This window comes from Ornithorhynchus anatinus, chromosome 3, assembly GCF_004115215.2.
Source record: "Ornithorhynchus anatinus isolate Pmale09 chromosome 3, mOrnAna1.pri.v4, whole genome shotgun sequence".
Taxonomy (NCBI): Eukaryota; Metazoa; Chordata; class Mammalia; order Monotremata; family Ornithorhynchidae; genus Ornithorhynchus; species Ornithorhynchus anatinus.
Genome location: NC_041730.1, coordinates 103,727,087 through 103,799,175, shown reverse-complemented (window position 1 = coordinate 103,799,175; position 72,089 = coordinate 103,727,087). Strand labels below are relative to the sequence as shown.

At 41.8% G+C, this 72,089-nt stretch overlaps 1 protein-coding gene across 1 annotated transcript; it reads right to left on the bottom strand.

The window, feature by feature from the left end:
• Window positions 1-13,476: 13,476 nt before the first annotated feature.
• Window positions 13,477-71,321, bottom strand: IPMK (inositol polyphosphate multikinase). The gene is made up of 6 exons (XM_029059881.1): window positions 71,108-71,321; window positions 51,200-51,285; window positions 33,652-33,748; window positions 27,882-28,054; window positions 22,792-22,873; window positions 13,477-19,276 (listed from the first exon to the last, which is right to left on the bottom strand). The coding sequence occupies exons 1-6, from the start codon at window positions 71,319-71,321 to the stop codon at window positions 18,648-18,650; spliced, it is 1,281 nt and encodes a 426-aa protein (XP_028915714.1). The 3' UTR covers window positions 13,477-18,647.
• Window positions 71,322-72,089: the final 768 nt, after the last annotated feature.

The following is a 72,089-nucleotide window of genomic DNA, read 5'->3' as shown; positions in this document are numbered from 1 at the left end:
TGTTGTCACTTACTTTAAAAAAAAATCTTTCATTTCTCCTTACATCTCCATCTGAAGAGAATTCTCTCCTCAGGAGCCCGCCAGGGCATCTTTGAATGCAACCTCTAATGGAGCAGTAAATACTCCTATTGATAGTAATAAAACCTGTGCTTAGGGACATTTTTATCCAGATCCTCAAAATGATTATCCTTTTTCACATTCAGGTGGATTAGAAAAGGAAAGAAAGTGCCAGTGAGAGACATGAGGAAGGAAGAAAGGAATCTAGAAAGAAAGAAAGAGAGAGGGAGACAGACAGAGGGGGGAGAGGAGTGAGGAGAGAGAAAGAGAGAGAAAAAAAATATTTAATATTGTCTCCTTGAAGCTGTAGATGTGTGGTACAGACCGAAGCTTCACTGCAACACCTCCCTGACTCTCTACATGAGGCAGGGGACCAGGTTACTAGGAAACCCAAGCAGCCTAATCAGATGCCTCAAGCTATGGTGAGACTTGAGGATACCCCAACTAGCCAGAGTTTCAGGTGGCCTTGGGAAGCCTGCTGCAGTCTCCACAAATGTAGGGCTACAGTCCAGGTTGTACCGGTTCCTAGTTTTGGGGTTTTCCTCTGTGAGGACCCTGAAATGAGAAGAAAAATAGCCAGGGCCAGATTCTCCAAGGCCAAACCACTCCAAGAAACATGCATCTCAGTTTCCAGACTGCCTCTGAGGAGGCTAAGGGGATCAGCCAGCCTGATTGAGGCAAGGTAGTCCTGAAATGCTGGCATCTGTGCTATCTTTGATTTAAGATCATGGAGATAAACATGCATCCTGAAAAACCTAAAGAAACAAAATGACTGGCTACATGTGAACACCTCTGAGCCATGGTGATAGATCAACTAGAGAACAAGGTGTCTCATCTCTCTTTGTATCAATTAATCAATAGACTTTATTGAGTATCTTCTGCATGAAGGAGCACCTTACTGAGGACTTGGGAGAGTACACTACAATTAGCAGGTATCATCCCCACCACAATCTAATGCAGTAGTATTTATTAAGCATTTACTGTATACAGAGCACTGTCCTAAGCACTGGGAAAGAATACATAGGAGAGAATTAGACATGATCCCTGTCCCTTGGGTGCGACTTACAATCTACAAAGTGAAAGGAGCACTAAAATAATTTACAGATTGTAGGAAAAAGAGAGAGCGGGTACCACAGATAGATACTGCATATATGAGAGTAAGAATTAGAATTAGGGTAACATATGTAAAGCTGCAAAACTCTGTTTAAATATGTCTGAGATAGCATTTAATAAATCTACCTGAAAAGCATGCAAAAGGAATTTTAGATTAAAACCACAAAATATAGAAATAGATCTACAAACCCCTATTTCTCTGGCCTTCTTTCCCATATGCTTAAATAGGTGATTAACCCCTTTGGCTATGGGGAAAGGTAGTTTCTCCATTTCTTCTCTACAGTTACCTTCCAAACTTCTAACAGGATTAGATGTTTTGCAATTGCTAAATCCTCAACACTAAGAGCTCAATAAATATTATTGATGATGATGACGATGATGATGGAGCACTTACTGTTTGCAGAGCACTGTACTATGTGCTTGGAAGATTACAATACAACAGAGTTGGTAGACACATTCCCTACCTACAGTGAACTTACAGTCTAGATGAGACAGACATTAGCATAAATAAATCACAGATGCGTAATAAGTGCCGTAGGACTGAGGGTGTGGTGAATACAAAGTGACAGAAGGGTAGAGATCCAAGTGCATAGATGACACTGAAGGACAAGGGAATTAGAGAAAGAGAATTTAATTAGGGAAGGCTTCTTGGAGAAGAAATGACCTTAATAAAATGTGTTACAGTCTAAAAAGGATTCCCACTGCTTCCCACTGCTTCAAACTTTCATAATGGGAGGGAGAGGATTGGATAAGCAGCATGGCCTAGTGGAAAAACCATGAGAGACAGAGGACCTGGATTCTAATCCTAGCTCTGCCACTTGCCTGCTGCAAGTCACTTGACTTCTCTGTGCCTTAGCTTCCTCATCTTTAAAATGGGCAATAAGACAGAGTCCCAGGAGGAATATGGACTGTGTCCAACTTGATTAGCTTGTATCTAGCCCACCACTCAGTACAGTGCCTGGCACATAGTAAGCACTTAAATACCGTAAACACAAAAAATACCTGTTTTCCCGACCCCTTAGACTATGAATCCCATTTGCGGCAGGGATGATGTCCAACCTTATTATCTTATATCTAACCCAGTGCTTAGTAATGTGCTTGGCAGTCAGTAAGTTCTTAACAAATGACACAATTATCATCACAGGAATCACACCAAACTGTTCCACTACAAAATATGCAACTCTGCTCAGTACTTACTGAATTTGAATGAGATAAACTTCTCCCTTTGTCCTCAAGATCTACCTTTCACAATTATACCCAACTCTCAAAAATTCCATCTTTTCATGAAATCATAAAAATCCTTTTTCTTGCTTTCAGTCGATCACTGGTATTTATACTGTAAATACCACTGTACTGTACTAAGCACTTGGGAGAGTACAATAGACTTGGTAGACAATCCTTGGTCTTGAGAAGCTTACAATCTACTGGGAATTGAGTCTGCTGAGAAAGACCCCATTTTTGCCCAGTAATGACTTATAATAACTATGGTATTTGTTAAGCACTTACTATGCACCAACCAATGTTCTAAGCACTGGAGCACCGTTCTAAGCACTGGACTTACTTCTGGATCCCTTGATACACCAATCTACCTCTTTAATGACTTCTTAAAAACAGGATGAACCCTGTAAGGATCGTTTAGACACATCAAGAGGGAGGAAAATTTGGCTAACATTCATTCCCCTATAAAAATGGAAAGAATTTGTCTTCCACCTAAGCTTTGATTTTAATTCAATCTCTCTGTGTGCAGAAAGTCAATATCTGTCTAACGTTGGCAAGCCAGACAACTCAAAGTGATGCAGGAAGGAAGAGGATAAATAGCAAAGAGTCAAATTCTCATCCAATGAAAACAGTTCCCTAGAGCTCCCAAAAACTTGGACACGACTGCCTGCAGCTGTACTATCGGGGATGTCTCAATCTGCCCATTCACTGGGGAAAGAAAAAATGGAAAGTAAGTACTTCATCAAAATCATCAAATGGCAATCACATATCCTGGCATATGGATCCCCATCACCAGGAAGTGATCCTCTGTTTTCAAAGTTTCCCCCAAAATGACCCTCATTCCCCCCTCCTCCATGCCTCCATTTCCTCATCTGTAAAATGAAGATAAAATTCCTGCTCTCCCTCAGAATGGGGGTCCACTATGGGGCAGGGACTGTGTCTAATCTGATAATCTTGTATCTACCCCAGTGCTTAGGACAGTGCTCAGCACATTAGAAGCCCTTTACAAACACCGTTATGATTATTATTGTTCATTAGGTCTCACAAAAGGTCAACTCCATTAAATTTCACAGGTCCCATATGTGCTCATGGAGACAGCTGGCACAGTGGCTCTAAAACCCTAGGAAATTGATGAACCCCAATTCTTCAAGTTAAGGACCCACTTTCAGCCAATCCAGGATAAAGAGGGGATTTGGGACTTACCCACTATTTCTTGATGCCTTTGTAATTTTTAACAACCCAGTTTGAAGGGTTTGGAGCAAACTCAGAATGACCCTGATCCTTCTCCTTCACAAAGGAGTTCCCTATGTCACCTTTGGAGGGCTTCAGGGGAGGCCTTGTTCTGGGGTGTACATTTACATAAAAATAAGAATACGCACAGATGTGCTCCTTGTCACTTTGGGTACATGTTTGATGGGGAGGGGTTACAAAGACAGTGGAGCGGCCATAGATTATGGGGAGAAGTGGGTAAAATGTGGGAAGTTGGTGAAAATATTGATGGTCAACTGACTTAGGATAAATTATTTATATCCCAGATACATTCAATCTCTAACAATGCATAATGGAAGATTATATTTCCTGACAATAATAATAATAATGGTATTTGTTAAGCACTATGTGCCAGGGATTGTACTTAAGTGCTGGGGTGGACACAAGCGAATCAACTTGGACACAGTCCCTGTCCCAAGTGAGGCTCACAGTCTCAATTCCCATTTTGCAGGTGAGGTAACAGGCACAGAGAAGTGAAGTGACTTGTCCAAGGTCACACAGCAGACAAGTGGCAGAGTTGGGATTAGAACTCTTGTCCTTCTGATTCCTAGGCTCATGCTCTATCCCCTAAGCCATGCTGCTTCTCCTAGTTCAACCCAGCTCACACACTTGGCTCCTTTAATACCAACCTACTTACTGTACCTCAGTCATCTGTCTTGCCGCTGACCCCTTGCTCATGTTCTCCCTCTGCCCTCAAAGTCCCTTCCCCTTCATTTATGACAGACCACCACTGTCCTCACCTTCAAAGCCTTACTGAAGTCACATCTTCTTCCAGTGGCCTTCCCCAATTAAGCCCCTTCTCTTCAAATCACCTCTCCACTTCAATCTGTAACCTTTAATCACTTGTTATTCACCCCACTCTCCACCCCAGAGCACTTATTGTAGATACTTGTAATTTATATTAATCTCTGTCTCCTCCTCTAGACTAAAAACTCCTTGTGGGCAAGGGACAGGTCTACCAATTCTGTCTGTTGTATTGTATTCCCCCAAATCCTTCATACAATGCTCTGGACACACTAAGCACTCAGTAAATACCACTGACTGATTTAAAGCAAAGCTCTGATTATGGACCAGAGATTCCTTAATTATTGGGGAAGATAATTTTTCTGACTGAAGTGATATTTTGTTCAACATTTGACAGTTATTTCTTTGAACTCAAGGGACAACTTCCAAACATCATTACTACCATAATGTTTGATTTCAATATGTCCCTTGGAGACAATCCAATATGGATGAGAAATAATTTTCCCTTAGGGAATACTAAGGCTTGTTTATACTAATGAATCTGAATTCTAATTACATGTTGTTAAAGATGTCACAGCCCTATTACTTCTAAGGGCTTGTGAAGAAATTCTATCAAAGCGCATTTTTAAATGCCACTGCTAAACATTTATACCCAGAGATTATGGTAGGGGAAAAAAAATCAATCTGAACCAAATTTATTGCCACCTCAAGTCACTTCTTCTTTAATGAAACATTTCCAGCCTTAGTTTCCATCTAAGAAGTTACCCAAATCTAAGAAAATTTTCATCTGGAGAATCAGCGTGGCTCAGTGGAAAGAACCCGGGCTTGGGAGTCAGAGGTCATGGGTTCTGAATCTGGCTCTGCCACTTGTCAGCTGTGTGACTGTGGGCAAATCACTTAATTTCTCTGTGCCTCAGTTACCTCATCTGTAAAATGGGGATTAACTGTGAGCCTCACATGGGAAAACCTGATTACCCTGCATCTACCCCAGCGCTTAGAACAGTGCTCTGCACATAGGAAGCACTTAACAAATACCGACATTATTATTATTATCTGGATTCTAATCATCTATTATTTCCAATGTTCCTAGACATTTTCTAAAAACCAGGATAGTCAGAAACACATTTTGCTCATCATTTCACCTATTTGCAGTTGGCTGTGCTCATATTCATGGCTATGACCGTGCCCATCTCCTAGTGTCTGGTGGTCAGTAGCCATAGACCCTATCTCTTCAGTACTTGCTGGCCTCCCACAACCCTTCCCAAAAAGCCCGCTGACTTTCCCATCCTTGTAGACAGCACTATCATACTCTCTGTCTCATAAGCCCATTTTCCTCGACTTATTTCTCTCCTTCAACCCACATATTCAGTCTGTCACCACTTACAGTAGGTTCAATCTTACATGGCTCAGTGGAAAGAGTCCGGGCTTGGGAGTCAGAGGTCACGGGTTCTGAATCTGGCTCTGCCACTTGTCAGCTGTGTGACTTTGGGCAAGTCACTTTTCTGGGCCTCATTTACCTCATCTGTAAAATGGGGATTAAGACTGTGAGCCCCATGTGGGACAACTTGATTACCTTGTATCCCTCCAGTGCTTAGAACAGTGCTTGGCACATAGTAAGCGCTTAACAAATGCCATCATCATCATCATTATTATTCATATCGGTAAAATCAGCCCTTTTCTGTTCATCCAAACTGCTACCACATTAATACAAGCACTTATCCTACCCTATCTTGAGGACTCTATCAGTCTCCTTACTGACTTCCCTGCCTCCTGTCTCTCCCCACCCCATTCCATATTTCACTCTGCTGCTCAAATTTTTTTCTACAACACCATTCACTCCATTTCCTTGCTCAAACACGTCCAGAGGTTGCTAATCCACCTCCACATTGAATGGAAATACCTTTAAGGCACTTAATCTCCTTGACCGCTCCTATTTTACCTCTCTGCTTCCCTACAACCACCCAGCCCATACCCTTCATTCTTCTAATCCCAAACTACTCACTGTACCTCAATCTCATTAATCTCGTCATCAACCCACCCCTCACCCACATCTTGCCTCTGGCCTGCAACACTCTTCCTCTTCAGCAACATTCTCTCTCTTCATATCAGATGATCACTCTCCCGACATTCAAAACCTTATTAAAACCACATCTCATCTAAGGAGGCTTTCCCTGCCTTAAACCCTCACTTCCTCTTCTCCCATTCCCTTCTGCATCACCCTTGCACTGGGTTTTGCACTCTTTATTCAACCCTCTCCTCAGCCCCAAAGCAGAGAAGCAGCATGGCTTAGTGGATAAAGCATGGATCTGGCAATAAGAAGAACCTGGGTTCTAATCCCTGCTCAGCCACTTGTCTCCCGTGTGAACTTGGACAAGTCACTTAACTTCTCTGTGCCTCAGTTCCCTCATCTGTAAAATGGAGATAAAGATTGTGAGCCCTATGTGGGACAGGGACTATGCCCAGCCCGATTACCTTGTATCTATCCTGGCACTTAGAACAGTCCCTGGCAGATAAGTGCTTAAGTACTACAATTACTATTATTATGTACATAGCCATAATCTATATTAATGTCTATATCTCCCTCTAGACTGTAAGCTTATTATGGACAGGGAAATCTGCTCTCCCAAATGTCTAGTACAGTGATCTGCACACAGTAAGTATTCAATAAATATGAGTGATGGATTGATTGGATAAACTTTCACTGTCAGATGTAGATAGTATTTACACTTTCACCTTCTTCATGAAGTTTCTTTAAACATTCAGTGATACTGAGCAATTACTGTATGCAGAGCACTGAACTTGACACTTGGTAGACCACTACAGAGTTAGGAGATATGCTTCCTGTCCACAGGAGGTTTTCAATCTAGCACCTTCTAAACAAATCCATCCCCCACAAATTCCAAGGTTCCACTATGTCTTCTTTTCATAAAATTAATGGTAAACTCTCCAGAGTAGTGGGAGAGAGCCAGTTGTGGAGTAATGCAGTGGATGGAAGGAATCATGCCAGCAATCCAACAGAAAACAATAATCACCAAGAGGAAAAGAGGAAGAGAAAAACCAGTGAAAGACCTGGGAATTACAAAACAAACAAGAAAACATAAGACCATAAAAATACCATTACTCTGTAAGACTAATGGTACATTTAACCCAATATTCTGCACAGAGGTAGGTACCCAAGGATGTTTGAAGACACAGCAGTGATTATCTTTCTCCAGTAATTCATTCAGCAATGATTGTTCAAATCCAAACACTTGGTTAGAAAAGTTTTTTGGAAATCCTTAACTTTTCTCTCCACTAGTTCAATATGGATCTATCATACATGCATATTTCTAAAACCAATTTGAGCTGAGGGATTTTTCCTACCAGCACAATGTTCTGAATTTTGTATGCTATAGCCACCTGAAATGCTTCCTTTAGGGTGTTTTAATTACCCACCTTCGAGGTTTAGTAGGCAATCCCTAAACCTATTTTAGGATTTGATGTAAAAACGATTCCTTGTTTACCCTATCCACATATTAAACTTAGGAGAAGCAATGTGGCCTAGTGGATAAAGCATGGCCTGCAAGGCAGAAGAATCTGGGGTCTAATCCTGGCTCCACTACCTGTCCACTATGACCAAATCACTTAACTTCTCTGGGACTCAGCTGGCTCATTTAAAAATGGAGATGAATTCTGTGAGTCCATGTGAGATGTGGACTGTGTCCAACCTGATTAACTTAACCTGATTAACTTAACCCAATTAAATGCCTAGCAGATAGTAGGCATTTAACCAATATTTCAAAAACCATTTAAATATGTATAACTATGTATGTATAGGGTAAGCACATATATAGGCCATATATGCATATATTTGGGCAAGGAGATATAACCTCTCAAACTTCATTTCTGCAGGCAAGAAAGCTTAATCTTTCAGGATGAGGTTGTGGGATAGCAAACCTGAGTTAAGGCATATTGGACAGGATCCAAATTCAGAATTACTGCTGGAGATAGCTCTGGAGAAGCCAGGACTGCCTAGTTGGTGTGCTTTGCACACACTAAGCACTCAATAAATACTATTGAGTGATTGAGTGGTTTGGGTGCTTTTTCCCCCGATATCGTATACTGATTTTAAAAGACAGGTTTTCGTATCCTCACCTTATAGGAGTCAAAGGATGCTAACAGAAATCCTGCCCTATTAGAAGCAAATGTCCTTAAATGGGGAGAGAAAACAGAGTTAGACTAGCAAGAGAAAAAGAAAGAATTCCCAATCTTGGTGAGGAAGTCAGAATTGCTAATCCCGAAGTCTGTGTCACTGAAATTGATCCTTTCTACTAGTGTCGCTTTGGTCCTATCTCTACAGATCCTCACAAGAGAATTCCTCCTTCTCCCTCCATGAAGGAAAAAAGGACTTTCCATCCTCCATTTTGTCATTAAAGGATTCAGATTGAAATATTGGTCTACATTCACTTTAAGGAAGAGGAAATGAGTATAACCCTAACAGTAATGGAGCTTTGCATGTGCAGATTCATTTCAAAGACATATTGGAAAGAGGCCAAGAAACAGAGGGGGGTGGGGGGGGAGAGGGAGGGAGACAGACAGGCAGGTGTGAAGATACATATATACATATATATATATATATATATATATTATGTAATCTGCCCTCTTCCTTTCCCTCCCTCTCTGAGCATTCAATCCAGGATTTCTGCTTGAATTTGCCAGGAGAAACAGCAAAGTGAAAGAGAAAGAGTGGGGAGCAAGATTGTTCCCTCCCCAAATGGTCCTCAGCCCTGTTCCAAACCCAAAGTCAGTGCCACTACTGCTCAGGGCTGCTCCTCAGAGCCTGTCAGTATAAGGAATAATATCTGCAAGGTGGCCAATGCAAAAACCTCCAACTGGCAACCTCTGTCGGCAACAATGGTGTGAACTAATCCCCCCGTCCCTGCTGAAAAAAGGATTTGCATTTCCTGCTGGTTATTTTCGGGGAGCACAGTGATTTATAACACGATTCATCCTATTAAGCTGGATGAACATGGTCGTCGGGAAAAAGAGAATTTTTAAACTTTTTGTTAACTAAATGTTCGTGAAACTGTGGTTAGAATTCCAGTTATTTATTGGATAGGACACTGAGCTTTTTGTGGATCTCTTGTTCTTGGCATATTGAGTGTCAATGTGCTGCCGATTCTACCACCACTAGGTGGTGCTAGGCGATTTTTCACCTTCATTGAAGAAATGAATTTACTCTAATTTTGCTTTTTTTTTCCAGCTCAGACTATAATCAAATCTGCCCCAACAGAAGCCCTCTGTTTGATAATGATCAGCTTGTGCCATAAGAAGTGAGTTTGAAATTGGTTCTACCTAAAAGCACCAAATGTTGGTTATACCTTAAAGCACAAAATCATGGAGCAGTTATAACCTAGTGGTAAGCAAGGGCCTGAAAGTCAGAGGAACTGAGTTCTAACCCCAGCTCTGACCCGTTGGGCAAGTCACAACTTCTCTGCCTCAATTTCATCTGTAAAATGGGAATTCAATTTCTCATCTCTTTCCTACTTAGACTGTGAGCCCCACGGGACTGAGGGACTGTCCAACATGACTACCTTGTATCTATCCAGCACTTTGAACCAAGCATTTGACAAATAGTAAGCACTTTACCACAATTAGTATCATTAACCACCAGTTGGGAGAAAGTGGCTTTATAAACTGGGACTGATGGAAACAATTTTTAAAAAATAAAATAGTTTCAGGAAAGAACCCTGACTCTACATATAGTAGGATATTATTGACCTGTTACTAATCCAAAATCTGATATTGTCCCAGTTTGGTGCCAGAGCTGGTTCTGGTAGACAATAACCAAGTCAGGATGGAGAAGTCACATCCTTCGGTCTCATTAATTCGCAGAAGACTTCAACATGCTTACCAGGCACCAATTACAATTGAGAGCCCATGGACAGAGCACTATACTAAGCCCTTGGGAGAACAATACAGAGTTGGTAGAAACATTCCCTGCCCACCAACATGGACTGACAGCAGCCCCCATTCCCATCCTGCCTCTTGCCCTCACCTCTACTCCCCTTGTGGCCCCTTCCTAACTTCACTTGGGCCTCCTTCCCAGTGTTGACTCTCCAATGAACAGCGTGGCTTGGTGGATAGAGCACGGGCCTGGGAGTCAAAGGACTTGGGTTCTAATCCTCCACCATATATCTGTTTTGTGACCTTGGGCAAGTTACTTAACCTCTCTGGGCCTCATTACTTTATCTGTAAAATAGGGAGAGTGTGAGCCTATGTGGGAGAGGAACTTGGTCCAATCTGATTAACCTGTATCTACCCCAGTGCTTAGAACAGTGCTTACCATATACTAAGCACTTAATAGGCAGCATAACTATTATTTTAAGTGAGCAGGGACAGTGCTTGGCACAGAGTAAACAGTCAGCAAACATAATTGATTAGTGGGTGAAGTGATTCCAAGACAGCAAAGGAAGCTTCTACTCCCTATTCTCAAAATCCTACTAAAATCCAGCCTCAACTCAATCAATGGCATTGATGCTTACTATCTGCAAAGCACTGTACTAAGCACTTGAGAGAATACACCAGAGTTGGCAGACATGTTCCCTGCTCACAGCAAGTTTAGTCCAGAGGGCTTATGTACATATCTGTAGTTTATCTTAATGTCTCCCCCCATTTTAGAGTCCCTAGGGGTCAGGGGACTTGTCTTCCAACTCTCCCAAGGACTTAATACAGTACTTTGCCTAGTGCTCAATAAATACCTTTGATTTATTATTCAACGTATTTGGGGCCATATTTGCCTATAGTGACACCGTTTATGTATGGACTTTATTTCATCCTGACATCAGTTCTAAGGCTCTCTTTGCTTTTCCTCCTGCTTCTATTTGAAAAATGTTTATCTTTCTCCATTTCACTTTAAACTCCTTCTAAGTAGGTAAATACCTATCTTGTTTCTGACACAAAGCACGTATTAAAAAACTGCCCTCAATAAATATCATTGATTGATGTGTGTGTAACTAATTGGAATCCAAGTGTGGTAGAGTTTTTTTAAATGGGAAAGACCTACCAAGCAAATTTACAGATGGTAATTCCAAATGAAATCTCTCACTGAATAGTCCTAAATATATTCATGCCTCACATTCTAATTTCTTTTTCACATGTCCAGGAAGCAGTCTGAGCTGTTCTGTGACTGCTAGTAAGAGTTAAGTGAATTTAAAAGACCTGACCATCTGATCTGACATACCACCATTAGAGAAGCAGCGTGGCTCAGTGGAAAGAGCACGGGCTTTGGAGTCAGAGTTCATGGGTTCGAATCCCAGCTCGGCCACTTGTCTGCTGTGTGACTTTGGGCAAGTCACTTAACTTCTCTGTGCCTCAGTTCCCTCATCTGTAAAATGGGGCTTAAGACTGTGAGCCCCACGTGGGACAACCTGATTCCCCTGTGTCTACCCCAGCGCTTAGAACAGTGCTCGGCACATAGTAAGCACTTAACAAATACCAACATTATTATTATTATTAGGACGATTTCCTTCTTCAGATGACACACTGTCCCTTCTGCAACTCAAGGACCTTACTGAGTAACTCATGTCCTCCCCACCACCCCACAATCTAGAACACTTATCACCTCATGCCCAAAGCCTCTCAGGCTTCGTTCTCCGGCTAAAAAGAAAAAAATGAAATGATCCATGATTGTTTCCCTATGTCTAGAGAGCTACCTTCAGGAACGATCTTTCCATTCTCCCAGAACCAGTTTACAGGTCCCTCTCCAAGAAGCTACCACCCACACACCTGCCTCTGACTCCATTCTTCTTTTCTCTTCTCTGCACAATTTATCTGCTTCCCACTGTACACTGTAAACTGAGATGGCATGGATTAGGCCTTCTAACTTTGTTCTCTCCCAAGCATTTAATTACAACTGCATTACACATAGGTGCCCAATAAATAAAACATGGCTCAGTGGAAAGAGCACGGTCATGGGTTCTAATCCTGGCCCTGCCACCTGTCAGCTGTGTGACTATGGGCAAATCACTTAACTTCTCGGTGCCTCAGTTACCTCAACTGTAAAATGGGGATTATGACTGTAAGCCTCACGTGGGACAACCTGATTACCCCGTATCTAACCCAGCGCTTAGAACAATTCTCGGCACATAGTAAGCACTTAAATACCAACATTACTAATACACCAATTGACTGATCAATTAGTCTTCTTTGAGATCGAGCAGATTCCTACAGGTCTACGTCTAGAGAATTTGGATAATCCAGTCATTTCTCTGCATTTGGTTAGGAGCTTTTTGTTATGAGCACAGATCATTTCATGGCTGCAAGGATGGTATTATTACAATTTCCTTCCAGATATTACTTCCCCAACTAAAAAGCAGAGAAGAGCCTGAGAAATTAATACGAAAATATAGAAACACATGAAAGAAGAAATCATGTTAATAAATTACTGGTTCACCATTTTCACCAATAATTTTAATTCTGATGGACTAAAATAGGAAGTGGTATAAAACAAAAAATGATATTCAAAGGCTCAGGTTATTGAAATATTTTTGAGGGATCACTTTGCGGGGATTTACTAACATTTGAGAACAGTTCATTTAAGCTTTACACTTCCACATGCTTTTAAATTTATCTATATCCACAAGAAATTGCTGGGAAATACTGATTATCCTGCACTGTAATATTAGAAATGCAAGTACAAAGTGTTGTTACTTTTGGATTTCCAACACATCTAACATGCACGATACTATAGAGGAAAGTGACCTTCCGGGTATGGAAAAAAGGAGTTTAAGTTCAATTGTTGCAATTGACTATTTTAATGTCACTATTAAAATATCCTTCCTAAGCATAATAGCCTTTTATGGTACTATAACTATTTTAGAGACCTAGTAAATTCCATTATGCATTCTGCACGGAATCCCAGGAGATTACTAAATATTCATTCCTGGTGGGCATTGTACTTTATGTGGCAAAGAAAAAGAAATGGAAGTACTAATCATACACGTGATCTTAACCAAAAACATCAAGTCTAAAAAGAGGTTATTTTAAACAATGGGCATTTGTTATAAGCAGCTGTAAAGAAAAAAGAGCATGTACTCCACTGCAGAAAACTTTAATCGTTTGCCAAATATACACTTATTAGAATTCTCTACCTATAACTTAAATTACAAAATTGGTATATTGTATAGTATTCTATAAAATAATGACCACACGTCCACAATACCCCCTGCAGTCCAATAATGGCAAGAAAAAAAAAATCAGTGTGAATTACAAACACATTTTTATAAAACAAAAGAGACATAATTTAGACATTTATCCAAAGAAACAGACCATACTAGGTACATTCATTCATCAAGTACAATAAATTGAGCATTGCAGTTTTTATAATCACCAGTTAATAACACAACTGCAGGTGCAATTTCACATGCTTTCAGAAATCTTCCAGTACAGCTTCCAGTGTATTAAAGTGTCTCTGTGCACTCCACTTTCAATTCTACGCAGATGCAATGTACATCATTCTTAGAATTGTTCACTTCATATTAAAACTGTTAATACATACTGGAGTAAAACACCATATTTAAATTCAACCTCCATGATTACAACATTTAAAATAAAGATCTGAATGTTCCCTTATTCCTGTGTAATCGAGTGAGGATTCTAGCACAACCACCAGGAATAACTGACTCCAATACTCATCAACTCCAACCTATCAGAAACATTAACAGGTCATTTATTGTTTCTATCTAACAGCAAAATCACTTCACTTACACTTCCAAAAGTAATTTTATACTCATGATCAGACCCCCAAAATTAATCATTTAAAAATGTTAAGAGTCTAAAATAAATACTGAAGTTTCAGTCAACAACATTTATATACAATAAAAAGTGTGCAGTATTTTTCTTACGGATATGTAATGGAATGTATTTCACAGTAATGCTTTACAACATTAAACAAACTGAAAGGACACTAAGCAGAACGTACCATATTCATGGAAATTTATGAAAACTTAAGGCCAAAAAGTCATCCGAAACTGTTACCCACCTTCCCAAATTGAGATCTGACACTGCTTTACAATATAATCCTAACCTACCTTTTGAAGATATTTTAATAACCCCCATCCTAACCCTTAATACTGTTTATATTTTTCTCTTTCCCATTTAATGCACTTAAGCATTATCCTTAAGTATCTAGCACATTTGTTTTACAAAACTACAGTGCTGATGTTCACCATAGATCATATATCATTACTTTTCTGCATGGTGACAATTTTGAGTGTCCACTGCATTTCCTATATTAGGTAAAAGCATGTGAGCAGTTATTTCTTGGGAATGTGACATCCAAACAAACTGATGAAATCAAAACATCTTAAAAGGAAAAAAAATCCAACTTTTGAGCCATCATAGATGCTTCAAATGTGAGGTTATAATGGTACCAAATCAAAGACTGAAGGCACTCGGTGGGGAAAGGTTATTGCGAAGCAGTGCAAACAATCAAGTATGCAAATACAATTCTAAAAATGGAAATATGGAATAATTTGCCTATAAAGCTCAAATATAAATACAGAATAATTTACTTATTAGATGGACAACCATTTATGAAGTTAGTAACTTTGTTAGTTTTCTGGGATAATTCCAATAAAATCCCTTGGTGGTCCTTACCTCTTTCCTCCATTTGAAACAATAGAACATACTATTATCAGTGGTATAGGCAGGGAAGGCTGTAGCTAACACTTCAAGACTCCTAGAAACTCATTCCTTTCTATGATATCAGATTATGAGAACAGTAGATATCAATATTATAAGGAGAGCTCAAAAGGATAGCTATATTATAGTACTCACTAATGCCAACCTACTATTTAATATTCAGTTAATCCAAATTGAATGAAAAATAACTTACTATTCAATTGAAGACTACCTAAATCCCAAAATAGTGACTGAAGTAGTGTAAAGAAGAAGCAAAAATACAGTCCTGCTGGGCATATATAACCAAAAATAATGAATACTGGGTTAAAGACACCACAAGCTCCATATTAAAGCTATTTAATATGTTTAACTGTTTTTTGTAAAACTATTTAGATAAAATATTTAACACTTCATAATGGTATAATATTTTGCAATTCATTTGAAACTTTGCAACTTCCACTCATATCCAAAAATACCAATAATGTAAGTACTTTGTTATAAAAACTATTGTACATGTAATTTTTAATAGAAAAACTTATTCACAATTTTCACAATTACTCAGAAAGTCTTTTGAGGAATAAATTCACAAGGGATTCACTGAAATCAATGCCTGCAATGCGTCCTCTTCTGACAACTAATAACCTTGTTAAAACTACTTACATTTTTCATGCTTATTGCTTAAACCCCTTTGATAATGAGGAATAGTTATCATTAATTCCCACATTTGGTGGTCAATTTAACCCAAAATTCATATAGGATATTTTTTTCTAACCAGGGATAATAAGACAATTGCCAATTTGGTTTCATGTGTGATGACTTTCAAAAAATATATAAAGTGGGGGCTGCTTAGGTGACCATGATGTAAAACTGTAAACAACAACCAAAAAAAAGAAAAAAATATCAAAGAATCACACTTTAATCCCATTCCTGAAAAAACACAGGAAGTACAGTTATCCCCTTTGTAAAGATTTTAGTGATCACAATATCAGCAAAAAATTGAGATACTGGTTTCATAAAAATACCAACATTTCCAAGTACAAATGAGAAACAGAAAACTGATTAAATATTTCAGAGTCTAATCTAAAATGTGCAAAAAAATCTGCAGATACTAGGCAAGTTTATTAAACTCACAGTAAATATGTTGATACTCTTTCCATTCAAAAGTTTCTTGCTATTAAAAATAGTGTTTTAAGTGTCAGCTTTAACGAATGGAAACTAATGATTTTAATGATTGTATGTAAGAACCCTGAAAATTTAACATAACTATCACAAACAATACCAACCCAAGCATATTCATCCCCACAAGGCATTAAAGCTTTACAACTACTTGAGGAAACTTCTTGCACTGTTTGAGAGAAAATAGAGCAGAAGTCCAAGTACTAGTGTCAAAATTCCATAACCAATTCCACAATTAAGCTTTCTGCTTTGAAATAATAATTGGATATTTGAATATAACTGCAGTTTTCTGTCCACTCACACCTCGTAGAAGTTCTGGGCATTTTGAAATTACCAAAATTTTGATTGGGGGTGGCGGTAGGTAAAATAACTTTGTCCAGAAATTAAAATGCAGTATTCTGTTCTTGCTAACTTCTATTACATGAAGAGAAAGGAGACCACAATGGCAAAGCATATCTTGTCCAAGAATATGGCAAATTGGTAAAACTACGTATCAATTAACTGAGTCAAAATGCCAGTAATAAAAATCAAATGAATGCTAAAAAAGAAAAAAAAATTTGGTTTCTCTTACTACTCTACTTTTTTAAACAAGGAACATGTCCAAGCATATCTAACCTACATTACGCACACTCTCAAGGTCATGAATTAAACTGATTTGAGCTCACAGTAAAAAGACAGTTGGAACTCTAATTATTTTAAATTTCTTCAAGGAAGAACTGAAATTGAAATGTCAATAGCTTTACCTTTCAAGCCAATTAATTTTTGATATTTTCTAAAGTTATCTTAGAATCATTTTGAGTCCTCACTAGCTTATCATAGCCAAACCAAGACAACTTTATCCACAGGAAAACAAAGTCCAACAGTGAGTCTACTAGAAAATTCTATTTCAAAATTGTATGTGGAATGTAATTTCACTGCAAGCCCAACAATTTTTATTCTAAAACCCCCAGTTACAAACTTTAGATGTTCTTTTCCATTAATATTTAAGGTTCAGTTTCAACTGGCATTTTTTCTAGAGTTAGGTAGGATTTACTAGAACCTGCAGAGCTGTTTATAAAAATGTGATCAGTCAGGTAGGAGTTTATATGGAATGTTGAATCAAATGGTTTTTGAGTAATTGAAAACTGGATTTTAGGATAAACGTACTGGACTCTAAGTAACACCTCAAAGCACAAGACACACTATATTTCTAACACAGCAAAATATTTTCCTCATGACTCTATGCCCTAAAAAAAGCAGGCTCAGATGGAACCTGCCAAAATAACATAAAGCAATTGGAGGCATTTTAACCATTCACCTTCTCTACTGCTCCATCCTTCTGGCAGAGGTGGTCTTAAAAATTAACTGAGGTTGGAATTACTGATCGGAGCCTGTTATGTACTTTCCCTTGATTTAAGGTAATCTCACCCTCTATATTTTCCAGAGAGCTGTTGAAAGCACTTTCACTCTAGAAAAGTAATTCAGAATACAGCCCCGTTCAAAAAGCATTAAATGTTTATTACTTATAACACAAAGGAGTTTTATTAAAAAGAAAAATAAATTACAAAAAGTAGAGTGTCACCTCCTCCCATTAGTGAGTTTTAGGAATTACCATGGAGAAAATGTAATAAAATACTTTTCACATCATCTTCAGGAGGCAATACAAATAAGCTTGAGACTTACCCCATATGAAAGGAGTTTTAAAAGTATTTTTTCAAAATTTAAAATTTAAGTAAGCTCTGGTAATTAGTAGAAGTACTTCTGTATTTAGAGATTGTTCTTCCCATTATTTCAATCACATTGCATAAGCATTATATAGTTGTTTTTCCCACTTAGAAATTAAGGAAAACTTGTTTTTAGAATGCAACAATATTATACTATGTTACTAAGCACCTTTTGATATGCTGGTCTAAACTTAGAATTTCCTTTCTGAAAGGAGAACTTCCTCAGTTTAAATAAACTTGGCCATGAGCCATAGACAATAATACTGAGGATATTAACCTGTGCTTTCTAATTTTTAGCTTATTAGCTAAATAATTTTCTAGTTTAGTTATGGCTCAAATCAAGGTTGGGTGGACAGAGAACTTTAATGATGAATTAGTCCCAGAGCGCTAACTCAACCTTTAAAGACAGAAAAACTATTCTGATTTCCTTGGGGCCAAGCAGTTATTTGACAAATTCATGTACCAGCACATTCCTTGCTTAATGTTCTAAAACCCTTCATTCTTTCATAAGTTTTCCTATTGAGCTACTAATTAATTTTCCTGAGTAAGATTTTAAAAAAGTTACCCCTTCTACCCAAAGTACAAAGACGAAATGTAGTAGAATCACAATACAAACCAGTTACATAGCATCATTACCGGTGCAGAAATGTGTTGCTGCTGCTCTTCATTTTCAATGGCCCCAGTAAAAAGAATGTAACAAAGAATTTAATTATCTAAAATATTTTGGAGTACAGTGATTAAATGTTTCAGCCCATAAACATATCCCTCATCTTTTGTGTTGCTAGGGAAAACATGGGCAAAATCAATCATCCGTACTTCTACATTTTCCGTCAGCTCAGTAGGCAGGTGGCAGAAAACTTTTTCCAGTTGGGGTAATACATTTCCGTTTAAATGTTCTTGTGACACACAAGTACTGCTTTTCCAGACATTGTCTTGTTCCATGTTTTCAACTTTTAATGAGATCTGACTGTGGTGCTTTTTAGAATACACTTTGTGACGGACATACATTTTGGCTAAGCTTTTTTTGCCTACTGGTGCTTCTACTTTCCCATTCTCTGTTGAACTTAACAAGTGAATATTATTATTGTATTCCAGTACTTCTTCCTCTGACAACTGTCCTTTGGGCACAAATCTCTTTTCTGAAAAAGTTCCATCACTCAATCGTTTAGCTATCGGCTGAGATGAACCTTCATAAACAAACAGTAATGAACTTGCATAAAAGTGAAGTTGCTTCTGGTTTTCAAACCACTGCAGAATTTTCTCAATCTTCCGAATACTGGCAGCAACAGCATCTCTTCTCAAACAATATCCATTGTGGAAAAACCTGGACACACCTGCAACAAAGACAAGAGATTTATTATAACAAAAATACTAAGCACTAACCTTTGCAATTAAGAAGTGATTACTATGCGTCAGAGCTGGGGTAGATACAAAATAATCAGGTTGGACACAGGTCGTGTCCCACTTTGGGGCTCACAGTTTAAATAGGAGGGAGAGCAGATACTGAATCCCCATTTTTCAGATGAGGAAGTTGAGGCACGGAGAAGTTAAGTGACTTGTCCACGGTCACAAAGTAGAGAGGTGACAGAGCCAGGATTCTGACTCCCTAGACCATGTTCTTTCCACTAGACCATGCCACTTCCCTACACTTTAAGTTGCCCTGTGGAGGGACAGGCATATCTTCTACTGTCTGGCGCTTCAGATGAAGTAGACATAAGAATATTACTTTATATTCAGATATAAAAACATGTATATAGACACATACACACATAAATCTTTCCTTTCATTTGTACCAAAGGAAAGATATGTGTGTGTATGTGCCTATATACATGAAAGAAACTGAAGCATTCTAGTTATCTAATTTGGCACAAGTAGGATGTCACTTCAATTTCACACTGATTGCCCTTGGCTCAAATAGACTGCAATTAGGTTTCCTCTAAACTGTAAACTCAATATGGGCAGGGAACATATTTACCAACTCTGTTATAATACACTCTCCCAGGCACTTAGTACAGTGCTCCGCACACAGTAAGCGCTCAATACAACTAATTGATTCAAACTTTGCTAGAGACAGTTTTCTGGTGCATTTGCCCATGAGAAAAGGAATAGAAATCATCTTATTTCATATTCAGATCAACAAACCACAATTATAATATTTTTTAACATCTACTGAGCTCAACTTGATTCAAATACGGTGCCCAAGAGTTCTATATCTTATTAACAATAAATCAAACCCGATGCTCTTATTCTCATATAAAAAATTAGGATTACTAAATACCGTCTCCTGAAGATTTAGCTACTTTCTAGAAATATGTAAAAATTCATTACCTGTAGTCAACACTGGCCCCTTCCCCTCTCAAAATCACAACTGGAGAGTTTCCAGTACTCTACTAATAATAATAATAATGTCGGTATTTGTTAAGCGCTTACTATGTGCCGAGTACTGTTCTAAGCGCTGGGGTAGACACAGGGGAATCAGGTTGTCCCACGTGGGGCTCACAGTCTTCATCCCCATTTTACAGATGAGGTAACTGAGGCACCGAGAAGTGAAGTGACTTGCCCACAGTCACACACAGCTGGCAAGTGGCCGAGCCGGAATTCGAACCCATGACCTCTGACTCCAAAGCCCGTGCTCTTTCCACTGAGCCACGCTGCTTCTCTAGTCTCAGCTATGGTAGGGAGTATCAAGCAGAGGCTTCCCCATTCCATTCCTAGGTTGGGCAGTGGCTATCAAGTAGAAGGCAATCTGCTCTAAATCAAAACGCACCTGTGCTGGGCAGCAGCAGCAGCAGCATGGGAGAGAGTCATTCACTCATTCATTCATTCAATCATATTTATTGAGCGCTTACTGTGTGTAAAGCACTATGCTAAGTGCTTGAGATTACAATACAACAACAGACATTCCCTGTCCACAGCTAGCTCAAAGTCTAGAGGGTGGAGACTCAGGTTTACTGTGTGGAAGAAGGCAATGGTAAACCACTTCCATATTTTTCACCCAAGAAAACGCTATGGATGTACTACCAGAATGACTGCAGATGGCGATGGGGCATTCTAAATGACATATGTCCATGGAGTCACTGAGGGTCAGAGATGACAACAGCATAAGACAAATCAACACTAAGGCCTTTTCTAACTATACCTTAACTTTCCAGATCAATACAGAGGAGAAAAGCTGAACTTCAATACTGACAAACATACAGAAGCTTTCTACTCTTTGGCATTGCCTTTACTTACCATTATCATCAGCATGTGAGGGCCTACTATTACCTACAAAATCCTCATGTTTCAGGACTCTTCCCTCTATTTCTAGCCTTTGGTAGGTGCTACCATATACTCGTCAATATTTTAATCACCTTTCACCTCAGCTTGTATTTCTTTCTCCCAACTGAACACCCTAACTTTCCCTCACTCTTCATTACAACCCACTTTTTAGGCCTTTCCCCTTTCTCTTTGCTCATGTGGAACAAACCACATCACTCCACTTCTTCAGAGCTCTTGTCATCACTTCTTTCAGGAGGCATTCCTTATTAATCTCCCCACTTTCCCAGTCATGCATGCTATCAGTCATCGCAGCACAAGTGTTTTTCTTTTATTTTCTTGTGTCCTTTATTTTTTATCTATTCTTTCACTCTCACAACCAACTGTTCCACATCTGTATATAACCTATTACTTAAGCATTTACTTATCTATATATCCTGTGATCTATAACCTCCCATTTATATGTGATTTTTGCATGCCTTTCCCCCATGCTAGACTGCAAACTCCAAAGACAAGGCTTGTATTTACTAACTACTGTACTCCCCAAGTATTCAGCACACAGTGGGGGCTCCAAAAATACTTCCGATAGATCTAACTGGTGTGTAGTCTTCAGATTTATCTACTTCTTTTTATGTCTCCCATGGGCCTAGTACAGTGCTCGTGCCTGCCAGGACAAACCCTGTGGGTCTTATATTCTGTTTTATTTATAGTAATAGGCCTAGAATACATGGACTCAGTTGAACTGTACTAGGAATGACTTAGCTAATACAAAGACATGATTTCAGAGCCATTTGAATATTCTCAGCCTCCAAGTCACTACCTAGTTTCTAAAAAGGTTTTTAGGGGCATTTCATTCTTCACATGTGCTTAGCCAGTCAAGTTTCATGAAAATCACTTAAGTACTTAATACTATATCCTGAAAACTGTAAATATTTAACAAAGGTTAGTAATACCAATGAACAACATAGTGACAACCGAGGGATCTATTTCAAAATGATTGGGTCAAAGATGTCAAAACTAATAATAATAATAATAATAATGTTGGTATTTGTTAAGAGCTTACTAGGTGCAGAGCACTGTTCTAAGCACTGGGGTAGACACAGGGGAATCAGGTTGTCCCACATGGGCCTCAGAGTCTTAATCCCCATTTTACAGATGAGGGATCTGAGGCACGGAGAAGTTAAATGACTTGCCCAAAGTCACACAGCTGACAAGTGGCAGAGCTGGGATTCGAACCCATGACCTCTGACTCCAAAGCCCGGGCTCTTTCCACCGAGCCACGCTGCTTCTCTAACTATTGCAAGATACCCATCTTCAGGAGAATAATATTATTACTTTCCATCTTAAAAAATGGTATATTTATGTCAGTCTTATGCTTGTGCTGCTTAAAAAAAATTGGCTCAAAATTCCAGAGGCAAGTGGCATTAACTTGCCCTTAGACTGACCGCTTTAAATCATCCTTTTTTTCCAGTATTTTCTAACACTTAAATAAATCAGCCTCGCAATGAAATACCACAACTGTGAGTTATTAGGAGTACTTCAACTGGCACATCATACGAAGAGTTGAAACTGCCTACTGCAATCCTCTTACCGTCTTTTATTGTTTCTTTTGTTAAGCTTCTTCCATAATGCTGGTTATGGGTCTCATAGCTGTCAGAATGGGCATGATAAACCTGTAAGTAAAAGGAAAAAGAGAAATAACCAACTGAGAAAGTTTATATTTAGCAAACCACATTTTTACAGCTTTCAGTCTTGGGCAGTTACTTCAAGGTAACATTTCTTTTGAAGAGGTCAATCTTGCCCTCTAGTGCTTTACTCCAACAAATACTGTACTGGCTCAAATTAAGACCAAGTTCTTCCTCTATTATTAGCAACAACAAAAGGGTTCTCCTTAAATCATAGACAACAATTCTTGTCTTTCTCATAGCAGGGGGGACTTGTTCAAGTTGTTACAGTTGCTAAGACACATTATCACTCCCTTCTGTGACAACTAGCAAGCAAGGAAAGGGAGAAAGACGTGAAAGAATGAACAGGAAAGCCCTCAATTTGTATTTTAAAGTCCTTACTACAGTGCATACAACACAGTTAGGGCTTAACAAATGTCACAATTATTAAGAGGGAGAGGATCAGCTCTTCCCCACCAAAGGCTAGCTAAAGAGACAGCAGTGCCATTCAGTAGTATTGTGGTACCTAAGAAGTGTAATGTCCACCCAATCGAGTAATTGGCTACAAAATGTACTTTTCTATATTTACATGCACAAAGATTGTCCTTTGGTGACACTTGCACACCAGAATGTTCCCAATGTTAGGTGAGTCACTGTCAAATTAGGACAACTATATATATATGATAAGCACAAGTTTTCTGCTGAAAATTTCTCTCTAAAGTGATATGTACTAATTCCACTTATCACATATCTAGATTTCAGTCTTTAATATTTGTGTTCAACTGAAAATTTTTTTGTGTGTATATACATTCATTCAATAGCATTTACTGAACGCTTACTATGTGCAGAGCATTGTACTAAGCACTTGGAATGTACAATTCAGTAACAGATAGAGACCTTCCCTGCTCATTGACGGGCTTACAGTCTAATCGGGGGAGACAGATGGACAAAAAAAAGACAACTTAATCGCAATAAATAGAATCAAGGGGATGTACACCTCATTAACAAAATAAATACGGTAATAAAAATACATACAAATGAGCACAGTGCTGAGGGGAGGGGGAGAGGGGAGGAGCAGAGGAAAAGGGGGGAAAGCGAACTTAGCTGAGGGGAGGCGAAGGGGGGGCAGAGAAGGAGCAGAGGGAAAAGGGGAAGCTCAGTCTGGGAAGGTCTCTTGGAGGAAGTGAGCTCTTAGTAGGGCTTTGAAGAGGGGAAGAGAGTTAGTTTGGTGGAGGTGAGGAGGGAGGGCATTCCAGGACAGCAGGAGGGCGTGGACCAGGGGTCGGCGGGATAGGCGAGAACGGGGGACGATGAAAATGACGACGGTGAGCGGCAGAGGAGCGGAGCATGCGGGGTAGGCAGTGGAAAGAGAGAACGGAGAAGAGGTAGGAGGGGGCAAGATGATGGAGAGTCACCCAGAGTGAGAAGTTTTTGTTTCATGCGGAGGTTAATAGGCAACCACTAGAGGATTTTAAGGAGGGGAGTGACATCCCCAGAGTGTTTCTGCAGCAAGATGATCCGGGCAGCGGAATGAAGAACAGACTGGAGCAGGGAGAGACAGGAGGAAGGGAGATCAGAGAGAAGGCTGACACAATAATCCAGCCGGGATAGTACGAGAGCCTGTATCAGTAAGATAGCCGTTTGGATGGAGAGGAAAGGACAGATCTTGGTGATATTGTAAAGGTGAGACCGGCAGGCATTGGTGTGTGGGGTGAATGAGAGAGCTATATATGTCAGTCACTGCAGGTAGGGGGTAGGAGGAATCCAGAAAAAGATTCTCTCAAGTTCCCCTTTCTAAGGGAAGTTCAACTGAGCAGCTACTAAGTTCTTTTATATGCTATTAACTTGAAACCCAGTCAGAGGAAAGAATTGGGAAAGACAAAGAGGGGTACTGTTTGGAGGGTGAGTGTGTGGCGGGGGGAAGTGGGAAAGAAGAAGAGGACCCTAAACTATTTTGGGGAAAAGGTTTGGAGACGTGATCTTAGAAGGGCAGGACACAGGGAAGGCTCACAGTGCCAAGAGGGATTGGATATGTGATCTTGGAGAGTTAGGACACCTAGAAGGTTTGGGAAGGCTCAAGGTTAGGATTCCTGAGGAGTGAACCTCCAGTCCCTGAGGAGGTGAAATGGCCAGATCTGTGCTGGCTTCTGAAGGATTTAGAGTGTGACATTGGAATCTGGGGTGCTGACTAGGATGAATTTTGTAATGCATATTAAGCTGAAAAAATAACAAATGCACATAAAGGATAGGATAGAGCGATATTATTTTCTGAATTATACTGACAACTTAAAAGAGCATCTTTCTCCTTCCAATGACTGGGAGACAGATCAAGTATAGGACAGATCATGTATAGCTCTGCAGGAAAGTGTTATACTGAGAACTTCACAAAGTTAAGTTTTAGAAGGGTATCAATCATATCTTTCAAGCACTTAACTGTGCACCGATCACTGTCCTAAGCGCCTACGAGAATATAATGGAACAACCCCAGATAGACATGTTCCCTACCCACAAGGAGCTTACAGTCTAGAGGGAGAGACAGACATTAAAATAAATTATAGACATGTACGTAAGTGTTGTGGGTAGGGTGACAAAAGGGTACAAACCCAAGTGCCAAAGCCACAGGAAAAGGGAGTAGGGGGAAATGAGAGCTTAGTCAGGGAAGACCTTGTGGAGAGGTGATCTTAATAAAGCTTTGAAGATGGGGAGAATGGTGGTCTGCAAGATATGAAGGGAGTGGGAGTCCCATGTGAGAGGGAGGAAGTGGGCGATGGGTCGGCAGTGAGATAGACAAGATCTAAGCAGAGGTTGGCATTAGGGGCATTAAGTGAGTGCTCTGGGTTGTAGTAGGAGATCAATGAGGTGAGATAGAAGGGGACAAGGTGATTGAGTACTTTAAAACTAATGATAAGGAGTTTCTGTTTGATGTGGAGGTGGATGGGCAACCACTGGAGGCTCTTGAGAAGTGGGGAAACATGGACTGAATGTTTAGAAAAATTATCCAGAATGAGGTATGACTGAAGTGAGGAGAGTGTACCCAAAAGTCACACTTCCATCTACCACACCAACATGCCACACTAATGGGGACAAAATGTTCTGGAATAGTGTAAATACTAGGAAGGAGATGACTGCTTACTGCAGATGTCAACTGGGTTTCCCCCAGTCCTGCTTTAAAATCTAGGTCATCCTTTCCTTTTGAGCAGGAAAGCTTCTGTACAGCTCCGCTCCTCTCACCTCCAGCCCTCAAGATAGCCATGGGGATTGTTTACTCTGATAGGGGGTCATAACTTTATGTTATGATATCTCCGGGGAAGAAGAATAGGAAAATCAAAAAAATAGGAAATTTTCTTTATAATTCATTTCCTAAGGCAGCAAAAAGGGAAAAAAAGAGCTGGAGAATCAAGGCAAATATTTTTCAGAAGAAATGAGTCAGAGCAGTGGTTTTCAAACTTTAAAAAAGTAGCAGCATGGTAAGATTCCATACTTTGCTCAGCGGAGAACATCTTCCCTCTGCCTCACCAAAAGAAAAGAGAACAATGTCTAACCAGGGGGAGGAGAAATAAGGTGATGATGGCTGAGGGAATAAGTAGAGGGGCTGGAAAAAGAGAAGTCTTGGTGACGGTATGAGAGAAGGTTGTGCCAATGAGTCACACTGGCTTACCACAAACCACTAGTACCCAACAGCTGGTCTGAGTTCTCCTGTTACAGTCTCTGCATTCCCTTCAAAATAACCTTAAAGGAATTCTTACCCTCTGGAAAGAAACCTTAATTTTAAAGGATTTGAGGTAAACTTGGGGCGGATGGTACAACTGTGGACACATTTCGTTTTGTCCAGACTCACCCTTAGCAATGGTTAATTTAAAAAACCATAAAGAAGTCAGTGTTAATGACTTTCCTAAAAAGAAAAAAAAAGAAGGAAGTCCTTAGAGATAAAAACAAACAGGTTTTTAAACAGAGAAAATATTGCTGCTCTGCATGTTATTCACAGGCCCTCAAAGGAAGAACCAAAAGACAGCAGAACAAATGTTTAGAACCTGGTCTGCCACACAAACCAAACAAATTTTTAAGTGGAGCAACTGAGGTAGCAGATAGACCTGACTGAAGGAAAGGCCCAAGTCACGAATATATAACTAGAATGGGTGCTCCTCAGCTCCCCAGGACCTGTAGCAGACAAAAACAAGATTTCAACTGTTCAGTGTCTGTCCCTCCCCATACCCCAACCCCCAAAAAATGGGGGGGGGGGGGAGAGGGGAGAGGGAGAGTGGAAGTAGGGGGATGGACCACATGACCACACTGGGCTGGGACCAAAGTCTGGTTCTAATAAACAATTTACTGTGTGAAGCAAAAATTGTTTCCGATGGAAATTCTACTAACTTTACCCTGAAAACATTCTTACTTGCCAGTAGGATGCTGTGCTCCTTCACGTTCTACCATAAAATCAGGCAAGCATGTTAAGACTAATCAGTTATTATGACATCTGTTTAACCTGAAGAAAAAATTATTTTGAATCTTCACTAAAAAGCGTGACTTAATAAGGACTGTTTTTCTGTATTTGTGATTCTAATTCATGTACATTGATTTGACTGTTCAAATATCAGAACCCAAATATAAAACTGAAAACAAAATCACTGACAAAGACTGAAATGTCCACCTGTCCAAAATGCACTTTTTTGAAAGCACAGCAAAAGTACTGGGTATTATGAATATTTTAAAGAAGTGTTACCAATGTGAATATTCCCTAAAAATAAAGGACAAGAAAATGACAAAATAATCCCCAGATTTATATTATGCCTTTGCCGTGACTCTTAAATAACTGCACCTGAAATTAAATCCTTACAGAAATTCACAGAGTGTAAATGATTTGCTATTATGCCTTAAATGGATTCTGCAGTACTTGACTTAATCTGTTTACTATTAATTTGACTTAATCTGTGACTCATTTTAAAATATAAATCCCTAATAAAATATTAAAATGGAGACTTTAAAAAAAGTCAAGATGAATCCAGTAAATCTGTCTTACCCTCATGCCAAGCACCAAGAACCCGATCTCTTCCATTAAAGGGTACTTGCTGACCTGCTGCTGAATCTTCTCAGAAGAAGCATAGGGATCATAGCTTTTTCGCCCTATTTTGACATCCATTATACAAGGTTTGTTAAATGTACGGGTCACATCTTCCAGTTTTAGGTATAAGTCTGTTTAAAAAAAATATAAAGTTAGTAAAAAGACTTAAGCAAACACTGCACTATACCAGTGAGGAAACCCCTAGATGATTCAATAAATGCAGAACATTATGATTTAGCATAATCTGGCCTAGTGAAAAGAGCACAGACGTGGGAGTTGGAGGTTTTAGGTTCTAATCCCAGCTCTGCCATTTTTTTGACGTGTGAACTTGGGCAAGTGACTTTAGTTCTCTTTGCCTCAGTTAACTCGTCGGTAAAATGGGAATTATAGCTGTGGACCCTACATGGGAAAGGGGGCTAGTGTCCAACCTGATTTTCTTGCATCAATTCCAGCACTTAGTACAGTGCCTGGTACATAAGCACTTAAACAACATAAAAAACCCATAGCCATTGTTTTTTCCCATTCTCTATGCAAACAGAGCTAAAGAAGGGCAGGTTAAAAAAAAAACCTTATACATTTGATTCTTTGGAAAGAAATGGAGAGATGGATAAAGGAACACTAATAAAAAAGGGGGAGCTACATCAACTATATCGAACATCCACTAAATGCAACGCCCTGAACTAAGTACTAGGAAGAATTCAATAGTGAGTGGACAGACACTAACACAATATAAAGTAGGAAGAAAGGAATGTGGGCATGTAGATGGGTGAGTGCTTATGCAATAGGGTGAGTCAACAGGTACATCGTGCTATAGGAAACTCATTAGGCAACTCTAGCATTTATGAACTTCTTTATGCCCACCCCCAGCACTCTTGTATATATGTCTCCTCAATTATTTAGACAGTCTTGTAAATATGGCTAATGTTTATCTCCCTCATTAGTACAAAGCATCATGGCATAGTGGACGGGCCATGCACAGGCCTGGGAGTCTGAGGTCATGGGTTCCCGGCTCTGCCACTTGTCTGCTATGTGACCTTGGGCATGTCACTTAGCTTTTCTGTGCCTCTGCAGCCTCCTCTGGAAAATGGGGATTGAGACTGTGAGCCCCGCTTCGGACAAGGACTGTGTCCAACTTGATTGGCTTGTATCCATCCTAGCACTCAGTACAGTGCCCGCCACATTGTAAGCACTTAATACAATCATTATTATTATGAAAGTTTCTTATGAGGAAGAGGATATGTCATTTCTTTAGTCTGTATTTTCCATGCACCTAGGACAGGCCACTGCACCAAGAGAGCACTGTGAGTCAGTTGTGGGCAGGGATTATCTCTATTTGTTGCTGAATTGTACTTCCCAAGCACTTAGTACAGTGCTCTGCACACAATGTGCTCAATAAATATGACTAAATGAATCAATATTAATACTACCAGTTACCACACAAATACTGAGATATTAGTTGGGGTAGTTACTATGGTGATCACTGTGCCTCGTTCTGGCCAGTCCCGCCGTCAACCCCTGGCCCACATCCTACCCCTGGCCTGGAATGGCCTCCCTCCTCTCATCTGCCAAACTAGCACACTTCCCCCTTCAAAGCCCTACAGAAAGCTCACCTCTTCCAGGAGGCCTTCCCACCCTACAGAAAGCTCACCTCTTCCAGGAGGCCTTCCCAGACTGAGTCCCCTTTTCCTCTGCTCCTCCTCTCCTCCCCAACACCCCGACTCCCTCCCTCTGCTCTACCCCTCTCTCCACCCCACAGCACTTGTGTATATACATACATATTATTCTATTTTATTAATGGTGTATATAGCTATAATTCTATTTATTTATATTGATACTATTGATGCCTGTCTACTTGTTTTGTTGTCTGTCTCCCCGCTTCTAGACTGTGAGCTCACTGTGGGCAGGGATTGTCTCTATTTGTTGCCAAATGGTACTTTCCAAGTACTCAATACAGTGCTCTGCACAAAGTAAGCGCTCGATAAATAGGATTGAATGAATGATAAATGATTCACTATTTTCTCTCTGAAGATTCAGTCTTTGGTAACTCCTTCACTCAAAAGTCCTGGAAGTATCCCTACACTAAAGGAGCTTTCAATCTCACAAGGGGATAAACATTAAAGTTACAGCGGAAGAGGTAATAGAGCATAAAGATACATACGAAGACATATATAAGGGAAGTCACAACTTCTCTGTGCCTCAATTCCTCATCTGTAAAATGAAAATTAAATCCCACTCTTTCCTACTTAGACTGTGACAAGGACTCTGTCCAATCTGTTTATCTTGTATCTACCCCAACCTTTAGTATAGTGCTAGGCACATAGTAAGTATTTATGTACAATAAAAAGAGGAAACTTACAGGTATGTAATAGGTAAACCCAACTTCACCTCACCCCTCTGTCCTCTTCCATTCCACCTGCTTCATCTTCCCTAAAGCTGCATTCTGCTTTTTGAACTTAAAGTCTCAGCAGTATGCTGCACCCCCTCTTTTCTCACTCACTGTACTCCCTGTTTCAACTGGAACACAACTGGCAGTTAAGAGTGTGAGTGGTTTTGGTAAACTACTATCTCCAAAATCAATGACTCCACATAGGCTCTCAGTCCTGAATTCTCTCTCAGGCTCAAAGTTCAGTCACTATGCCCAACTGCAAACTCCATCAGAATCAAAGTTCTAGTTACCTACTATCTTGAAGATTGTGTTATTGACACCTTTAAGCAGAGGAACCCAAAAGAGAATAGAACTGTAGGATCTTGATCATTCAAAAGACATTAGGGAAATTGGGTTTGAAATTAGGAAAAGCCAAAGAGAATTCATGCAGGTGTTTCAAAGTCATTGCAATTTTAAAGAATAGGGATTGATCTAGTTAAACAGATAGCAATGGAATTCTGGAGCACTGCATGAGGTAGCTAAAACTCTATAAGTAAAGACTTAGAAGGACTATAAAGAAAGGCTACCATATAAAAGGATCTTCTGTGAGAAAAACAGTAAAAACAAAACACTATTTCTGTGTCTCCTCCCATTAGGCTAAGCTTCATGCAAACAGAGAATGGGTGTCTTGCTTCTGTTGTTCTCTCCCAAGCACTTGATACTGTGGTGAGGCGGAGGACAAAAGGCAACTTGGAGAGGAAGTGATATTACCAGTTTGCCAATCCGGGAAGGCACCATGGGGCACTGTGAAAATTTTCTTTAATATGGTGTCTTGAATTACTTTACCTCTTTTCTTTTCTAAAATATTTAGGGTCCGCAGGTTTCAGAATAATGCAATATTCAGCCCATAATACTAAGCACCTTTTCAACTACTAAAAATATAGTACCTAAATTTGGAATTATGAGTTATGGGTGTTGGCGAGACGATTTTGCTCACAGCTTGCACATCCAGAAAGATCAGTCTCAGCTCCACTATTGACAAAGACTTCATCCCCCAGTACACGCTGGTATGTAAGAGCTAACCCAGGTCATGCTTCAGTTAAATTCAATTTGATGCCGGATTTCCTCTGAAAACCTCTTCATCAATAGCATATGAGTGAGTGGTCATCAGTGAATGACTCTCTGAATCCTTTGGTGTTTTATAGGCCCATGTGAGTTAGTTTATCTATACACACCCTCATTTGAGTTCTACCGCAACTCAGCAGCCATAAACTAAGATTACTGTGGCTTAGTGGAAAGAGCATGGGCCTAGAAGTCAGAGGACTTAGGTTCTAACCCCACCTCTGCCATTTGCCTGCTGTATAACTTGGGCAAGTCAGCTAACTTCTCTCTGCCACAGCTTCCTCATCTGTAAAATGGGGATTCAGTACCTGTTTTCCTTCCCCCTTAAACTGTGAACTTGTGGAACACGGACAGTGTCCGACCTGATCATTCTGCAACTACCTCAGCACTTAGTATGAGTGTCCAGCATGTGATAAGCACTTGCAAACACCACAAGGATCATTATGATGATGATGAAGACGACAGAACGGGGCTGACGGAACCACTTGCTGGGTCGGCATACTCCCTATATCTCTCACATCACAGTCATTTGTTATGCCAGATGGAACTAAGAATATTTCACTGTTCCACCTTTTAGTCCCCAGAGAGCTGCCGGTGCTTTAAGAATAAAACAGGAAATAAACGTAACCCTAATTCAAAACAATACTCTCAAAGACTTTCATTGCTGATGTAAGACAACACACCCTCCACTGTCCACACTATTGAACTGTATCCATCATTTGAAGGTTTGCATAAACAAGCCTGGCCTGATGGCTCATAAAAAGCCATGTCATACCTGCTTACTGATTTGTCCCTTGTACACTTCTTCCAATTTTTCACCCCTTTAGGAGAGAAAGGAGTTAATGGGCTCCCAGAGATATAAATTTAGCCAAGTCATTTGCCCACCTGTGGTAAGCTCCTGTTTGTTTGTATTTCCTGCTTCTTTCTAAAATATTACCAAAGGTTTTTGCCTACATCTCGCAATTTGTTGTTGTTTTTTTTGAAGTATTTGATTTACAAGCTTTTGTTTTCAATTTCAAGTTAATACTCAAAGACTTTCCCTTCCAGGAAGTATATTCATAGTAACTTCTCATGGAGGTGGTGAAACCATGGGAACAGTTAACCTTTAATTGAAAAGAAAACCTAAAATGATCCAAGATGAGAAGTGTGGCCTAGTAGAAAGAGCACAGGCTTGGGAGTCAGAGGACTGGGTTTTAAGCCCAGGTCTGCCACTTGTCAGCTGTGTGACCATGGGCAAGTCACTTAACTTCTCTATACCTCAGTTACTTCATCTGTACAAAGGGGATTAAATCCTCCTCCGATTTAAGATTGTGAGCCCTACTTGGGGCACCTACCCTAGCACTTAAATCAGTGCTTGACATGCAGTACGTGGTTAACAAATACCATTAAAAATAAAAAGGATGAAGATCCATGGGCCTCTCCCCCTCTTCACCACCTCAATTCATTACTTTTATCTCCAGTGTTTCAATCAAGGACACATGTAAGAAGCAGCGTGGCTCAGTGGAAAGAGCACGGGCTTTGGAGTCAGAGGTCATGGGTTCGAACCCCGGATCAGCCATTTGTCAGCTGTGTGACTTTGGGCAAGTCACTTAACTTCTCGGTGCCTCAGTTATCTCATCTGTAAAATGAGGATTAAGACTGTGAGCCCCATGTGGGACAACCTGATTCCCCTGTGTCTGCCCCAGTGCTTAGAACATAGTAAGCACTTAACAAATACCAACATTATTATTGTGTAATTAGAAGGCAGATAGTGGGTCTCCCAACTCTACTGTGCTCTCCCCAAATGCTTAGTACAATGTTCAACATAAACTAAGCACTCAATATATACCACTGATTGATTGGACTATATTTTACATTCCATTGAGAAGCAGTGTGACCTAGTGGAAGGAGCCCAGGCCTGGGAGTCCTGGCTCCTCCACTTGTCTGCAGTGTGAGTTTGGGCAAATCACAACTTCTCTGTGCCTACATTTACTCATCTGTAAAATGAGGGTTAAATCATACTCTCTCTTACTTAGACTGTGTCATGTGGGCAGGGATTATATCCAACCTCAGGACCGTGTAGCTACCCCTGTGCTTAGTATACAGTAAGCGCTTAAATAACACATTATTTTGAATTTTGGGATATTTGGATTTTAGCTCAGTGAACAGTCAAATACATTTTGTGTTTCATTAAATATACTGGGATTGAGCCTATACACATAAAAAGCCATTTATAAAAAATGTCTATGATAAATAAATTACCATTTGGTGCAGAAGGAGGTGACCAGGTGCCATAGTATTTTGGCAAATATTTCCGAAGCTCTAGAAGAACACTGTCACCACAATCTGCAGCATATACCTGAAACAAGAATAAAAGTAGATATTAAAAATAAACCATTTTTATTCACCCCAGTCATATATATGCAAACTTGGTGTCAATATCTGATTGAATTGGTTCAGGATCATTTCAACACATCTCTGAAAAGATTCCAGCCTCTCAAAAGACGCAATTCGATTTCACAACTGACCTCAAAACAGAACGACTGACTGAAGGATCAGAAACAACAGGTTACTCACCTATGAGTTATGACACCTCAGGTCATGATTGAGAAATGACCCTCACTCACATCAGCCCATGAAGAGAGTATTTAACCTTCTAACCCAACCAGAGGCACAGGTAGTACAGTGTCTCCTGCATAAATAAATGGCTCCACCCTCAACTAGAGTCCAGACCCAGTTCACTTATACCCTGCAGCAAGGTCAAATCGCACCTCATTTTCCCTCCTGAATTTTCCTCCTATTTGGCCTGCAACTGAGAACACTGCAAAGCAACTCCACCTCCTCCTCTTGCTCCCAGTTGCTCAAACTCTAACTAGGGATCCTTAAGCAATCACTTGCCCTTTTTGAGCCCTCCTTTAGGCAGCAAAGCAGGGTGCTGACATATCTTGTTTTTTTCTAAAACACTTTTTTTTTTTACATTACTTATCTCATTTTACCTTTAAACCTTTGAGGCAGGGCTAGGCAAGATATTATTCCCATTTTACAGTTGGGGAACCTGGAGCACACAGATTAAATTCCTAGCCCAAAATAAGAGCAGGCTAGTGGGGAGCTGGGAGTGGAACCCAGACCTCCTGACTCCCAGAACTTCATCCCTTCCCACTAATTCTCAGAGCTTCCCCTTCTACAACCAAATGTGAGCAAGGAAACCCTAGGGCATAAGAGAAGAAGAGCATCCTGAATGTTTCCCTTCTTCCTCTTAGTTCTTGGAATATTTCCTCTCCCAACTCATTCCCAATCTTCTAATCTGTAGATAAGGATTTCCAAATCCATGAACCAGCTCCTTTCCTCTCCAAGACTGCCAGCTGCAAATGGAAGATACGGGCATTCCACAATCAAATCCTTTGGAAACAACTCTGACCACCAGCTTGCTACCCACATCTAATTCCCCTCCCAAATGCATGGAGCAAAATTCATCACCAACCCATTTCTGGGAAGACAAGCCACTTGCCCATCACTGCTGCCCCTGATACCCCCAGGGACCTTTTGGGATAATAATAATAATGATTACCATAGTATTAGTTAAGCACTGTACTAAGCACTGGGGTGGACACGAGCAAATTGGGTTGGACATAGTCCCTGCCCTCCATGGGGCTCACAGTCTCAATCTCCATTTTCCGGATGAGGAAACTAAGGTCCAGAGAAGCGAAGTGGCTTGCCCAAGATTACACAGCAGTCAAATGGCAGAGCCAGGATTAAAACCCATGAACTTCCTACTCCCAGGCCTGTGATCTATCCACTGTGCCTTGCTGTTTGCCTTGGGTGGAACTTCAACATTACCATAATCATACTTTAAGAGAAGGGAAAGGAAGGGTTGCTTGCAAAATAGCACCGCAAAGCTGGGGGCACCATCAGTTCCAGAGCCCCCTCACTTGGGGCTAGAACACCTCACAGAACTCCCATGGGGGCAACCTGATTCACATACCCTGTTCCATCCACCTTGCTTCCACACTTAGGAGGACTCTGTCAAACCAACAAAGTGCATAATTATCAGTCACTTAGAACAATATTGCCAACATCTGGCTTGTAACCAAGTTGGCAAAACTAGGGTTGTTCATAAATCGGAGATGCATATTCTGCATAGTTACTCATGTACTGCACAAAAGTGAATATGATCTAAACCACCATCTCTATGCAGGTGTGCATCTTTCAGAAACATACATAAGTTGGGTACGGCATTAATTTGTGCAAAATGAAGAAGCTCCCATATACAATTGTGTGTCCATATGTATGTGTGCATACAGACACACAATTTACGTAAACAATTATACTTAATAAACCCATTTTGCTGATTTATATATGATAGGGTAACTTAGCAAACCTATGCAAATCATAAATCACATCAGGGACATAATGTGAGCTAGGAGGTGAAACCACCTTTTGCTCCTCTTCCAGGTGGTAGCAAGAAGAGTGGATGGGGCAGAATGCTGTATGAGCATGGTCTTCTCAGCTCAAGGGTCCAGTACATGCCCAATGCCATCAGGTGCACATGGCTGTCCCTAGTCAGGACACCAGCCGGCTCCAAGACCACTTCATCACCTTGGCAATTATGTGAACTTGGCTTTTTCCTTCCCAGGCATTCATGGGATGATTGAGGCTAAAGCAGTGATGAAAATCTATGGTGAGCCAGAAGAATAAAAGCAGAGAGAAGGAAATTGCCAGGTGAAGAGGAAAGTAACAAGGACCATTCTTTCTAACTGCTACTGGACATTACACAGAAGGAAAAGCTGAGTTTCCATGGCATGGGTTAAGATAATGTGAGGAAATCACTTAAGAACTGTGAGGAAGAAAGCAATCATTCTAAGGTCAAATTTCTCCAAAATGCCCAGGTTTACATTTGATATCAGAAGGGTAGTAGAGCCATCATAGTCAAAGCACACCTTCCCCATCGGTATTCCTGGTATTGGGGGACGGGGAAAGGGAAGGGGAAGAGTCACTTGTTCCCCACTCCTCTCAAGTCTTGGGAGTGGGGTTAGAACAAGGTCATTGAGGGAAGGCCAGAAGCAATCTGCTCTCGTTCAGGCAGTGGAGAGAAACGAACTGGGCATGCGTGGCACAAGATCTAGACCTTATCTAAAGGCAGGTCCACCTGCCTGTATATTAAACACTTCTTATTTCTGTGTCCCTAATTCAACTGGTCGGCTAAGAGCTAAATCAAGAGTTCTTCCTACTTTTGTAATCTGTTGTACCACACACCTTCAGAAAACCAAATAATAATAAATAATAATAATAAATAAAACGACTACAAAAGAACACTAAAGATCACTATTATTAAAACTTCCTATTTAGATATGAGCCTCAACTAGCCTAAGACCACCAAGTTGTTTCCATCATACTAAATCGGTCTCCCCCTCATACCATGTAAACTCTAGGCAAAACAAGCACTCAGGAAATATAAGTGCTATAGACTGAATTTTATAGGATTTCATTCTTACCTCCTCAAAAATACCTCAAGTAAAGGAACTGTTTTCATATTTCATCTAGGTGAAAAATGATTACAACAGATTTGCATGGTCATATTTACAACCACAGACGTTTGAGACTGTTAGGCTCAAGCTAAGATTCTGATGAGTTAGCTATATGGTGAAGGTCATATGTTGACAAAAGGTTTGGCTTGGAGAGAAGCTGGAAGCTAGGGTTTAGACTCAAATACTGCCATATTAAGCTGATGACCAAATTAACCCTCATTAGCTGTCCTTTAATCCCTGGTTTAGCTTGGGTAGGGAGAAATATTACCACATCGGGACCTTTCTGGCTGAGCCTCCAGTTCACAATGCTCAGTTCCCAGACAGCTTCAAACTGAGTCGCTTCCCTGAACTCAGCCCCCAGGAGATAGCTGAATGGAGTATGAATGGCCTAATGCTAAATGGGTGTTACTTTGGCTTCAAAAATGTCTTAATTTGGAAAAAAACAAAACTGACATTTAGAACACTTGGCATTTAAAGCATTATGGAATGCATATTTTCCTAAGTGTGGGGAAGACATTTGCAAGTTGAAAAAGAACCAACTTCAACTAATTTTATCCACTTCCCAAAATAAAGGCAAAAAGGCTAACTATATTGAGTGAATTCTATCTTTTCCTAAAGCGCATGCTACACTTGCCTCCAAGATCTCAATTCCCATTAGTAAAATGCCTACTTCCGTAAGATTTTGAGCTATTCATTAGGTTTTTGAACTGTTAACTACTGTTTTGGAGCTATTACTCTAAAACCCCCACATTAAAATCAATAGCACTTATTGAGTGATTAGTGCATACAGAGGCCTGTACCAAGCCTTTGGGAAAGTACAATAGCATAAACTGATCCCTACCTTCAAGGTGCCCACAATCTAGCAGGGGAGACAGACAATTTAATGAATTACAGAAAGGAGAAAGTAACGAAGTAAACATAGGATATGAACATACCATGAGAGACTGAGTATTTAGTCAATTGTATTTACTGAATGCTATGTGTAGAGCACTGTACTACGTGCTTGAGGGTAAAATATAACAATATTACAGACATTCCCTGCTCTCAGTGAGCTTACAGTCTAGAGGGAGAGACAGACATTAATATAAAGAAAATTACAGACATGTATATAAATGCTGTGGAGCTGAGAGGGTGGGAGCAAATCAAGGCGATGCAGAAAGGAGTGGGAGAAAAGGAAAGGAGGGCTTAGATGGGGAAGGCTTCTTGGAGGAGCTGAGCCTTCAATTAGGCTTTGAAGGAGGGTAGAGTGTCAGATATGAAGAGGCAGGGCAGGTCATGGGCAAGAGGTAAGTGGTGAAATAGAAGAGATTGAGGTAGTGAGAAGGTTGGCATTAGAAGAGCCAAGTGTGTGGGCTGGGTTGTAGTGGAGAGTAGTGAGATGAGGTAGGAAAGGGCCGGGTGATTGAGTGCTTTAAAACCTTTGGTAAGGAATTTGTTTGATGTGGAAGTAGATGGGCAACCTCTGGAGGTTCTTGAGGAGTGGGGAAACGTGGTCTGAACATTTTTGCAGAAATATGACCTGGGCAGCAAAGGGAGTATGGATTGGATTAGGGAGACACAGAAGGCTGGGAGGTCAGCAAGGGGGCTGATACAGTAATCAAAGCAGGATAGGATAAGCGATTGGATTAACATGGCAGTATTTTGGTTAGAGAGGAAAGAATGGATTTTAGTGATGTTGTGAAGGTCAAACCGACAGGATTTAGTGATGGATTCAGTGAGAGAACGGTTAACACCTAGGTATGGGCTTGTAGGCAGGAAGGATGATGGTGTCATCCACAGTGACGGTAAAGTGGAGGACAGGGTTTGGAGGGAAGAAAAGGAGTGTTCTGTTTTAGACATGTTAAGTTGGAGGTGACAGCAGGACATTCAACTTAGAGGTGTCTTGAAGGCAAGAGGAAATGTGAGGCTGCAGAGAGGGAGATAGATCAAGGCTGAAAAATGTACATTTGGGACTCATCCACATAAAAGTGGTAGTTGAAGCCATGTGAGTGAATGAGTTCTTCATGGAAGTGGGTATGGAATGTGAATAATCGGGATCCAGAACTGAACCCTGAGGGATACCAACAGTTTAGGGGGTGGGAGGCAGAGGAGGAGCCTGTGAAAGAAAATGAAAATAAGCAGCCAGAGAGATGGGAGAAGAACAAGTGTCAGTGAAGCCAAGGTTGGATAATTTTTCCAGGAGCAGGGGGTAGTAAGCAATGAGAAAGACAGCTGAGAGGTCAAGGAGGATCAGGATGGAGTCAAGGCCATTGGATTTGGCAACAAGATCACTGGTGACCTTTGAGAGGGTGGTTTCTGTAGAGTGAAGGGGGTCAAGGAGAGAACTGGAGAAGAGAAACTTGAGACAGCAGGGCACGTAAGTAGCAAAGGTGGACTGAAGTGGCAGTTGAAGAATAAAAGCGAAGAGATTGATTGGGGGAGTCCTTCTGAGGGAGATGTGATTTCAGAGGGCTTTGCAGATGGGGAACGTTATGGTCTGCCGGATTTAGAGACGGAGAGGAAGTTCCAGGCAAGGGGAGGATATGTCTACTTGCAACACTTCAAGCTTAAAAATATCCAGAACTCCTTATCTTCCCACCAAAACCCTTTTCTCCCTCGTGTTTTCCTGTCACTATAGACAGCACCATCATCCTCCTTGTCTCACAAGCCCTTTATCTTGGCGTTATCATAGACTCATCTCTCTCAATCAACCCACACACGCAGTTAGTCATAAAATCCCACCAGTTCCACTTTCACCACATCTCTAAAATCCACTCTTTCATGCTATCATGCTGATCCAAGCACTTATTCTATCCCACCTTGACTAATGCATCAGCCTCAATCAATGGTATTTATTGAGTACTTACTATGTGCAGAGCACTGTACCAAGCCTTGGAAGAGTAGAGAGTTGACAGACATGTTTCCTGCCCACAGTCACCTTACAGTCTAGAGATGAATTTAGAGTTTACTCACTGAATTGCCTGCCTCCTGTCTTTCCCCAATCCAGTCCATACTTCACTCCGCTGCCTGGATCTTTTTTCCAAAAGAACTGTTAGTCCACATCTCCCCATTCCTCAAAAATCTCCAATGGATGGCCCACCCACCTCCACCTCAAACCACCTTATCATTGGCTTTGAGTCAGTCAATTGCTCCTAATCCCACTGATATTCTACTACAATCCAACCTGTACACTCTGCTCCTTTAACACCAACCTACTCTCTGTACCTCGATCTCATCTACCTTGTAATCAACCCCTTCCCAACATTCTCCCTCAGTCCTGGAACTCCCTCCTACTTCATAATGAACAGTTAGTTCACCATTCTCCCCACCTTCAAAACACTCAACTCACAATACCTTCAAGAGGCCTTCCCAGACTAAGCCCTTTATTTACCTTATTCACACTCCCATCTGTGGCAACTACTCACTTGGCTTTGCACAGATGAATCGCTTTAGTACTTACCCCAATCCCACAAGATTTATGCAAATATTCTCGTATTCTACTAACTCCCCGATCTGCAATCTATTTTAATGTCTATCTCCTCTTGCAGACTGTAAGCTCCTTATGGGAAGGGATAGTAACAACCAACTCGGTCGTACTGTACCTTCAAAGCGCTTCATACAGTGCTCTGTACTTAGTAAATGCTCAGTAAGTACCACTGACTGATTGATTTAGTCACTGTATAAAGCCACAGCGTGTGTACACATAAAATACTGAGTGCAACTCTGATTGCCACATTTTAGGAAGGACATGTTAAAGCTGAAGCAGGCACACAGAAAGGAGAATGGTGAAATGAAGCAGGCTAAAAAAAGATGAATTCTTCAATTGCAAAAGATTAAGAAGAGAAATGTCAAAATCACAAGTCATGAAGGGAGTAGCCATGGGGATACTGACTGGTTCACCAAATTCTCTATTTAGGGACAACCTATTAAATATTGAAAGTAGCAGATTCAAAACATACTGCAGATCACCTTGGGCAACTTACTAACCATTGCGTCTTTTTCCCTATCTGTAAAATGGGGATTAAATACCTGATCCCCTCCCGCTTAGACTATGAACCCCATGTGGGACACAGATTAATACCACAATTAGCATTATTAAATCACAAGCATATGGAATATTATCAGAGGGGTTATGGAAGCAGCTCCTTAAGTGTCGGGATGTGTCTACTTACCCTATTGTACTCTTCCAAGTGCTTAGTACAATGCTTGGCACACAGTAAATACTCAAATACCACTGACCGATTGAGAAGGGTTTAGTTAAATTCATGGATCAATCAATCAATGCTATGTATTGAGTGCTTACTGTGTGCCAAGCACTGTACTGAGTGCTCGGGAGAGTACAACTGTGAGCTCGTTGTGGGCAGGGAACTTGTCTGTTGTACTCTCCCAAGAGCTTATTACAGTGCTTGGCACACAGTAAGCGCTCAGTAAATACTACTGAATGAATAACAGTTAGCACACCTGACTCTGCCCACAAGGAGCTTACAGTCTAGAGGGATTGTTATAGGGAAATTTAGGCACAGAGGTAGAAATTAAAGGTGTTAAGGATACATCTACATAGCCACGACAGTTTACGTCCAGAACAACCATCTCCCTGAATCTGAATATGGGAGCTGGAAGGCCTGTGATGGTACTACTAGTCCTGCTATTGGTCCAGGAGAAAAAACATGGCTCTGGCACTCAGGAGATCTAGCATCTAGTCCCAGCTCTGCAGGAGAAAAAGGCTTACTGGCGCCATGCCTTAAGTGGTAAAGATATCTGTCCTAAAAATCAGTAGAAAATTCCCTAAAGTGGTCAGGCCCAGCAGAAATACTAAAAAATAGCTGACTACAGAGGGGCAGAGATGACCACAGCAGCTAACAGGACAACTTGGTACAGAAGCAGCCTGGCCTAAAAGATGGAACACAGGCCTGGAAGTCAGAAGGACCTGGGTTCTAATCCAGGCTCCACCACTTGTCCAAAGTCACACAGCAGACAAGTCACAATTTCTGTGGGCTTCAGTTTCCTCATCTATAAAATACAGATTAAGATTGTGAGCCCAAGTGGGACAAGGACTCTGTCCAACCCAATTAACTTGTACCTACCCTAGGGCTTAGTACAACTCCTAGCACACAGCAAACGCTTAAATACCACAGTTATTATTCTTAACTGCCTGCTGGGATATGGTTTTACGACAAAGCATTGGCACTAAACTGTGATCACTTCAAACAAAAATGGGTCCTGCTCATAAACAACTCTGGCTTGACTTTGCAATGTGTTACACATTACCAGCTCACTGCGCTCCACTCCCCAGTGGGATCAAGAGTGCAAGTGGTGCTCTACAAACCAGTATCACTACAGTCACTTCCTTAATGCAGGTTCTGGGTCCAGAAGTATCAGGAATGACGGTCCACCATTACCACCACAATTTAGGACTTATTTTTAAAAAACTAATTTTGCACATTCATTTCTCTAAAAATCCTATAATCATTAAATCAGATTTTCTTTTTAACTGAATTTACAAAACTGATACAGCAGGAGGCACCAGAGTCTTGCCATATAGCCATGAGATAGAGATAGCAAATACGATTTGACTGGAGTATTTTCACCAAAAAACCTATGGATCCACTACCAGAACAACTGCAGATGAAGGTAGGGCGTTCCGAGAAAGATGTTTCCATGGAGTCGCTATGGGTCAAAGACGACTCAATGGCATAAAACAAGAAAAGACAAGAAGTCTTGCACTTTTCATTCATTCATTTCATTCAATCGTATTTACTGAGCGCTCACTGTGTGCACAGCACCGTACTATGCGCTTGGGAAGTACAATTCGTCACTAGATAAAGACAATCCCTACCCAACAGGCTCACAGCAGAATGACCTCAGAATAGAATTTGGGCTCTAGGTACAAAAAGAAAGCCGGGTTCTGTTTCTAACCAAGGTCAGGGTGGAGAGTCAGGGACTTTCTACTCCCCACACCAAATGCCACTATTCAGATACTATTAGATAAATTAGATAAATTAGATAAATGCCACTTTTCAGAAGCAGCGTGGCTCAGTGGAAAGAGCACGGGCTTTGGAGTCAGGGCTCATGAGTTCGAATCCCAGCTCTGCCACTTGTCGGCTGTGTGACTGTGGGCAAGTCACTTAACTTCTCTGTGCCTCAGTTCCCTCATCTGTAAAATGGGGATTAAGACTGTGAGCCCCACGTGGGACAACCCGATTCCCCTGTGTCTACCCCAGCGCTTAGAACAGTGCTCGGCACATAGTAAGCGCTTAATAAATACCAACATTATTATTATTATTATTAGATACAAGACCCCAGCTTCCTCTGTCCCTCAGCCATTTTTGGATACTATGGAATCCCCTGAACCTGGAGTCTCCTCTCCTATAGCCCCAGGTCACCAACAATTCACAAGGACATTGTCCTAATTAATCACTCAAAGACCCTTCACACCTCCCTGATCCCTGTCTCCATTCTCTCCCCTATTCCAATCCCTACTTCTTTTCTAAAATGTACTAGGTACATCTCTGCCCTCCTCAAAAACCTCACAGAAACAACCGACCACTGACTTTAAGGCACGAAATCAACACTCTCCTCCCTACTTATTTACTCTTCTCCCACTGCACCCTAGCTCATGCTCTTTGTTCATAAGTTCATCTCCTCATCTTGTGCTTCATTTTTATCTGTCTTCCAACCCCTTATTCACACACTCCTTCCTGTCTGGATGTCCTTCCTACTTCAAATCCATCGGACTTCTCAAATCCCACCCCTCCGTGAGACCATTCCAGATCGACTTGCCTTGTCTTTTTGTTCCCCGAATCATATCCTCCCAGTTTTCATCTCTGCAGCACCTTTGTGCCATCTACACACAGGTGAATATGCACCCATCCAATGCACTTCTATTGCCTCCTTGCAGCCTCCTTCTCTCCCCACTCCAGTCCACACTCTGCTGCCTGGATCATTTTTCTACAACATTCAGGACACAACACCCTACTCCTCAAAAAACTCCAGGGGTTGCCCATCCACCTCCAAATCAAACAAAAACTCCTCACCATTGGCTTTAGGACACTCCACCTTGGCCCCTCCTACCTCAACTTGCTACTTTCCTTCTGTATCATTTTGTTCCTTTAATGCTGACCTTCTCATTGTGCCTTAATCTCACCTATCTCGCTGCCAACCTCTAGCCCACATCCTACCTCTGGCCCCAAACGCTCTCCCTCCTCAAATCCAATAATTACTCTCCCCCACTTCAAAGCCCTATTGAGGGCGCATCTCCTACAGGAAGCCTTCCCAGACTAAGCCCCTCTTTTCCTCTTCTCCCACTCCCTTCTGCTTCATCCTGACTTGCTCCCTTTGTTCTTCCCCCCATCCCAGCCCCACAGCACTTATGTACTCATCTGTAATTTATATGTATTGATGTCAATCTCCCCACTCTAGACTGTAAGCTCTTGTGGGCAGGGAATGTGTCTGTTTATTGTTATATTGTACTCTCCCAAGCGCTTAGTACAGTGCTCTGCACATGGTAAGCACTCAATACATACAACTGAATAAATCAATGAACATGCACCTTAGCTTCTTGAGAACAGACATCACACCTTTTAAGGATATGGCACTTTCTTATGCACTTACTATAATGCTCTGGACTCGGTAGACCCTTAAAAACCAACTACTGATTGAAAAAGGAGGATTGGATTAGGCCAGAACAAAAAAAAAAAAAGCTACTCAGTCTCATTCTGTCACTCACGAAATTAGAAAACACTTCCCCTTCTGCTATCCTCCTCTCCCCACATCTCTCCCCAGAACCAACTGATCACTTAAGAACTGATTTTCTATACTTCTCAAATCTCTCACTCTAGATCTTTTAAAATGTCATTAAAAAATGTTTCTTAGCTATTTTAGTAATGAAAGTGGGTTCTGACTTATGAAATGTACTACATTTTTCTTCAATAATATGTTAGTTCAATACATTTCAAAAGAAAGGATGAGCAAGTCTGAAGTTTCTATTTTTGTGAATTATTCAAATGGAAGCAAGGAGAATAGGCTGTTTACCGGAAGATGATCTGTTTCATATTTGTGGGGACCTCAGTCTCCTCAAGAATTAATAGACATTTCAACAGATTACTCAAAGCTGTTATGGAAACTCCTTTTTAAAAAGTCAATAAAAATAGGAGTTTCATCTGCCTAGGGAACAGTTAGGAGTTGCCTGCCTAAAGTTATATGACAGCACAATGACAGAGAAGAAGGAGATTGGGGATGCTTGATTAGGTTACTCAATGTTCTTCAAACCATGAAATTCCATATTCCCTGCCAACCTAGAACCTGCAGGACTCAGGTCGGGATAGGATGGCTTGTAGCTTCCCTTCCACAAATTTCATGTCTCCTCGGGTCACACAGTCCATGAGTTTTATAAACAGGGCATTTGAAAGCTATCTAAAATTTAAGCAAAATTAACAAAAATGCCCTTTTCACTAAACTCAATCTAGGAAGTATAAGCCAGCCATTACAACAAAGAATTACATCATAAAAAAAACCCCACTGTATGTTTCATTATCTAAATAGGAACTCCTGAAGATTCCCTTTTAAGTACTATCTAGCTTTTACAAAAACGGTTGATGTTTTTCACCTCCATATCTGGCACACTACTAGTATTGGTCGTTATACTGCCATCTTTGAAGAGCTCATTTACAGAAACTCATAAGTAAAACTCACAGTATTTGTTACCATGGTTCTGACAGTTATATTTTAACTCACTTTTCCTCTTTTCAAGGCACTGGGTTTTGTTCAGGAAACATCCAAAATGCAATTTTTACAAGCTCTCTTCAGCCGTTCATGTATAATTTTTAACAAGCCATTATAATGAAGGCCCCAAATCTTCCATACAGTTCTTTACTGCATACTATACATGGAAAAGACTGTGTAAATTAAAATGCAACAGGTATTTAAAATCCAAATACTGCACGGAATCAAAACTATTGTTTCTTTGCATCATTTTCAAGGGAGCAAAATGTTAATGTACAATTCTGAACAGGTGAACTGTGAAGACATCATAAAATGTGTGCTGAAGAGACAGAGTTAATAGGATGTGATAAACGTCTTCATAAATCTAAATCCGCACCTTTTGAAACACACTCCTACACCTTATTTGACATCATCCTCTTCACACATTTACTAAGCTAGAAATTCAGTTTTCAAGAGAAATAGCCACAGAATCATCACAAGTCAGTTTTTACTATTACAGGGTTCCGGGAAGCAGTGGAAATTACAATCTCCATATGAAAAACAAAGAGGAAAGTCAAATCTTCCAAGAGTATACACTTTGATGAGCTAACTGTCACCTGATATTGCATCAAGCTCCCAAACTTTTTAATAGTGGTGAAATAAAGCACATTGAATATTGGAACAAACCTAAATGGACAAACTGTCACCTGGTGAATCTACACTTTTCCACACCAGGCAGACAGGAGGAGGAAAGGGCTATGGCTTACTACAGTGTAATTCTAAATTCAGTGCTAATCCTCAGAGGTTTTCTTCCTTCATACACCACTTACGGAAAATGATTGACGAGAAACTGGTCCCAGAGAAAGACATCACACAAAATTGACTTTGGTGACGTGTGGGAAGGAACAGGGAAAAGGAAAAGAGGAAACTGCAACTTTGCTCCCACAAGTTCACTGCCCTCCAATGACTATGTACAATCTCTCCAGATAACACAGGATTATTTATTCTCTGACAGCTTCCGTGAAAGTCCTCAGTACTGGCCTGGAGAAGCAGCCTCTGTATCCGCTTTCCTCCCAATTCTCTGAAATACTAACCGTTCTCGAACATATAAAATATGCATATATTAGTTGATATTCATTTACTTCTCCATCCTGTCTTTTTCAGTCTTCTCTAGTTCTCTTCTATAATACTAACACTCTCCCTCTAGCATTATTCTTTTACCTCAATTTTCCCCATCATCATATTTTGATTTTCAAAATAATTTTTTTAATAAAGTTATTGGGCAGCTCTCAAGCAAAGGAGCTCTAATTTTTTTTTCCCTAGAGCTTCACTAAGCAAAAATCTTTAAACATAAGGTTGTATAGTTACTGAAGTTAATATTACTCAGAGTGCAATTTACAAGCGACTGTTAGGACCACTTTTCAGATACTATGTTTGTTCAATTGCAAAACTCCTTTCCCAACTTGTACTTCTGCTATTTTTCATTTGTGTCAGAAGGTGGGACGACGATTTATGTGCATATAACATCCACACTCAACAAGGAGTTTAATCACATTTCATTCCGTCATGCCAGAACCCGCAGCGGAAGAGAGAGATAGGGATCTAGAGAAAACCCAACCCTACCCACTTTTCCCCTCAAGAGCCACAACTATCAGCAAACATTAGCCAGTCCTCTCGGAGCTTTCCTCACTGGGCAGCCAATATCAATTAACTTCGATATTTCTCCCCCCTTCCAACCCTTCCCACCATTCCTAATTATTTTTTACAAGAGTAATGAGGATTAATGTAGGTGATAGATAAGGCAAGGGTGGCTCAGGCTCATGAACTGAAGAGCCACTACCAAATAAAATAACTAGTTCAAGAGTCACGGGCTAAAAAAAAAAAAAGTATTATTGTAACTGGAACAGGGCAGGCATTCCTGAGGGGACGGTGTTGCAAGCAGTGGGGATGGGAAGGAAGAGACCGCCAGGGCATGGCACTGCACCCCTCCACAGTCCATACGGTGGTGCAATAAGAAATAATTATATTATGTTCTATTGTTAAAGTGTACCCTCCCAAGTGCTTAGTACAGTGCTCTATGCACAATAAGCGCTTAAATATGATTGACAACTAAAACATGTTACCTAACCTTTCACCACAAACAGTGCAAAGTGAAGGACCACATGAGCTGCAATTTGGCCTCCCCTGTCTTGGTAACTTTTAGTCTACCAAGAAGGTTCAGACCCAGAACTAACAACTACTGAGCCTGGTCTGCACCCCAGAAAATAATACTCCTTACTAATGCTGTTCCCAAAACCCTAAGATGGTGGGGACTCTCACCGTCCATTCATCTTTTCTTCTCAACACCATAAAAGTAAAGCTCTTTGAGGAAAGGAATAGTGTTTATCAACTCTTTTGATTGTATTCCACCAATGCTTAGAGCAGTGGTCTGCACTTGGTAAGTGCTCAATAAATCCAACTGACTGATCGTCTCAGGGACTGGCTATCCTGTTGATGACACAGACATCCATTTTGTCTTTCCCCTTGAGGGATAAGAACCTGTACCATGGGAACATTAAAAAACTATTCTTGGTTAAACTTCTAGACAGAAGCAGTTGATTTAATTATTTTGGCTAATTATTTGGGGGAATTTCCCCTTTGTTCTACTGGAGCCTAGAATTGTTCATTCATATACGTTCAAAATCATCCGTAATTTTAAAAGCACTATTACTGCCTCAAGTGCATTAGACCTCATTCACTTTCAACTAACAGTAACAAATATCATAAGGGAAAGATTAAGGTGTTTTCTTTTTATTTCTATTACCGTGAATTGCAAGTACATGATGACAAAAAGATCATTATCATTTAATGTTTACCTACTGGGCAGCGTACTGTACTAAGAGCTCAGTATTAGTAAGAGACACAAATCCTGCCCTCAAGGAGGGCAACCTTTAGCTTTTTGGAATTTTTAATCTTCCACATTTCTTGTATTTATAAGCAAACAGGATAAACTGAAGGTCAATCAATGCTAATGGAGCGCACAAGCTTAAAGCTTGAAATGATGTTAGAAGTCATATAGTGAGTGGTCGGCTTTACCTTTTCAGCCAATTCAGCATCATCATCAGTGGTATTTACTGAGCACTTACTGCGTGCAGAGCACAATACTGCAGAGTTGGTCGACACACTCCCTGCCCCCACAAAAGGTACAGTTCGCAATCTACATGTCTACCAACTCTGTTGTATTGTACTCTCCCAAGTTCTGCACACAGTAATCAATCACAAAACATAATTGGAGGTAGACAGACATCAATATAATTTATCATATAATATAGAACTGATAGAAATGTACATAAATGCCGGGGGCTGAGCGTGAGATAAGCATCACAGATCCAAGTGCATGGATGACAAAGAAAAGAGAAGGAGCCAGAGGAAAAATGGGTTTAATCGGGGAAGGTCTCTTAGAGGACATATGATTTCAATAAGGGTTTGATGGTGGGGACAATGTGGTTGTCTGGCATATACAGGGGCGGCGGGGGAGGGAATTCAGGCTAGAGGGAGGATGTGGGAAAATGGTAAGCAGCGAGCTAGATGAGATTAGGATACAGTGAGCAAGCTGGCGCTAGAGGAGTGAAGTGTGCAGGTCAAGATGTAGTAGGAGATCAGTAACTTACAGTAAGAGGGGGCAAGGTGACTGCTTTAAAGCCGGTGGGAAGGAGTTTCAGTTAGATGAAGTGATGAAAAGTGATCTGTGTAGCAGTTAAGTATGGACTAGACCAGAGAGGAGGCAGGAAAGTCAGCAAGGAGGTTGATGCAGAAGTCAAGGTGGGACAGGAGAAGTGCTTGGATCAGCTGGTCGCAGTTTTGGATGGAGAGGAAAGAGCCAATCTTAGCAGTGATTTGAAGATAGGCTTTGGTGACAGACTGAATTGAACAGAAGTATATAGATGAACTGCCTGGGGAATCAATTCCCTCACCATTCAACTTTTTGAGTTCTTATTACAGATAGATGTTCTTAAAAAAAAACCACCAGATTAAGGTATGGAAACAATACCTGACAAATCTAAACAAGGACCAAATGAAAGAGTTTTGATGACAAACATGAAATCTATATTCATTTTTTTCATTTTTAAATCAGAAATGAAAATCAGTTTCTTAACACCCCCTTTCCAATTCAAAACTATCATTCTGGAGGTAAAAAAAAATTGCAGTTGTTCCTTTCCCTCAATGGAAGGTTTAATGGGTCTTAATATTTTGGCATCAGAATAGCATTTCTCTGTTTAACTATTTCCTCTGTGATGAAAATCAATCTGGTAGTTTCTCCACAAATCTTATATCAGATTCTGATCCAGTCATCAGATTCAACATGGAAAAAGTCAGTTAACATGGATGGGGTACATTACATGGGATAACAAAGGATAGTTTCAAGATTAATCTTTCTATGAAATAGACTCAAAAATATATAGGGATTCAGCCATTAAAGAAAGCTCTCCTCCCCCGAAAAAAAAAAATTGGCTAAAGTGGTCTTTTCCACATGCCAGACTGAATTATGCATTATTATGCACCTGTTCACAGCTATTTTTGCTGTCTTCCTTAGAAGTGCTGCAGAAGAGACTATGCAGCACTTAAAATGATCAATCAATTACTGAGCACTCAGTATGTGCAAAACATAGTACTAAATGCCTAGGAGAGAACAATTCAGACTTGGTATACACATTACAGGCCCACAAAGAGCTTGCAGTCCAGAGACTGCAATAGATACCATGAAAAAACATTAAAGTTGACTTTTAAAAGTGCTTAATATTTAATTTGTGTATAAAAACATTTAGCTGGAAATTCTTCTCTGCATTTTTGGCCCTCTTACCTCTAATTAGAAATCTTCCAGAGGAAAAAAAAAAGCAGAAACTTAATTGGGGTGGGTTAATTAAAATATGTCAGCCTCCTTGGAAACATGCACCCTTTCCATGCACCTGTATCTTCAACAATAAATCTGAAAAATGAATCCTAAAGAAAAATAATCTAGAGGTCACTCAAAAAAAAAATAAGACCTTTCTTATGGATAAAGTAGGATGTAAAATCTGACAGAGTAACTACTTAAAAAGTATGTCATCTGACCTGAAGGATGTTTTAATTCAGATTGCTTCAACAAGCAGATGAAGTGATTTGCTTAGAGATGGCATCTTAAGGGCAGTAAGGACTAGAATAGGGCTTCGAATTCAATACTCATGCACAAAACAATGCTACGACTTCAAGAAAAATTTTAGTAGAGGTGAAAACTCCAAAACAGAATTAAGTGACCAAATATTCTAATTCTAGCAGCTTTAACATTTTCAAAAGAATGGAAATTCAGGGGAAAAAAAAAACTAGTTTCAAGCATCTTCCTCAAAAGTAATAGCTAAGACTAGTAATGCCAAGTTTGGGTTTCTAAAATCGGTGAGTCAAATGCATAATTTGGGCACAGAACATGTTGAATACAAATTACCATTAATCTTCAAGCACAAAAAGACTACTTTTGTTAACTACTATTTTACCCAGTCCTTACCATTACTAGAAGATTTGCAAGATGATCATATATATTCTCAAAAATATCATTCTATGCTAAATATATCATCTTAATCAAGGCTTCTTACCATGCCATAGAATTCCAGCTCCCTTGGCCCCCTAGGTGGCGGCTGCAGCTGTTTCAAGACTGTGCCATCCGGATGCTGCAAAATACCTAAGGAAATAAAAAATGTAATAGCTTAATACAACCACGCATTCATCAGTATCAGACAGAGTTAGTCTGCAGGTAAATCAGCATTTCATTTTTAATAATTGCCTGATTATTACTGTGTTTAACATATATTCCTGGTTAAGGGAAACAAAGATTCTAGCTTAGACGATTACCTTCTTTATAAAGAGGGATGTTCAGGTTATCACTCTCTGTGTACACTCACAACTCTGGGGAGACCACGCGACTGCTTAGGGGAGGTAGTTAGTTTTCTTCCTCTCAAGCTGTTGAGGACAAGGGGTGCCAGCCAGCCCCTGCCTCCCTTTCCCACCTTTCCACTACCAGAGAAAGCTTCCTGTATCTCTTGAGAGTTTAAATCTATCTAATAATAACAATAATGGCAACTGTTAAGCACTTACTAAGTACAAAGCACTGTTCTAAGCACTTGGGGGAGGATACAAGGTGATCAGGTTGTACCACGTGGGGCTCACATTCTTGATCCCCATTTTATAAATGAGGTAACTGAGGCACAGAGAAATGAAGTGACTTGCCCAAAGTCACAGCTGACAAGTGGCGGAACCGGGATTAGAACCCATGACCTCTGACCCCCAAGCCCATGCTCTTTCCACTGAGCCACACTGCTTCCCTAATCATGGGATGGTAGTAGCAAATTATCTAGACATTTTCTGGGGCTAGAGAGCAAGGGTGAAGCAATTCAAGTGTGTTCCTTATTTCCAGGTTAATTTTACTTAGGGAAGGTTGCCTTTGCAGCTCCTTCCAGTATGAAACGGGGCAGGTAATACAGTCCTGGGAATTCTGGGTTGGGATGGGACTGACAGCTTCTTTTACACTAGAACTATTCCTGGTATCAAGCTGAAGAACCTGCCTGAAAAAGCCCTAGAGTCAAATCCGGAGCAAAATCTTATCTAAAGTGACAGGGAATGTCATAATGACACGACATTCATTTCTCATCACAACAGATCTAAAAAGCAAAGAACCCAGACCTGTAAGCTCTAAAGGCAACAACAAATAGGTTTTTCTCCAATGTTCTACTTACTGCAGCATCATCAAGGTGAGCATGAAAGGTGACCCTACCAAGCCTGGTTCGATGAAAACATCTTCACCTTGCATTTGCTCGTGATCATATGTATTAACTACTGCTGTCTCTTAAACTCAAAGAAGATTCCATTCCCCATTAAGGTAAAGTTCATCTGTGGGTGGGCTTGTGACTAAGAAGGTCAATGTGACCCTCACAGTCCCACCCATATCATGCAAATATAAAGTCCAGTTAATCCTGGATTTTTGTGATCTGGCCTTGCCATCTGATATTGAGTGGGGGGCTGAAAATAATGCTGATGCAAGTGCTCAGGGACAGTAAGTGGCAACTGAGGGGGTGACCAGGAGGTCCAGATGTAACATCTGCAAAGAATCTGAGATGGCACCACAGCTTGGTAGGACTTCGTTTGGGTCCGAAATCAAATAACCTCGCTGTCAATACCCAAAGGATATACTGGACATCTCGATTTATTTTTTTAATTCTTAATTACCACTGCATCATTGCCATTTTGCTTTGTTTTGCCAATAAAGCTCTTTGGTTGTGGGGAGCATTACTTAGGAAAGACATTACTTCAGTTTATTTTAGACTTAGTCTGCCTTTGGTGCCTGGCTTATTCAAACCAGGTGGTTTACAATCATTTGTGTGACTTGGTGGTGTATGCCTCTTGGGCGGGGTTAAAAGCACACAAACAATTCTTCAAGATGTCAGAAGTGTCCCCAGAGGAGGACAACCACTTTCTCATGCCTGCCTCCAGTATTTCCCAAGGTGGGCAGAGAGACTGAATTGGACTGGGCCTACTATACATCCCTGCTTGACCCCACTCTTGATGAGGTATGACTTAGTCAAGGCACCTTCTTGCACTGAGATTGTGAAGCACTCTCAGAATCATAATCCAATCCAAGGGGAAACCAAGTCTACTAATTGATTTCCAGAGTTCAAAACCACTGATGGCGTCAATTGCTGCTGCTGCTCCCTGTAATTTTCCTGTACATTAAATTCTACGAAGATCAAATCTGCGAAGATCACAGCTGCTTTCGGGTATGTGGTCGACGCTATCCTTCGGGAGTCAATCCAGAAGGGCTCTGGCTTTGATCTCTCTGGCAATGGACAATAGCGATACACCTAAATACTTACTGTAGTCTCACCTTTCACTTTCCTTCTTGAAGATAATGCTACCTTTGAGAGCCCTGTGGCAGCCACTCAGTGTTTCATTTTGTGAAAAGCTTATAAAATTTATTCTAGGTCGTTTCTATCTACCCAGCACTTAGCACAGTGTTTGGCACGTACACAGAAAGCATTTAAATACAATATCTATTAAATTTCAGCAGGTCTCTCATCAGACCTTTTTCATTTTTTCACAGTCCTGACTGCTATGGTGACTTTTTATAGGTATCATGCATTTGCAAGATGATTGGTTTTCTATATATCAATGCTATTTACTGAGTGCTTACTATGTGCAGAGCACTGTACTAAGCACTTGGGAGAGTTAATCCCCATTTTACAGATGAGGAAACTGAGGCACAGAGAAGTTAAGTGACTTGCCCACAGTCACACAGCTGACAAGTGGCAGAGTCAGAATTCAAACCCATGACCTCTGATTCCCAAGCCCGTGCTCTTTCCACTGAGCCACATTGCTTCTCTGAGATTTCAGCCCATGCAGAGCGAGACTATATTTTATTGGCAGAGATGACTGATAATACAAAATGGAGACATCAGTTTGCACAACTCTTTAAGACCAAATAAACTTGTAAGCAAGACGACTGGCAAAGGCCTTTCCCTCTCCTCAACCTAACTCTTTTACCCACTCTCAAAATAACAATTATCAAAGGAAGATACGGAAGAGGTGGAAGGGAAGGGGAGGAAGGGTTGTAAGTGTCATGAGACCAAATAATATTCTTGCCCCACAACTAGTTTGGCAGCAACAGAACACTACTAGAGTTGGGAAGCAAAAGGAGAGAGAGACCCTCAGGCACTTTATCTGTGGCCTCCTACTCTCACTGCCTCATCATCCACTGAGACCTAAATTAGCCCAATTCCAACCTTCCCCCATGATATCTAACTGTAATTTATTTATTTAGTCATATTGCCTAACTGTAAGCTCACTGTGGGTAGGGAATGTGTCTGTTTATTGTTGTATTGCACTTTCCCAAGCATTTAGTACAGTGCTTTGCACACAGCAAGTGCTCAATAAATACAACTGATTACCTTTAGGTATTACCTCTTTCAACATAAACCAGGCTTGAGTTTCTCAACAAACCAGCCCAAGCTCCCAATACATTCCCAAAGTACTCTTCTCAGCAGTCTGGACCAAGAGTCAAAGGTTCTGAAGGTGGGCCTGAGTGAAGCATGATTCATTAGGCTTCACTATGGTCGAGTTAGCACCTGTTTTGGCAGAGATCAGAGAACAGGGTCTTCCCCCTACACTCTTCCTGGGGAGAGATTAAGGGGCCATAGTAATAACACTCTAATTTCTGGCAATATTTACAGTTCCATTTTCCAGAGTGAAAGAGTAGGAATCTTGCCCTTGAATTGGATCTGGAATCTGGTGCAGGGGCTTCCTCTATTTACTGACTGCTGGAGCTATGCTTTCAAAAGAATCCAGGACACTCCCTAGGACTCAGTTCCAAGGACGTTTGTCCATGAGGGCTCTACCATTACCTTCTTCAAGGCTGAGCATACAATAGATGCAGCAGCTAAAGATAAAGGAGGAAGCTCAATTTCCCTAGAACTAAAGGAAATCTCGTATGCTACATATGACCACTGTCCACATTAAGTTGACACCTATGAAAAGGACAATTGCATGGGAAACTAAAACAAAACCTTAAGACCCAGAAATGACATTGTTCAAACAACTTAACCCTTCGCCAAATAGCAATACTATCAATTAAAATAAATTAAAGTAAATGATTTCCATAGTTTGCATATCACCAAAACCAAGAGTTTAATAAGTTCTAAAGGAAATAAGAATTTCAGATGAACCCCAACCGGGATGAGAGGAAGAGTGGCCTTGCACCTTTATTCACCCCAACCTCAGCCCTACAGCAACTATGTACACATCTACAATTTATTTATACTAATGCCTATCTCCCCATCTAGATTGTAACCTCGTTATGGGAAGGGAATGTTTCTATCAACTCTCTTGTATTGACTGGAAGCGGCACTAACACTCCTCCAGCTTCCTGCTCTCCGATTACTGCCATTCAAATTTGAGTCAGAACTGTGTCCAGGAGGAAAGGGTTGCAATCTATTAGTCAACTGTATTTATTTAGCACTCACTATGTGCCGAGCACGGCACTAAGTGCTTGGGAGAGTACGATATAAGAGTTGGCAGAGGTACCCTGCCCACAAAGAGTTCATAGTGAGATCCGTACTTCTTTTGTTTAATAATAATAGTACTCTCTGTTAAGCGCTTACCACCACCACGTCAATCCCCTCTGCCCCCTCACTGTTACTGCTATTAAAGTATTAAAATCTAAGGGGGAAGGAGGAAAGGAAATGAATTCCCATTTTATAGATGAGGAAACTGAGGCCCAGAGAAGTTGACTTGACAAGGGTCACCTGGCAGGCAAGTGGTAGGGCGGGAATCAGAACTCAGGTTCCCTGACTCCCAGGTCTGTGCTCTGTCCACTAGACCATACTGCTTCTAGTTGGACCCAATCTGATTGGCAAGAAGAGTGCATATGCAATACGTTGTGGAATTGTCCCTGTGTGCTGCTGGGACATAGTTGTGCATATGCCAAGGACAACAGAGATGTGAACCAGCCCACTATCAAAATGACCAATGCCATTTGGCAGGTGTAGACCTGTGCATCCTGTTTCCTGGCCTAATCTGACTGCCACTCACCAAAGTCCTCTCTCAAAAAAGCAAGTAATAACACCCTTCAATACATTTAGTCAGACAAATCTGGTTGATTTTAGCAGCATAGATGAGTCATTCAAAGCAAAAAGGTATCAGAAACTGCAAATCCACTAAATTTATCACTCTCCAACAGAGTGACATTGCCCATTGCAGAGATCTTGGAGATAAAGACATGGGCTTGAAGTTGTGTGATAGTCCAAGTCAAGTTAGCCCCTCACATTAAATAGGTGGAAATTGCCTGACATTTTCAAAAACTTCCAGAATGGGCACTTTGCTCATTCCTCAGGACCTCTCCTAGAGGAAGAGCTGTTTCACACAACCTGACAATCACTCATCTGATAAAACCAACTGGAGCACAACCCATTTTGGAAGAGAACTAGAGCCCAGAAGCAAGACCAGCAGACCACTGCAAGACTTTTGAAACATAAGGCAGGTACCATCTTGTTTGGGCAGAAGCTAAGGGAAGATTTGTGAATGGCATGATCCCCAGGGAGCTATTAAGGTTAGTACAGCAGTGACTGAGGGAGTTGGGAACTGCTGAATTTAGATTTAGGATAGGAACAGATCTGGTTTAAGATTCCATTGAACTTGCTGTTGAAATACTTAAATCAAGTAAATGCTGAATACTGCTATCTGTTCTATACCCAAGAGAGTGCCTGAGTGGTGTGTGTTGCTCTCCTTGTACCCTATTTCTCCTATCTGTAATGTACTTTAGTACCTGTCTCCCAGGATAGACTGTAAGCTCCTTGTAAGCAGGATTGTGTCGACCAACTCTCTTCTCTTGTACTCTCCCAAGAGTTTAGAACAGTGTTCTGCACGCAGTAAGCATTCAGTAAATACCATTGATCAATTAACTGGAGAGGCTCAAAATCATGGGAAGGAGCTAGGTATTCGGCATTCCCGTCTGATCAACCGGGAATGCTTCCTGTACCTTTGAAAGGGACTAAACCTAGGAGTCATGGGATGATAGCGGCAAACTATCAAGGTATACTAACGTCAAGTCCCTGCAATAGCCGGGGGGGGGCATTAAGTCCCTAATATTAGTCTAGGAAGCTGCCTTCAAAAAAGCACCTGGCTTGTCACTGACATTCTACTCCTACCCCGATAAGTTACCATTATACTTCCTAGTCCCTTGGGCTCACATTTCCTCACCCTAATACATCTGCCCAGGTCACATTATTATTCACCCTGCTATTCTCACCTCTCCCCACTTCCTTTCCAAAAGTACAAGAACTGACTGCTCCCTCCAGCCCCTAAAAGGCACGCGGTCAGCAGAGCAGGAAATAACTCACAACAGTTACAGTGGACAAATGGTGCAACCAAATGAGGGGTAAGAGTACATGTAAAGTACGTCTGGGTTAAAGAATTCTGTGCATTCCTCACAGAAGTCAAGCTATCCTTTAAAAGTGATGCCACTCAACTTTGAAATGGCAGGTGAGGCAAAGAAACCTTTCAGAAATTCACCAGTCACTGGCACAGACTTCATGAGGCAAGACAGAAATGGAACAAAGAGTACTGATAATCTATTTCCCTTTCTCTTTCAACAAAGCACGCTAAAAAAGCATGATAGGAATGAATATCAGTAATCGCTCTTTCAAAGGCTTGGACAAAAACAATTACGTGCCAATGCATCACCAACTGCTTCTATAACAATTCTTTAAAAAGGTAGTGTGAAAAAACAGAGTATTAGTAATATACACAAAATTTTTACATTTTCTACTGGTTTTGAAAACCTAGCCTAATGCCTCCATAGCTGGTTTGTAATATAAGTCCAAGCCCCTTTTCTCACCAAAATAAAAAAAAACTATATCCTAGAGGGAAAAAGAAATCATATTACACATATTGTCATAAAAAAGATCAGAGCTAGATGTGTCAAGACAATTATCTCAATGAAGAATTCAGTAAACATAGATCTCAATTTGAGATAGAATTAGTTCTATAAATGTAGAAGCTGTGTTCTTACAGAGCCCCACACGTAGTAGTTACTGTGTCCAAATCCAAATTTCTTCCAACACTACAGGACTGGACTGTCATAAGTGCTTTTCCCTAATTCTCTCACTCTCTAGCCAAAACATGCTGTGAAAACAGTCATTCTGACAAAACAGTATACTCTTAAAACAAATTTTTGATACGGAAATGTTAAAAACAATGGTGGTAAAGAAAAAAAGAAATTAGACTAATGCCTACAAACGACAGATTCTAATGTAGTATGGCCTAGTGGAAACAGCACGGGCTTGGGAGTCAGGACCTGGATTCAAATCCCGGCTCTGCTTCATGACTGCTGTTTGACCCTGTGAAAGTCTCTTAACTTCTCAGGGCTTCAGTTACCTCATCTGTAAAATGGGGATTAAATCCTTCTCTATCTTAGAATGTGAGCCCCATGCGAGACCGGACTGTGTCCAATCTGATTAACTTTTATCAAACCCAGTACTGAGAACAGTGGTTGGTACATACTAAACACTCAGCAAGTACCATAATTAATGCAGAGAATATCTACTCCTTGCATTTGGCTTACTAAAAAAATGAATTTGACAGCCAGATCTAAGTTAATAAGTTGCATTTTAAAATAAGCATTTCTATAAAGAAAAAGATGAATATTTTAATTATTGACAGTTTATCTGAAAAACAGAGGCTGAACATGATTATTAATCATCTTTATTTTCAATAGTATTTATTAAGTACTTACTATGTGCAGAGCACTGTACTAAGTGCTTGGAATGTACAATTCGGCAACAGATAAAGACAATCCCTGCCTAATGACGGGCTCGCAGTCTAAACGGAGGAGACAGACAGCAAAGTATAACAGAACAAAACAAAAACCAGACAACATCATCAAGATAAATAGAATCAACGGGATGTACACCTCATTAGGAAAATAAATAGGGTAATAAAGAATATATACAAAATAAGCACAGTGCTGAGGGGAGTGGGGAGGAGCAGAGGGTGGGAGGCAGAGGGGGAGCAGAAGGAAAGGGGGGACTCAATCTGAGAAGGCCTCCTGAAGGAGGTGAGCTCTCAGTCAGGCTTTGAAGAGGGGAAGAAAGCTAGTTTGGTAAACGTGAGAAGGGAGGGCATTCCAGGACAGTGGTAGGACGTGGGCCAGGGGTCGACGGCGGGTTAGGCCTGAACGGGGGACAGTGAGGAGGTGGGCGGCACAGGAGCGGAGCGGGCAGGAGAAAGAGAGAAGGGAGGTGAGGTAGGAAGGGGCAAGGGGATGGAGAGCTTTGAAGACAAGAGTGAGGAGCTTTTGTTTCATGCGAAGGTTGATAGGCAAACACTGGAGGTTTTTGAGGAGGGGAGTGACATGTCCAGAGCGTTTCTGTAGGAAGATGATTGGCAGCAGAATGAAGAATAGACTGGAGTGGGGAAAGGCAAGAGGAAGGGAGATCCAAAAGGAGGTTGACACAATAATCCAGTCGGGATATGAGAGCCTGTACCAACACGATCACCATTTGGATGGAGAGAAAAGGGTGGATCTAGGCGATACTGTAAAGGTGAGACTGGCAGGTGTTGGTGACGGATTAGATGGGTGGGGTGAATGAGAGAGCTAACAATTTTGGGCAACAGTTATGTGATTCTGCATGGCAAAAACCAATGCTCACCTAAACAAATGCAGAGTGAATATAGTTAGTAAATTGGAAAGAGAAGCTGTGTGGCTTAGTGGATAAAGCAAGGGACTGGGAGGCAGAAGACCTGGGTTTTAATTCTGGCTCCACCACTTGCCTGCTGTGTGACCTTGGGCAAATCACTTAAATTCTCTGTGCCCTTTTACTCAACTGTAAAATGGGGATTCAATCCTTCCTACTTGGACTGTGAGTCCCATGCGGGACCACGAATATATCCTGTCTGATGAACTTATATCTACCCCAGTGCTTAGAACAGTGCTTGACATATAGAAAACTCAAATACAATTTTAAAAATTAAAGCATTATCAATGGTAAGCTCATCGTGGCCAGGGAACATGTCTAACCAAGTCAGCTATATTGTACTTTCCCAAGTGCTTAGTTCAGTGCTCTCCATGCAGTGAGCATACAAATATGATTGATCAATATTTACTAACACTGTTCCTTTCTGTTGAACTCTCTCATATAGGAAGTTACAATGAAGAACATGATGCCAATATTGAAGAGCTATCAAATAGGAAGACTATGCAATTTGAATAAAAGGATGAAAGGAATAAGATGACAAAATACATTTTTATTACTTAAACTTAGTATCCAAGATATTCAACCTCTCAGGTTAAAAAAAAAATCTATTACTCCTCCTGTCTTTTCACTCTGCCACTCTCCTCTCTCTTCCCTACAGTCCTCAACTCTTTTTGCTTGCTTCGGTCATCTCATGGACCTCTTACGGATTCTTTCCTTCTCACTACCACTCAACTTTACTCTGTCTTCCTCTATCTTGTCTTCCTAGAATCTATCTTTGTCCTTCTCTGGGTCCCAATCCTCTCCTGCAACTGCCCTGAACTTTCTCCTTCCTTTCTGTCCTTCTTTGACACCATCAACCTTCTCCTCTCCCACCAAATCCAACAGATTTGATGCTGTTTTAATTTTCTTCATCTCAGCTGCTTTTCACAGTGTAGACCATTGCCCCTCTCTAGTAAATAGAGTTTAACCTTAGTTTATCTGGCAGTTCTTCTTACCTCTCTGGTCATTACTTCACAGTCTCTTTCACCACTTCTTCCTCTCACACTCCAACTGTGGGTATCAGAACTGAGTTCCTTTTTTCTTCTCAATTTACATTAACTCTGGAGTGATCATCCACTCGTTATGTTACTACTATGGGGATAACTCCCAAATCTACCTCAAAAGCCTTGTCCTTTTTTCTTCTCTGCAATCTTGCACTTCCTCCTGTCTTCAGGTCATCTTTATATCGATATCCCATCAACACATGAATTCTCCATTCTTCCCTCACCATTCCTCTCCTCCACCTAACCTTCCCATCACAGTCAACAAAATCTACCTCTCTGTCCCAAGCCTGTAACCTTGGAGTTACTCTTATGTATTCCCTCTCTTTCAATCTCCATATTCAGCTAAATCCCTGTCATCTTCCATCCATGGCATCTCCTGGATCCTTCCTTCCCCCTCTTCAAATGGCCACCACGCTGGGTCAGGCACTTGGAATAACCTCTCTTGACTACTTGCATCCTCGCTTGAATCAGTCTCCTTACTCGTCTTGCCTCTCTTTGCTTCAGTCCATACTCGGTTCTGCTTCCCAGGTATTTTTTTTTTTTTTAACATTTTGTACATTTTTCCTTACTCCTAAAATGGTTTCATGTTCCTCTTCAGATCAAGCAGAAACTCCTGACTACTGGCTTTAAGACACTCAATCTTCCACAGTCAATTAAATCAATGGTATTTATTGTGCACAGTGCTACATTAAGTGCTTGGGAGAGTACACAAGAACTAGTAGACATAACAATAACTACAATATTTAAGAGCTTACTATGTGCCACGCACCGGGGTAGATACAAGTTAAGCAGGTCAGACACAATCCCTGTCCCTCATGGGGCTCACAGTCTAAATATGAGGGACAACAGATATTGAGTCCCCACTTGAAGATGTGGGAAGTGAATCACAAAGTGACTTGTCTGAGGTCATGCAGCATATACTTGGTGGAGTCGGGATTAGAACCCAGGTCCTCTGACTTCCAGGCCCATGCCCTTTCCATTAAGGCATGCTAAACATCTCACCTACTTATCCACTTTCTTCTCCACTACATTCTGTCTCGCGCACTTCATTCTTTTCTAATCAACCTACTCACTGTGCTTCTGTCTTGTCTCTCCCTTCACCAACCTCTTACTTACGTCCTCCCCTACCTAAAAGTCCCTCCCTCCAATATCTGATAGTCTACTGCTTTCCCCATCTTAAAATCCCTTCTGAAATCACATGTCCCAATTTCTAATTCCCTATGCACTTAATACTCACAATCTGCCACAGCACTTTTGTACATATCTTATATACTCTACTTTCTCCTATAATATATATTGTATACCTCCCCCCCATAAATAGATTTTAAAGTCCTTGAAGGCAGAGATTAGAATAATAATGTGGTTGGTATTTGTTAAGCACTTATGTGCCAAGCACTAAATTAGGCAGTGGGGTAGATTAAGATCAAACACAATCCATGAATACTAATTCTATTACACTCCACCAAGCTTTGGCCATAATAGGTGGTCAATAAATACTATTAAGCCTCTCTGCCCTTCCTACCTCCCTCACCCCAAGGAAAAAGGGACTTAAAAGGTATAATTACTATTTCAGCTCTTGTGAGGGTCAGGGTTTTAAGAAGCAGAAGTAGCATGGCCTAGTGGAAAGAGCTCGGCCCTAGGAATCAGAAGGACCTGGGTTCTAATCCTAGCTCTGACACTTGTCTGCTGTGTGACCTTGGGCAAATCACTTAGCTTCTCTGTGCCAGAGTTACCTCACCTGTAAAATGGGGATTAAGAGTGTGAGCCCCACGTGGGAGAGGAACTGCGTCCAACCCAATCTGCTTGTATCCACCGCAGCGATTAAAACAGTGCCTGGCACAGGGCCTAGTCTCTTATCTCATACCTCAAAATAATAATAATAATAATAATTGTGATATTTCAGCACTTTCTATTATTCTGAGGTATGAGGTAAGAGACTAGGCCCTGTGACTAGATCTCCCTCCCCAGCTTTGTAGCTGCACTGCCGAGCAGGAAGAAGGGGAGAGAGTTGTAGTGGTTGCATTACTGTGGTCAGTAGAGGGGCAAGTTCAGTCAGTTACCAAGTTTCCCTCCCAAGGGTTTGGAATAGGTCTAGGGGACTCCCTGCAGCAGAGGGCCAGAGAGAGGAAATGATCTGATGTCTGGAAGAAGTGTGTCTAGAGGGCCTCCTAAGGCTCCCCTTGGTTCAGTCCCAACCCTTGGGCTTTGAAACCATGGAGGAGATAGCTAAAGCGTGGGGGGAAGAGGAGAATGTTGTTGCCATGGGTTCCTCTAGATCATTCAGGAAATCCTGAATGCCACGGCCCAGCACACAAAAGCTGCTAGAGGAGTAGCATCTCAGCCCTCTTCTGGACCTTGTGCAGTCTTGCAAACTACTTCAGTCCAATCCAGAGTCTCCACTCCCAACCCCCCATCTGTGGCAACCTCAGCCCCAACCCAAAATTGAGTAGTGAGACCACCAAATCATGCCCACAGCAAGCTCCAAATGGTTTTAGACCCTCCTTTCTCTCAAATCAATGGTATTTATTGAGCCCTTACTATGTGCAGAGCACTGTACTAAAGACTTGGGAGAGTACAATACAACAGAGTTGGTAGCCATGATTCCTGTCCACAAGGAACTCACACTCAAGAGGGGGAGACGGTCATTAATATTTATTACGGATATATACATAAGTGCTGTTGGCTGAGGGAGAGGCAAATATCAAGTATTTAAAGGGTACGTACCGAAGGGTGATGCAGAAGGGAAAGGGAGTCGGGGAAAAGATGGCTTAATCTGGGAAGGTGTTTTGGAGAAGTTATTTTAGTAAGGCTATGAAGGTGGAGGGAGTGAAGATCTGTCTGATACGAAGAAGGGAGTTCTAGGCCAAAGGGAGGACACGAGTAAGAGGTCAATGGAGAGACAGATGAGACTGAGGTACAGTGGGAAGTTTAAGATTAGAGGAGGGAAGTGTGCAGGTTGGAAGTCAACAAGGTAGGAGGGGGCGAGTTGATAGTGTTTTAAAGTAGATGGTAAGAAGTTTCTGTTTTGAGTTGCTCTCCTCATGACCTTCCTGGGCTTTTCTGGCTTTTTCCCCCATTTCTCCTTCTATTACCACTGGGCTAGGACTGAAGAGATTTCACAAAACTCAGTTTCGCTCAACAGTGTTCAACCCGTTACTTGCCTCATGGGATAAAACTAATAATAATAGGGTGGAATTTTGTTAAGCACTTATTAAACACCAAGCACTGCATTTAGCGCTGGGGTAGATATGAGATTGGCAGATCAAACACAATCCTTAATCCATGAGGAAGTCACAGCCTAAGAGGGAGGGTGGATATCTGAACCCCATTTGACAAATAAGGAAGCTGAAGCAGTGACTTGTCCAAGGTCACACAGCAAGAGAGTGGCAGAGCCAGGACAAGAACTTGGATCCCCAGGCTCCTATTTCTGTGCTTTTTCCACTAAGGCCACACTACTTCAAGGGATATGCAAGTACGAGAGGAAGTTTGGCAATTTTCAGCAGCAGCAGAGAATTAAAAGAGTTGCTGGTCACTTCAATGTAAACTACATGACTATTTAAAGTGCTTTTTTGGGTTAGTTGTAGGTGGGGGTACCAAACACAAGCAGATTCTTGTGTGCTGTACTTTTAACTTTTCATGAGATTTTTCTGTTAGGGTGACTTACCTAGGGAGGGAATAGTCACCCTGGAAAGAGCATGAGTATTTGGAATTAAAAGACCCGTGTTCTAATCGCAGCTCTGCCTTCAGCATATCACTTTCCTCCACTGCAAAAACAGGGCAAGACACTTTCTCTACCAACCAAGGTGGTCAGGGACTGCAACCATTTAATCATTGCAGATTTGCCACAGCGCTTACCATAGTGCTCGGCCCCGTCAATCAGCCGTATTTCCTGAGTGCTTACTGTGTGTGTGCACAGCACTGCTCTAAGTGCTTGGGAGAGTACAATACAACAGAGTTGGTAAACACATTCCCTGCCTTGAAGTACATAAATACTATATCACTCTTCTGACATTAATGACAAGCACAATTCTTGGTAGTTTGGGTAGAGTGGGGACTTTGGGCTTGAGTCTCGAACGAATATCCTATTTCTAACATTGTTCCTATCGGAAAATTGGTTCCAATTTACAAAGCTATCCAGAGACAGGATTTTCAGAAACCAACTCTTTCGAGTGTAAGGGCTGCCTTTGGACTAAGTCATTAAGAATAAAGCAGCTGTGAGCTTCTTTGAAGGGAAGAGCTGATCAAAGTCCTTAAATTTCTTGGCAACTAGTTACTGCCTCCTAATCTGGCCTGAAGACAGCCTCACAATTCCTAAAGGACTGGGTCCTAATCCAGAGAAGGGCCCCCAGAGTAATGCCACAGCTTAGTGAGATCTGTTGGGGAGGCAGCTATCAACTGAGGCTCAGGGACGCATGTTCCGGCTCCTAATGTCCCTGCCGCCTTGCAGCATTCTGGGTGCCAGGGAGGACAAGGCCATCTAAGATGTAGGGCCCACTGCTCCTGGCTTCATTCCAGAAACGATCGATGCTACTGATTGAGGGTTTACTCTGTGCAGAGCACTGTGCTGACCTCTTGAGTAAGTGGACACAATCCCTGGCCCTACTCTTGCTCAAGGATTTTACAATCTAGCATGGCTACCCTAGTGAGCAGCCCTACTGGCTTTAAAGTCTAATTCTGGAAAAACAAAGTCAGTTCTTCTATGACAAAAGCTTTGCATAAAAGGCTGCTGAGGAACTAGGCAATGTAGAAATCCCACAAAGCCCATCCATCTGGATACTGTGCAAAGCAGTGTTGGAAGAGACAATTAAGCAGGCAGCGGTACAGGAGTAAGTACTCTAATGTGGCAAAGCGCTTAACAAATACCAACATTATTATTATTATTTCATAAAGGTGCGATTATTCAGGAAGACATCCCCTGCTTATAGAAGAATTGAATGTTTCCAAGTTGAAATAGTGAACTTTCTACTCGGAGTGTACTCTTAAAAAAAATGCCCAGGTCAAAATCTCATAGTGGGCCCATAAAGAGAACCATTTACTTCAAGTCACCTATGAACCAGAGCTATGAAGTCTGTGCTATTACATAGGTAAATAATGCCACGCCCCACGATAACGCACCTACAGACCTAGTTTAGCTTATTCCCAGAGAGAGCAAAATATTGTTTTCTTCTATTTTTGAATGGCCTCTCCGTCTCCAAGCCAATTTACAAACTAAGTCCTGTTACAACATTCAACTCTTACAACAATGACCACTTAAAACAAATACTGGTCAATTAAAACAAGAGTCTGAGAGAACAACAATAATGTCAAGGAAAGGAAAAAAATTATTCTGGGGAATGAATACAACAATAATTGCCTTCAAACTATATTAACCTTTCAAGAATGCTGGGACTGAAAATAAATTTTTTGACCCATTTAGTACCCAGCTAATCTTTGACATTCAGGTTTCCAACAGGACTTTACCCCTTAATTTTAGTGCTTGAAACATTAAATTACCAGAGACCAAACTCACTCCTAAAGACCAAAGGGACCAAGTTCTGTGCTTAAGAGAAAATTTAATTTGTAACAGAATCAGCAAGGCAGATTTCTCCCATAAAGTGCAGTGAATGGAACCTTAATCTCAAACTCCAAGATGTTCAGACAGATCAGAACCAAATCTGTCACACCTGAAAATTCAGTTACTCAGGATACACGCATTTCATTTCTTATCACAGGAAGTCAAAATATGGGGGGGGGCGGGCAGGATCCCATGCTTCGACACTAGATTGAAAGATCCTTAAGTGCAAGAATCATGTCAACTATTCTACGCTCCCTAGCACTTAGTACAGTGCTCTGCACAAAGTAGATGCTCATGAAGTACTACTAATTCATTAGTAGTAGAACCCACACTTTACCTCCCTCCTCTGTACTGCCCAACTCAAGAATGTAGGATTAGTTTCAGCTTACCCCTGCTGAGAATAGAAGGCTACAGGGGAGAGAACCTATACAAAGAAGATGCAGTACTGGTATAGCTGATTTTTTTCAGTTATTTGAACAATTCAGTATCTAATGTAGGAGATTTTGTTGTAGACTCAGTTTCCTTCATCGGCTCAAAATTCAAGTCACCTCAGACTCTAATATTCATTCATTCAGTAGTATTTATTGAGCGCTTACTATGTGCAGAGCATTGTCCTAAGAGCTTGGAAGGTACAATTCGGCAACAGATAGAGACCACCCCTGCCCAATGACGGGCTCACAGTCTAATCGGGGGAGAGAGACAGACAAAAACAAGACAACATAATCACGATAAATAGAATCAAGGGGATGTACACTTCATTAAGAAAATAAATAGGGTAATAAAAATATTTACAAATGAGCACAGTGCTGAGGGGAGGGGAAGAGAGAGGGGAGGAGCAGAGGGAAAGGGGGCTTAGCTGAGGGGAGGACAAGGGGGAAGGGGGAGGGGACGGAGGGGGAGCAGAGAGGGAGCAGAGGGAAAAGGAGAAGCTCAGTCTGAAAGGCCTCTTGGAGGAAGTGAGCTCTAAGTAGGCCTTTGAAGAGGGGAAGACAATTAGTTTGTCGGAGGTGAGGAGGGAAGGGCAGGGCATTCCAGGACAGCGGTAGGTTGTGGGCCAGAGGTCGACGGCAGGATAGGCATAAACGGGGGACAGTGAGGAGGTGAGCGGCAGAGGAGTGGAGTGTACGGGGTGGGCAGCAGAAAGAGAGAAAGGAGGTGAGGTAGGAGGGGGCAAGGGGATGGAGAGCCTTGAAGCCCAAAGTGAGGAGTTGTTTCATGCGGAGGTTGATAGGCAACCACTGGAGGTTTTTTAAGGAAGGGAGTGACATGCCCAGACTGTTTCTGTAGGAATATGATCCGGGCAGCGGAATGAAGAATAGTCTGGAGCAGGGAGAGACAGGAGGAAGGGAGATCAGAGAGAAGGCTGACACAATAATCCAGCTGGGATAATATCTGTACCTTTAGTTACATGAGGTCATAAATACAAGCTTTAGTCACAAAAGCGATAGATTTCAGAAATACTGTGACAATGAAAAATATTACGAGTTTATAGAATACTATATTAGAGCCCAAGGAGAGGAGTTCGTTAGAGTAGATTCAATAAGGAAACCTTCGGTGACAAAATTTCATAACTAAAACACACACAAGGATCTGAGGACAACACAACAGGAAATCTACACATTATGGAGGCCACCAGTTCTGCGGATTTTTAAGTCACCAGTGAAGGTATAAATCACACACAGTTACAATATTTTATTAAAAAAGAATGTTAAAAATCAAAGAGAAAAGATTTGTATCAAGTCTACTCTTATGAACACAGATACAAGTTTCTTTTTATATAAACCACGATGGCAACCATGTCTTGTGGTAGTCTACACTAGTTCTCATGTAACTGTGGTTAAAAACCAAGCAGTCGACATCTCCGAGTGTTCATTACATATCTGTATATAGAAACAGAGGCTCCAAAAGTTCCTTGAAAACTGCACTCATTCTTCCTCGCCCCAGCCAGGAGCACAGTCGCAATTTGTGACCAACGACAAGATCCAAAGGCGGTGACTACGTTAAGCTGCGCTCATAATGTCAGTTCTGTAAAGCTCGTGGATCAAGTTCCTAGTCTACAGAAGTTGCTTGTTAATACCAGCAACTTAGTTGCCTAAAAGATGCAACCACATCATCATCATCTCATAAGATGTGCCCACCCCTCATCTTATTCCAATTTAAGTGGTGGTTGTGTGTTGTTGTTTTTTTTTTTTAACTTCTAAGCACTCAAGAGTAATAAGTACAGTAAACAAAACAGCGGTGCTCTGCAGAGGGATGGAGTAAAAACGAGCGGTTTTTTACACCCTCCAGCCCCACACGCTTAAATATCTAGCTCACGGGCAATGCCGTTCCGCTTATTCTGACTCTGGCAAGGAGCGGTTCGAATGTGACTTTAAGCCTCCCTGTTTAGAAGAAAGGCAGGATACAGTAAGTTAACCTTGGAAAGCAAAAGGGGAGGGAAAAGAAGAGAGTGAACTTCCCTTCCTTTTTTTAACCCAGAAAAAGGGCTGGGTAACCATCCCCTAACCCGAGTTTTTGGGGGGCGGAGGGGAGAAAGGGCAGTAGTGAATGGTTGCTTTGCTCGCTGGGGCTCTGCAGCTGCAGAGCAGAGCTGTACAGCCCCCACTATTCATTCAATGGTATTTACTGAGCGCCTGCTATGTGCACAGCACTGCGCTAAGCGCTTGGAATGTGCCATGGGGCACGGCTAGAACCCTAGCAGGCCAGTGCCCTCCTTGTCTCTGGCTCTCCCCGTGTAAAATCGGTCGCCCACATAGGCAAGCTCCCAATTCTCATGGGAGAGGGAGGTTTCCTCCTACTCCCCCGAACCCCCCACCTGTCCCCTCGGGGGCCGAGAGAAAGGAGAGCAGGGCCAGGGAACGAGGAGGTCCCCGGGCCGGGCCACGTCGGTCCCCAGGTTTCAGTCGAGAAGCAGCATGGCCTAGTGGACAGAGCCCGGGCCTGGGAGTCAGAAGGTCATGGGTTCTAATCCACTTGTCTGCGGTGTGACCTTGGGCAAGTCGCTTCACTTCTCCGGGCCTCAGTGACCTCAACTGGAAAATGGGGGATGAAGACGGTGAGCCCCACATGGGGCAACCTATCTTGTATCTACCCAGCGCTTAGAATAGTGTTCTGCACATAGTAAGCACTAAACAAATGCCAACATTATTATTATTAGAACACTGCCTGGCACATAGCAAATGCTTAACACATACTGTAATTTTTCCCATCTAGACTGTGAGTCCATCGTTGGGCAGGGATGATCTCTGTTGCCCAATTGCAATAATAATAATGTTGGTATTTTTTAAGCCCTTACTATGTGCAGAACACTGTTTTAAGCGCTGGGGTAGATATAGGGTAATCAGATTGTCCCACATGAGGCTCAGTCTTAATCCCCGCTTTCCAAATGAGGTAACCGAGGCCCAGAGAAATGAAGTGACTTGCCCACAGTCACCCAGCTGACAAGTGGCAAAGCAGGGATTCGAACCCATGACCTCCGACTCCCAAGCCCGGCCTCTTTCCAAGCGTTCCGTATAGTGCTCTGCACCTTGCAGGTGCTCAATAAATATCATGGAATGAATGAATGCATTCAATCGTATTTATGAGCACTTTTGCAAGAGGGGAGCCGGGGGAAGGGAGGGTCAGAAGCAGCCTGGCTCAGTGGAAAGAGCTGGGGCTAGGATGTCCAAGGTTATGGGTTCCAATGCCGACTCTGTCACTTGTCAGCTGGGTGACTTTGGGCAAGTCACTCCCCTCTGTGGAAAGAGCCCGGGCTTGGGAGTCAGAGGTCATGGGTTCGATTCCCAGCTCTGCCCCTTGTCAGCTGGGCGACTGTGGGTAGGCCACTTCACTTCTCTGGGCCTCAGTTCCCTCATCTGGAAAATGGGGATGAAGACTGTGAGCCCCATGTAGGGCAACCTGATGACCCTCTATCTCCCCCAGTGCTCAGCACATCGGAAGCACTTAACAAATCCCAACATTATTATTCTCTGTACCTCAGTGACCTAATCTGGAAAAGGGGGTGAAGCCTGGGAGCCCCACATGGGACAACCTGTGTCTCCCCCAGCGCTTGGCACAGAGTGAGCGCTTAAGAAATGCCATTATTAGAGAAGCAGCGTGGCTCAGTGGAAAGAGCAGGGGCCCGGGAGTCTGAGATCACGGGTTCGGATCCCGGATCCACCACCTGTCAGCTGTGTGACTGTGGGCAAGTCACTTCACTTCTCTGTGCCTCAGTTCCATCTGTCAAATGGGGGTGAAGACTGTGAACCTCATGTGGGACCACCTGATGACCCTGCATCTCCCCCAGCGCTTAGAACAGTGCTCTGCACTTAGTAAGCGCTTCACCAATCCCCACATTATTGTTCTCTGTGCCTCAGTGACCTCATCTGTCAAATGGGGGTGAAGACTGTGAGCCTCACGTGGGACCACCTGATGACCCTGTATCTCCCCCAGCGCTTAGAACAGTGTTCCGCACATAGTAAGCGCTTCACCAATCCCCACATTATTGTCCTCTGTGCCTCAATGACCTCATCTGGAAAATGGAGAGGAAGACCGGGAGCCCCACGTGGGACCACCTGATGACCCTGTATCTCCCCCAGCGCTTAGAACAGTGCAAATCCCCACGTGCTTATTATTACTATGGGGGGGGGTGGGCGAGCACGACGACGACGACGGGGAGGGGCCACTCACCGACTTTGTCCTTGCCGTACATGTGCCCGGCCACCTGGTGGGGGAGGGGCAGGCAGCCGTTGAGGAAGCGGTGTTTGTCGCCCGTCCAGGCGGGGGCGCCGTGGGGCTTGGGGCGGCGGTTGGCGGGGGGCGGGGCGGGGGCGGCGGCGCCCCCTGGCGGGGAGCGGCCCTCGGGGGGCGGCAGCGGGCGCGGCGGCGGCGGCTCCGTGGCCATGACCGGCCGCCCCGGGACGGCGAGACGACGCGGGGTCCCCGGCTCAGCCGCGAAGAGGCCCGGGACGACCGCCCGGAGGGGCCGCCGGAGGCCCGGACAGGGGGGCCATGACGACCACCACCACCACCACCACCACGACGATGCCTCCTGCAAGGAGCGCGGCCACGCCAACCGCCCGCCTCGCCGATCGCCTGACCACTGGGAGCTGAGCAGGCGGAGAAGAAGAAGGAGGAGGAGGAGAAGCCGCCGCCGCCGCCGCAACACCGGCCCCGCGATACTTGTGGCGGCGGCGGCGGCGGCCCCACCTCCCTCCCTCCTTTTCCCCGCCCTCCGTCGGTCGGTCCGTCGGTCGGTCGGTCGGTCTGTCGGTCGCGCCGCCCGCCGCGCGCAGGAGGCCTGCACGCGCTACTGAGCATGCGCAGTCGCGCGCGGCGGACTCCACCAAGAGAAGGCCTCCGGGGGGGCGGGGCGATGCCATCTTATTCTCCCGCTTCAGCGGGGCATGGCGGGGGGGGGGGGGCTTAAAGCGTTTTATTTTTTAATATAGAATAGTAATGATAATAATGTGGGGATCTGTGAAGCGCTTTACTACGTGCCGAGCACTGTTCTAAGCGCCGGGGGAAACAGGTTGTCCCACTTGCGGCTCCCGGTCTTCCTCTCCATTTTCCAGATGAGGGCACTGAGGCCCAGAGGACAATAATGTGGGGATTTTGTGAAGCGCTTAGCATGTGCGGAGCACTGTTCTAAGCGCTGGGGGAGATACAGGGT

Bases quoted from the DNA above. Each gene is read 5' to 3' on its own strand.
- IPMK (XM_029059881.1), bottom strand. From the start codon at position 71,321: ATGGCCACGGAGCCGCCGCCGCCGCGCCCGCTGCCGCCCCCCGAGGGC. The intron at 51,286-71,107 runs GTGAGTGGCCCC...TTATTTCCTTAG, and splicing joins GTACGGCAAGGACAAAGTCG to GTATTTTGCAGCATCCGGAT. The intron at 22,874-27,881 runs GTAAGACAGATT...TTTTACTTACAG, and splicing joins TCTTGGTGCTTGGCATGAGG to GTTTATCATGCCCATTCTGA.